Here is a 71,148-nt window from a genome sequence, read left to right as displayed (position 1 = left end):
TGGCGTCTGCCACGCAGGAGGGCCCCGGCTGGCCCACCAGGGACAGAGCAGACCAATGTGCCTCTGTGCGGGTCCCTCACACCCAGGCTGTGATAGCCTAACAGTAACAACTGTGTCACCTGGGTGAGTCTGCTTCAGCGAGTCAATCATGTTGAGGGCTTGCCGCCGCCGAGACAGCTGCTTCCCTGTCGGTGGATGGCAGGGGGCAGGGGGCGGGCACAGCCTGTGTCACTTCTCTCTGAGCACGTGCTCCGCGCTCCCGTGGTAACTGTGTCCCCTGAAAGGCTGTCTCCATAGACACTTACATTCCAGTAGTGAATATTTCAATAGGAACAGGAAGACAGTTAGGTTTGGGCTTACGGTAACGAAATGATTTTTCCTGCAGGAAAATTTCAGCAATACAATTGATACTGACGTCTATAGGCGTATTTAGACAAACGAAAGGTTAAAACTTCTTAATTCTTTTTCGCCTCGATGTGCAGAAGTCCCCCATTCTCCCCTCCTGCTCACAAGTTTGCTTGTAGCCGTTCCTTAGTGACGCTTCGAGGCACCCACTGTCCAGGAGTGACCGGGCGCCCTGCGCTGCCCGAAGGATTCTTGCTGTGTCCTGCTGCTCATTCCCTTTCAGGGAGGCTTTGTGATAAGTTATACCCCCTAATTAATAATGTTGTGTCCTCGCCTGACACAGGTGTGACGACCACGTGCGTTGTCTCAGTTTCCACCATAATTCTTCTCATTTGGGGGGTGAGGACGTTTGCTCAGAATGACCCTGAGGGCAGCGACACAGCCAAGACTTAAGCCCACAACCCTTTCCCCCACGGCCCCAGCTCCTAGGTCACGTGACTTCGCCAGCAGGCCCCTGGCCCCAGGGGTGGGGCACGTGAGTGTCTCTCCACCGTGACCAGGGTGGTGTGGGTCTCAGGTCTGAGAGAGGGTGCCTGGGTGGCTTGTGAACTGGGGTGACAATTTTTCAAATACTTTTCCATCTATCGCATTATCCTGAAAATGCGACCTGCTCATTTTTTTGGAAAGCAAAGTTTAGTTATTTTCAAATAGTCTTTTCTTTTTTCTTTGTTCCACATTTCAAACGCATACAAGCAAACAAAATGCTGCTCTAATGGCCCTCAGTGGGCCCCTGGGCCGTAAAGCCCTCTGCCTCCCGTTCTCACTGCGGCCGTTCCTCTGGCTGCCCCGACCTGGCGTCACTGTTCGTGTTGTGTTCAGTTTCTCTGCCAGCTTCGCTGACGGGGAATTGACAGGCAGCCTGGGTGGGCCGGAGCTGTGCAACGCGGCGTGATGGTGTGGTGCACCTGCCCATCGGATACAGGCGTCTACCGTGGACTGTTTGCCGCAATAAGGTTATGCGTCCTTCAGCTCCTGTAATTACCATCTTACTACGATCCGCTCTCAGGGCCACTTTCTAGCACATGCAACAGCGTTGTCACCCAGAGTCCCATGCTGTGCCCAGGAGCCCGGGGACGTCTTCGTTCGTCTCCTAACTGGGAGCTTGTCCCCCGTGACCCCCGCCACCCCTTCCCCACCCCGCTCCTGGTGACCTCCAGTCCCTGTGTCATTCTCTGACTTTGACATTCTTAGATCCCCTGTGGGAGGGCAGGCAGGGGCTCCTCACTGCCACCGTGGTGACTGCTGAGTCCCACACATCATACACACACTGAGGGACACACACCGTCACTGGACATCTGGACACAGGGACCCCCCCCATAGAAGTGACACCCCTGTCGCGGCAGAAACACCCCGCCGGGTCACTTCCTGCACCCCCTCCGCCCAGGACACGGTGCTTGGGGCTCCCGTCCCCATAGGTGGGTCTTGTCTCCTGTGAGACCAGAGTCAGTTACAGGAAGTTGCGGAGCGCTGCCCGTAAGGGGAAGAGCACCCCGTGGGTTCCTCCGTGTCGGCGCCGCGTCTGGGAGACCTGCCCACGTGGCAGGAAGTACTCGCCCTTTTTTCTCTCTCTGCGAAGTGTCCGTATCGTAAATTGTGCGCCCATCGCTCGATGTGGGGTGGACAGTTGGGTGTTATCGATTTCCATCACTGTGAATAAAGCTGCTATAAATATTCTTATACACATTCTGTTACAAAAAGGTTTAAAGATCTTTTATTACGCTATAAATATTAGAAGATAACGAACAGCATGTGTATAAAAATATAACTACATTGGATAGGAGCAGCACATGACTGAGGGAAAAAATCCGAGTTTAATAAAGAAGCAAAGTTCTTTACTTAAGACTTAAGTTTTCATTGTTTTCTCCCTTCAATACTATGTGCATATTTCCTGAAGTGCATGGCTGGTGTCCCCATGGTGGGTCTTTGACACCGCCCAGGGTACCGGCCCCTCAGCCACGGCTCCCCTTGCCGGAGCGGAAGGCCCTGGGAGGGACTGGTACAGGGAGGGGACCAAGCTGCACAGTCACCAAGGGCTTCAGGTCAAGAGGCCAACACAGAAGAGGGAGCGTGGCTCCGTGCCTGCCACCTCCGCTCCCAAGTTTGCGAATCAGCCCCGTCTCTCTGAGACACAGGAAAGGAACTAAGGGGCAGCAGGTGGGGTTGCGAGGGGCAGGGAGTGTGATGTTAATGGACACTCTTCACGTGAGCGAGCGTCAGGAGCAGGGAAGGAACAGCCCCTCCTCGGCAGACTAAAAACCGAACAGCGTTGTTGGGAGTTTTACTGCACCGACACTGAAAAAGGCATTAGGGTAATATTTAGTAACCCTTTCTCCCAGTCCGTAAATGGACGTTCGGTGCGTCGGCTGGAAAAAGCAAGGCGTTCTCAGCCGCTCTCTGGTGCGCCCGGCTTTATTTCCTCTCCGCCCTTCTCACTCACTGACAGCTTCGCCATAAAACGTTATTCAGCAAAGACCCGCACGCAGTATATTTTGGAGTATCTTGTTCACTTGAGAATGTCTATCTCTTGCCATCATGTGTGGTCATAAACAAAGAAGAGTGAAAATGGAAAAGATAAAGAGATTCGAGAACAACACAGGAAATTTCCCGAAGCAGCAGACGCAAATCCTCCGGTCCGTGGGGTGGGAGCCCCGCACCCAGGCACAGCCACGTGGTGCACAGAACGCATCCTCCGAAATACCCAAAGCAGGTGGCCTCCGAAGAACAGAACGTGACCAGTCACATTTCTCGGTGACAGCACCACATGCTGGAAAAGGGAGGGGCCGAGGCTCTTCCGTCGCGATGGGTGGCCCCTCGAGCCCAGACCTGGAACCCCAACACTGCCAACACCCGTGTTCAGGTCATGCTCACAGCCCGCCGGACCCTCCCCTTCCTGTAGCTTATTTGCTCCTGTGCGTTGGACACCATGGCAGTCCCGTCAGCCGGGAGAGCAACCAGGAGCACAGAGAGGATGAGTGGTTTTCCCACAGATGCGGGCGCAGGGGCTGCAGTCTGGGCACAAGGCCTCTGCCTGGACGTCCAGCCTCTCACGGCTCCTCCGTTCCCTGAAACCCCGGCTGCGTGCGTGGCCGGCGCCGTGCCAGCTTCACCGTGCAGAAACTCCGAGTGTGCCTTCCAGATGCTCTCTCTGGACAGAAACCGTGCACACGCACTTCAACTCCTCTTCAGGAGGCAGGGCCGGCCTCTGCTGGACGTGTTACCACACGGCCGAGGCGTGTTCCGAGGCGGTCGTTCTGTTTCACATGCCACCCAGGGCTGCGTGGAAGCCTGGGCCGCCCCGGTTCCCGGTCAGCGTCCGGGGCGCCCCACTGTGTCCAGGTCTGTGCTTCCCTGGTGACGAGGGGTGCTGAGTGTCCCTGTCACGGCCACGGTCATGGGCACCCTTCATCTGTGAAGTGTCTGCCCAGCTGTTTTGTCTGTATTTTATTTTACTTGGGCTGCTTTCTGTTACTGAGTTGTAGGAGCTGTTCTATATTTTGGACATAAATCTTTTGTCAGAAAAGTGTTTTGGACACATTTGTGTTGCTGAATCATTTTACCAGTGGCATGTGATGGGCATCGGCGTCTGACTCAGAGAAGTCTAGCTCGTCTTTCTTTTTTTTCTTCTGGCTTTTTGGGTTCTGTCTGATAAATCTTTGTCTGCCTCTAGGTTGTAACAATATTCTCTCTTTACTTCTAAAAGCTTTACAGATCTATAATTTATATAGACCTATCATCTGTAATCCATCTTGAATGATTTTTTTTTCGGTGTGGTGTGCAGTGGGGGTGAGGGGTCAAACTGATTTTTTCCAGGGTGGATGTCAGCTGCTACCATTTGCTGAATTTAATTTTCCTTCTGAAATTTTTGGACGCTTTGTGAAGAATCTATTGACCACGTAAGCATCGGTCTGTTTCTGTACTCGACCCCCCTAATCTCTTCCTCAGCTCTGCGCCAGCACCACGCTCTCTGGGCGCTGAAGCCTCTCGGTGGATCTGGAATTCAGACGGTGAAGTCCTCGGCTCGGTTTTGCTTTTGCAAGAAATTTTGGGCTTCCCCAGGCTGTTCACATTTCTGTATGAATTTCAGAACAATACAGCCAATTTCTATTAGAGAGACCGAGAGGACAGCGATAGGGCTGCATTGAATCGAGAAATGGATTTGCAGAGCACGCGTGTCCTAACAATATCGAGTCTGCGAATCCATAGCCATGGTACATTTTTCTAATTATTTGGGTCTTTAAAAAACCTCTGTCCCAAAACTTGATAGCATTAAGTAGAGCGGTTCCTCCTGGCTTCTGTTAAAGACTCAGTTATTTACCTTTTGTTGCCCCTAAATACTACGTAGGAGCTGAAGCCGTTGTAAATGAAATTGTATGTTTAGGTTCGAATTTGTCATGGCTGCAGGTGACACGTAGAAAGGAGAATTGACTGTCAAAGTACAGCTGTTACAAACATTGATTCAGCGATCTTTCCGGAAACCTACATGCTCACTTGTCTCGGGTCACTGCACGTGGGGTGGCGAGGTCATGGACCAGGTATTGCTCACCGCACGAAAGCGCAACACGCTGCTCCCCCCGGGGGCCCACCATGGAGCCTCCCCCTCTCCCGCCCCCAGCAGTGTGAGTCCTTCGCTCACTCCACAGTCTCGCCAGCACCGGAGGCCCTGCAGTCCCGCAGTCTCTCTAGGAGGTGTGTTGCGGCAGCGGCATTTTAATTTACATTTTTCTCACGCCAAGTGATGCTGAACATCTTCTAATGTATTTAGTTGTCCCTTCTGCATTTTATTCCGCATAATCCCTGTTGCTGGTTTTTTACTGCATTGTTTATTGTCTTCCAATGCAGTTTTGGGTCTTTTATTTTTTCTTGCCTTAAGTCCGTCATCAGATACGCGAGTGGAAGTGTTTTCTCCCGTGTGCGGGCGTGTCGGTGCCATCTCAGCGATGTTTCTCAGAGAACTCAGTTTTGTGTTAAATATCGGCGAAGTCTGAATTGCCACAGTCACTGTCCAGGGCCTTATAGGTAAATCTTGAACCCAAGGCCACAGACTTTTTCTTTTATGTTTCTTTTTTCTGGAGGTTTGATCATTTTAGATTTTATTTAGATCTGTGACCCGTTTGGAGTTCGTTTTTGGATGTAGTGAGAGACACAGATCGAAGTTTACGTTTGGCCCACGTTCCAGCCCCATTGTGTGAAAAGATGGCTGTTTCTCCAAGTTCCTTTGGCTGCATTTACACCCTTGCATTTCCACATGGATTTGGGAACTGGCTTGTCCATTTCGGCAGAAAAGCATTCTGGGGTTTCCTTGGAATCGGCAGTGAATTCTCCGTTTGGGGAGAACTGTGAACAATGCTGAGTTTTCTCGACTAGAAACATGGTATCTTTAGCTGCTTACTTAGGTTGACTGCCTTCCACAGCAATTAGCAGTTGTCATTGTCGATGTCTCGTGTGTCTTGTGCTCAAACTTTCCCTAGGTATTTCGTACGTGTTGGTGATAAATTATATTGTTTTATGCCTTTAATTTCTAGCGATTGATCACTAGTTTACTGATTTTTATGTATTGGTCTCGTATATTGAAATGTTACTAAACAAAATCACTTGTTCTAGTGCCTTTAAATCAGTGTTTATAGGTGGTACTCAAATAGTTGCTGCAAAATGTGCATGTTCTAAACTAAAGAAAATGAGTGGCATGCTTGGCTTTGTGGGAAGGTCAAGAAGAACTTGACCTTCAGTAGGTGAACAGCCTTGGTCTTCAGAGCTGGTGGCCTTGGAGTTGACAAGATCTGAATTCCTGCAGCTTGGTGGGGCCACGTTCGGGCGGAGACTCGGGGTGGGCTGGGGTCTGAGAGGGGGAGAGGACAGCCTCTCGGGGGGGGCTGGCCACACAGGTGGGGGGAGCGCCCAGAGTGTGCTGGGGTCCTCAGAGGCGAGGGGGCAGCAGCTTGGGGCAGGCGCTGCCGTGCCCTAGGAGTTGTAATTCAGGGTCAGTCTCACAGAATGAAGGGGAAGAGGAACGATTCACATGCTGTGCGGTGTGTTTCTCCCCAAACTGTTGGAACTTTCTTTGAGGAAAGCGAAACAGAACTGAAGAAACTGGGTGAAAAAGAATTGTCAGACCAACCCGCAGAAGGACCGTTGCCCAGTGTCCTCACCCTTGACATTGTTTCCATTTGCGGGAACCGCAGGCCATCAGACGGCTCCCGCGTCCCTTGAGGCCCCTGCCCAGGCACAGGGGGGCTCGTAGCTGAAGCCAGATGTTCTGCTAAAGACCTAAGTGGACAAGCACAGATGCCGTGCCTCACAGAAGCATGTACTGGGAACGCTTCTTGTCGCCCAGGGACAACATCAGGGACTCTCTGGGACATGGCGAATGCCTCCATTCCCCAGAAGGAAGCCCTGAAGGGAGACGGTTCAACGCCAGGGGCAGGCATGTTTGTGTGTTTCTGCCGACGGGTTCGCAGACGCGTGTGGAAAGTTAGAATAAGGAGATCATTTACTGGGCAAGTCTGCCGAGTGCCTTCCAGGTGCAGCCGTTGAATTCGGCACTCGCACTTGGCAGAGACTCACGTGGCAATGACGGCCTGCTCGGTGCAGGAAGGTGGGACCCCCATGGGAGGCGGCTGCTCAGGCCACGTGCTCTGGAACAGAGGGCGGGGTGACCTTGGGGCCTGAGGGGGAAGTGCACTTCCTAGGGGCCAAGGCGACGGGCGGACACTTGGGATTTCCGTGTCCTCCTTTTCCTTCCACAGTTGACCATTCTTTTTGCCGAGTGATTGTGTTTTTCTTCGCAACAGGAAAACTCGACTAATCGTGAAAGGCAAGCACACTGAAGGGAAGGCCTGCCCTGGGGGCCTTCAACGCCGGCCCACCGCTTCCCGCCGGTCAGTGGTACCTGTGACCTGCTCAACGATAACACGTGGCCAGGACTGCGCATCGTCTCTGGTTGTCACAGATTTTTGTTCCCAGATATTCGTGGGACCTGGGTGTGTGCAGCATCCCGTCCTGGGCGGTGCTCTCGGGCCTGGTCCTGGGGACTTGGGATGCGCGATGTGCGATCTGTCTCTTTGTCAAACAGGCTCCGCCGCAGCAGGGGTGTGTAGGAGAGCCTGCTCCGCTCGGCTCCCTCCGCTTGAGCTCAGACGCAGAGAAGCAGGACGTGTCTGGGAAACTCCGCCGACAAATTCTTGGGTTGGAAGCCCACAGTGCTGAATTTTTTAATACAAAAAAATCACACTCTAAATTGCACTTTGGACGTGATATCCACTTTTTTGGCTCAACAAACAAACCCGAAATTGTTTTTAGCTTTCTGCTCTGGCATTCACAAAGTTTTGCCTAAAACCCTTGGAGACTTGCTGAAAAAGATTTATTTATGTGCATTCTGAAGAGCATGCCAAGATCCCGCTGCTCCATGTTTTTCAGGATTCTTCTAAATTAAAAAGCGAGCGCGTGGGCGGGTGAAGCGCCGGCGGGTTATTGTGCACGGCGGGTGTTTGCTTGGGGGAGGCAGGCGGGGAGGACGGCGGACAAGGTGACCGCGCAGCCACGGGCGCCTGCCTTGCAGAGCTGAGGAGCTGCTGTTCCTCCCCACACAGACGGCCGCTGTCGTGCGGGAGAGGACGCGGACGGAAACTCCATCGGCCTGGGTGCCCTTCTCACCGGTTGTATGCCGCTCAGTCCTGTCAGCGGAAGAAAAACACCCAAACCACCCAACTCGCCTCCAGCGAAACATTGAGACCACGCACAGATTAAACTGTCTTACTCACTAAGGAGGTTCAGGGTTTTGCAGCTCAGTTCAACAGTCAGGGTTAAAAGATGGAATGTTTGCCCAGAAACAGTAAAAACAAATACATGAGAAAACACCCAGCCCTCACCGGTGTGGCTCAGTTGGTTTGGTGTCATCCTGCAAAGCAAACGGTCGCAGGTTCGATTCCTAGTCAGGGCACATGCCTCGTTTGCGGGTTTCGATTCCGGTCAGGGCACGTCCGAGAGGCAGCTGACCGATGCTTCTCTCTCACATCAGTGTCTCTCCCTCCCTTTCTCCCTCCATTCCCCTCTCTCTAAAAATTTAAAAAAACACCCAAATAATTAATTTTCCCCAGAAGAAGCTTGCTCATTAAATAAGTATTTTATGCAAACATAAATAACAGAGTATATGCATCTTTATGCATTGTTTACTGATTGTAATACTATTTATACTGTGATACAGATTAGCATGAACCACCCCAACTGCCTCTGGATCTAGAAAGATGTTGCAGAAATAGTTTTCTGCTATGGAGATAAAAAGAAAAATAATAACTTTTGTTGAGTTTGCCTGTAATGCCAGTGACAGACTCTTGGACGCCACATGAGCTTGCAGCAAAGTCCCCCCGGCTGTGCCCTCCCCAGAACCCTGCGCAGAGGGCCTGGCCACGGTGACTGACAGTCGCTTTGGTGACAGAATTTCCCGGTGTCCACCTGGTAGGAGCCCTCTCCTGACCGCTGCACTGCACTGGTTCACACACGTGAGCATGCAAATCACATCACGGTGGAGTGGAATGGGGGGAGAGAAACGTGTTCCAAAGCGTGGGGAAACCGGCGGCCTACTTCTGTTCTTCGTGGCGAGCAGTGCCAGACCTGTGGGCTCAGGGTCAGGGGCCAGGCTGGAGTGGGGGCAAGGGCCCTGGATGCCTCTCTGGAGGAGCTGTGGTGATTGAGATAACCAATGAAAGAATGTCATACAAGGCGTGATGCAGAAGCGATGTCGTAACCAGAGCAGCCTTGGTCAGTGGGAAAACCTCTCCAAATATTTACAGGGTGGCCAAAGAGCCAAGAACACATGAGCACTCCTCTCTGAAAAGCCTCTGCATCTCTGTGACACCCGCTGCCCCGTGATTGGAGGATGTCCGAGGCATTCTCAGTTGTCGGGGTTCTCTGTTTGTCTGTGAATGAACCTGACCGAGCCTCACTGGGAAGGGCATCTGTGGGCTGGCGGCTGTAGGTCCCCGGAACCGTAGGCTTCCCCCGAGAAGTGGGGCAGGGAGAGGGCACGTCCACCAGGAGCAAGTAAGTGAGTGAGTAAACCACTGGCTCTGTTTGTGATCCTGCTGGAATAACAGACACAGGACAGGCGTGCCCCCGGCTCCCCAGGACTGTCCCCAGCGCCAGGTGGGAGCCACCGCGGGAAGCTTCTGTCTGGGGTGGAACCACGAGGCTGAGTTTCACCCAGAGAGGAAGCAGGGTCAAGGCCATGAGGAGAAGGGGGTGCAGCCCCTGAGGGCGACCCCAGTGCTGACTTAACCAGTCAGTGCAAGGACACGGAGGGTCATTCCCAACGGACAGCGTTATATCTTTGGAGCCTGTTCTCCAAAAATAACAAACCCTGCTCTGTGAATGACACCCCCATCCCCCGGTTCTTCCTCCTTGACTTCCTCTTACAAATTTCCAAATCGCTTACAATAGTTTTCTAATAACTCGCCCTGGCCACCCCACCTAGGAGTGTAACTGATCCCACGCCCTGAACCCGCGCCCCTCCTGCCCCTGAGCAACATCCCTGCTTGCGGTCACTCAGCAAGGACGCAGCTGCCCCCCCCGAGCCACGCCCACCTCTTCCTCCCACAGTCTCTGTCGCCCACGCGGGAGGCCCTGCTCACGGCTGCGTCCCGTTAGCTTTCGTTTCATGAACGCCTCGTTTCCCTACTAGACTGTACATATTGTGGCAGTCGGTGTTATGCCTTAACTCTCTCACCAGGGCGCCTGGAGTAACTCGCAGAGGGCCTTCCACGACGTCTCCAGGGCCAGCCGCCCTGCGCGCCATGACCGGCGTGCCCCAGGAAGTCTTTTTTGGGAAGATTTTATTTATTTTTAGAGAGGAGAAGGGAGAGAGAAAGAGAGAGAAACATCAGTGTGTGGTTGCCTCTCACATGGTCCCCACTGGGGACCTGGCCCACAACCCAGGCATGTGCCCTGACTGGGAATCGAACTGGCGAGCCTTTGGTTTGCAGCCCATGCTTGGTGCACTGAGCCACGCCAGCCAGGGCCTGCACAGGAATTCTGAACACATGCAGCGCCCGGCTGCTCAGTCAGGGTCCTGCCCACTTTCCCCTTAGACTGTCAGATAAAACAGTGACAGCCGCCAACACGAGCAGAGCCGTCTGGTGGGAATCAACATGATACCTTTCTGGCGTGTGTCACATCAGGACATTTTCTGGGTGTGCTGCAGAATTTTAGTGATTAGTGTGCGTGTGCCCTGAGATAAAGAAGGTTGAAAGTTGCTGAGGTTGAAAGGTGCATAACACATCGTAGGTCACTGGCTCTTAAATGTCCGGGCAACATGATGATATTGAGAGATTTCTAGAACGTTCTGTGGAAAGTTCTGGAAAGCAGGTTTGTTTTACAGATCCTTCCATTTCCGTGCGTGTGCTCATTTACCATCAGGCACACAGACATTCCCCTCGTATTCCGGAAGGGGCGCGCCCCTTGAGTGAGACCCCAGGTGTGCAGGTGTTTACAAACAGATGAGGCGTTTCCATGAAGGGTAAGCTTTCCTCGCGTGAACTGATAACCTGGGGGAGGAGAATAAACAATGGCCTCCTGTCATCCCGAAAGCGAGAGCTCATTTCTGCTGGTTGGTGGGTGACGTGGAGAACACTGTGTCCTCTCTCTAAAAAGCCTTCTCCTCCCTCCTGGCAAAGACGAACCTTGCCCAAGCCCATGGCTCGTGGGAGGGGAGTGCATTTGTTCCCGTGGTCCCGTGGTCCTGTGGTGTGTCCACAGGTGGCCGGGATGCCTTTTCACTGCCGCTGGCAGCCCTCGCTGCATCGCTGTGTTGGGGTCCCCAGACACAGCGATGCAGCCAGAGGCAGGAGTGGCATCGGATGGGTGAGAAAAACTGCTGCGGACCACTCTGGGTCGCATCCCTTGCTGGGAAAGTCGGAGTTCGCTGTTTGCCCAAGACTCTGAGCCGATGAGCCTTCATCACCTTCCCGCTAATACACTCGAGGAGACAGGATCATTACCGAGCCCAAGGCGTGCGAATGTAAACATGGGAATAATTTACACTTTCAACTGGTGTTAAATAAAAGGTTTTAATCTAGACAGAGAGCCGACGATAAATATTCATTCCTCATTGCCGATGAGTAAACTTTATCTCTTTTTAAAAGCCTTTTCATTTGATTCTTTTCCCCTTGGAAGATAATGGCGAGGCTGACACGGGCGCGCTGGGGAATAAAATTTCCCTCCGGTCAACACAGCCAGGACGAGTCATTATGAAAATCGCGACCGCAACAATTGCCGACGTTGTGATGAGGAGCCACCGCGGGGTCTCCGTGTCCCCTTGCCCCAGGGATGTACCTTCCCGGGGTCATTTTCCTGGGGGAGGTGACAGGGAGGCAGAGGTAGAAATTTCTCTCCAGCGGACACTTTCTTGGCCGGCCATCAGCCCATAGAGGCTCCATTCACCCAGCTGGCCTGGCACGGGGGCATGGAGTGTGGCCCAAGGAACAGCACTGTGTGAGTGACACCCAGTCCCAGCCACGTCAGGGGACCTGTGGTCTCAGGTTGGTCTGGGTCCCTGACCACCCCCGTGCACACCCCTGAGCCGTCACACCCAGCTCCCCCTGGGCCATCCTTGCTCACCCTTCTGTAAGCACGGTAGACATGAGTGGTTCTCTTTTCTTCTTTAAATGGCTGTGGTGAGGTATGATTTGCACACCATGAAACTCACCATTTGAAGTGCTCCGTTCAGTGATTCTGGGCGTTTCTGGAGAGTACGCCGCCATCGCCATCTCTACCACCACCAAGCTCCAGAGCCTCCCTTCGGCTCCCGAAGAGCCCGGCGCCCGTCTTGGGCACCCTCCGTTCCGTGCGCCCACCAGGGTGGTGGTTCCCGCTCAGAGTGTGGTGGTCCGGGGTGAGGGGGTGGATCGGAGGCCTGAGGGGTGTCAGGGCTGATGTGAACCGTGGGCGCTCGTCCCATCTACACTTTTCCCCTTCGGGTTGCGGACACTCGCTGGCTCTCCGCCACGTGGCTGGCGAGGGAGAAGGAGGGTCTGGGACTCACGTTAGGGCGCCCGCGGCTCTGAGCTAGGGGGAGGCACAGGCTTCAACAGGGACATTTTGCGTTGTTTCCGGAGTCTGGACGCCCCGAAAGGCGACACTGACAGGTGGCCCCTTACCGACAACTGTTATTTTAGGTGTTGTCCACGCGGCTCTGTTCCCTGCGGTGGCTCCCCCCTCCCGCAGAGCTCGCGTGGGCCTGGGCCAAGGAGGGCCTTGCTGTCAGACCTCCCCGAAGCTGCAAGCCTTCTGCTAACCCGCTCCCACCCTCTGCACTCTCCTCTGGGGGCACTGCCGTTTCGTCGCTCCCCCCACTCCAGAGTCAGCCTTCCCTCTGCAGGAAGCTGCCTGTACGTGCAGGTGACAGGCCTGTGGGAAGGCCACCTCAGTGCACCCGAGTGTGCCCAGGGCGGGCGGGCGCTCGGTCCGGATACGAGGGGCGGCCCACGCGTCTTCTTCGGTTCTTTTCTACGTAAGCAGGTGGTGTCTGCTCAGAGGGCCCGGAGCGCGCTTTTATCACTTCATTCCTAGAATATTCATCGTCGGAGCCGCGCAGGGTGCCTTTTCCAAAGAATTTCTCTTTCTAATATGCCAACTTCTGTTCCCGTTCCTGCGCCATATTATAAACAGATAACGGTTTCTCAGAACATCTCCAAAGGGGCTGTTTACAAGGTCTTGCTCAAAGGGCAATGTGTTATGACAAAGAATTATGTCATTTTCAAAGATATTTCAGACCAGTGGATCAAATCTCTGCATATTTCTCCTGATTAAACCCCACTGATTAAATCAGCAGTGATTTATCTGAAGATTATGAGCATAAACCATAAAATGAAAAAGACTTTGATTTGAAAATTGGTCATTAAAATAATTTTCGTAAAATTACCCACTGACATATCATTTCAATAGATAAACATATTTGATCTTTATCTTTGTGCTAAAAAGCTATTTTATGTTTTATCTTATCTGGCCGATGCAATATGACTGTCAATCCCAAATAAATATATAAAAGTGAATAGTAATCTTACATATCAGCCATAATCAGCACAATTAGTGGAAAACCAGTTCTTATTCACAAAAGCAGCGTAGAGTATAAAGTATTCAGCAAAAATGTTAGGAAGAATAATATAGACCCAAAAGAAGAAAACCACAAAATTTCATTGAGAAAGACAAATGTAGGTCTGGACAAATAAAAGAGGTAAAGTATATTCTGGATGGAGAGACTTGATATGGAGGTTGTCATCTGTACTTTCTCAAGTAAATTATGGAATGTTTGAGCTGTTTCAGATCAGAGTCCTTTTTATCAACAATACAGGTGTTTCAGACTGTGGTGCTCAGGTCCTGGCCCCCGTGGACGTTGAATCGCGCCCAAGTGCCTCCCGAAACACAAATAAACAAATAGGGTCATAATGGTTATAAAACTACAGGCAGCAAAATCCAGACGACAGGAAGCTTCTGCTAACCTGAGAGAACGTGGACGGCCATGGCCGAGGCCCCCCAGCCCTGAGGGGTCCGCCCAGATGCGGAGTGGAAGGGGCCAAGGTGATGCTTCTGTGATCTGGGGAAACTGACACTGTCCCCCGGGACAAGTGTCCCGTGCTGCACGTACAGGTGTAGCCCCGATGGGCCATGCGGAGGGAGCCCGTCAGACTCACAGCTGATGTGGAGAGCAGCAGGGCTGGACAGGCGGGCGCTGGAACACAGAAGTGCAGGGACAGACAGCCCTGGGGGGGTCTCCCCAGCCTTTGGAGGAGAGCCCCCTGTGAGGGAGAATACAGGAACCAAGCTGAGTAGGGCAGGTGTGGGGGGGCAGGTCGGTGCAGGGAGGGTGAGGCTGGGCGGCAGGGAGGCTCGCCTGCTGACCAGCCCACGTGGAAATGACGCGAGAAGCACACGAGGAGGGAGAGGAAGAAGAGGAGGAAGAGCAGAAACCATGACCAGCGACCCCATAGAAATGAGTCAAAAGTGAGAGATCACCTGCAGCTGATAGACCAGGTCAAAGCCTTAGGCACATCCAGAGCCCAGAGAGCAACACTGGGATCTGCTGACGTGGGTGTGGGAAGAGGGCAGAGAAGGGATGGCAGTTACCAGTCGGTGTCTGTTTATAACTGAGGAACATTCTTTTTTATTATGATGTAACTTTATTTTTAATATATATTTTATTATTGTGCTATTTCAGTTGTCCCATTTCCCCCCTTTATTCCCCTTCACCCTATACACACCTTGTACTCCCATTCTCCCCACCCCTTAGTTCATGTCCAGGGGTCATACAAGTTCTTTGGCTTCTCCATTTCCCATACTATTTTTAACCTCCCTCTGTCTATTTTGTACCTACCATTTATACTTCTTATTCCCTATACCTTTTCCCCCATTCTCGACCCTTCCCTCCCCACTGAATAACCCTCCATGTGATCTCCATTTCTGTGATTGTGTTCCTGTTCTTGTTGTTTGCTTACTTTGTTTTTGTTTTTTTTTCTAGATTTGGTTGTTAATCATTGTGAGTTTGTTGTCATTTTACTATTTGTACTTTTTATCTTATTTTTCTTGGATAAGTCCCTTTAACATTTCTTGTAATAAAGGATTGGTGCTGATGAACTCCTTTAACTCAGCCTTATCTGGGAAACACTTTATCTGCCCTTCTAATTCTAAATGAACGCTTTGCTGGAGAGAGTAAATCTTGGGTGTAGGTCCTTGCCTTTCATGACTTCAAATACTTCTTTCCATTCCCTTCTTGCCTATAAGGTTTCTTTTGAGAAATCAGCTGATCGTCTTATGGGCATTCCTTTGTAGGTAGTTATCTCCTTTTCTCTTGCTGCTTTTAAGATTCTTTCCTTATCTTTAAGCTTGGCTAATATAATTATGATGTACTTTGGTTTGTGCTTCCTTGGGTCCAACTTCTTTGGGGCTCTCTGAGCTTCCTGGACTTCCTGGAAGTCTATTTCCTTTGCTGGAACGGGGAAGTTCTTCTTCATTGTTATTTCAAATAAGTTTTTGATTTCTTGCTCTTCCTCTTCTTCTTCCCCTATGATTCAGATGTTGGAGCATTTAAAGATGTCCTGGAGGTTTCTAAGCCTCTCCTCATTTTTTTGAATTCTTGTTTCTTCATTTTGGTCAAATGTTTCTTTCTTCCTTCGGGTCTACATTGTTGATTTGAGTCCTGGTTTCCTTCCCAGCACTGTTGGTTCCTTGTACCTTTTCCTTTATTTTACTTTGCATAGTCTTCACACTTTCCTCTATTTTGTGACCATACTCAATCATTTCTGTGAGCATTCTGATTGCCCGTGGTTTGAACTCTGCATCGGATAGTCTGGCTATCTCTTTGTCATTTTAGTTTTATTTTTTTCTGGAGCTTTGATCTGTTCTTTCATTTGGGCCATTTTTTTTTTGTCTTGTTACACCAGTTACCTAGTAAGGGGCGGGGCCTTAGGTGTTCACCGGGGTGGGGCAGCCCACATTGCTGCGTTGTGACGCTGTACATGGGGAGGGTCCGAGAGGGAACAGTGCTATTGACATGCTCGTGTCTCTCACTCCACTTTCAGTCACTTCCCCCACTTCCCACAGGCAAATTGGGCCCTTCTGGTGCTGATTCCCACTTGGGTGGGCTTGTGTACATTCTGGGACCCTGTGGGTCTCTCCAACAAACTCTCCTGTGAGGCTGGGAGTTTCTCCCACTGCTGCCTCAACCCCCACAGGTGTTTTCACTCAGAGGTTTGGGGCTTTATTGCCCTGTGCTGGGACCCTGGGTTGCGTGGTCTGTCTTGCTCCCCAGTTGTTCCTCTCAGTTTATCTGCACATGAATGTGGGACCACTCACTCTGCCAGCTGCAGTTTTGCTGCAAGTCCTCTCTGCCCATCTCTGCCCCTCCTACAGGTCTGGGTGAGTGTTTCTTCTCTAACTCCTTGGTTGTTGGACTTTCATACAATTTGATTTTCTGGCAGGTCTGGTGCTTTTTTGTTTTTAAATTTGGTGTTGTCCTTCTTTTGTTTGTGTGAGGAGGCACAGTGTGCCTACCTATGCCTCCATCTTGGCCAGAAGTAACTGAGGAACATTTTTAACCAGGGTTTGGAGAGAAATTGGCAACAAGGAAAATGATTAGATTTTCTTCCTTCTCCTATGGATGTTATACTATTTTTGATGCTTAAGAGATATTTTTTTAAAATATCTAAGATACATAGATATCTTAGGGCTCAATTATCTTGCAAAATCTGATGTTCAACTTTGTGACTGGTTAATGAAAGAGGCAACGAAGGCTATTATTCAAAGATAAGTTATAAGAGAAACATTGGAAGAAAAATATAAGCCTGCTTAAATACCAAAATTCTACTAAATAATGCCAGAAGAGCAAATTTAAAAAATCCCACAGTGGAGGACTTTTCATACACGTGTGCCTGTATTATAACATACACAACATACATGCGCCTACCTACACACATGTACACGTAAGTGTGTACAAAGATGAAACAGTCAGAAGGCATTGAATGCAACACATTATTGCACTGATCAATGTAGAGAGATGGGTTTGCCTCAATCATTGAAAGGAAAAGCTGCCTGGTGGGGCCACAAAGCAAAATGCCATTCCCAGCGGCGTCCAAGAGGTACGCCGTTCAGAGAGAGAAATCGAAGGCTGGTAGGATGCAGCAGCTGACAGGAAGAAACTGGGTGTTGCAATTCGACAACCGACAGGTGGGACTGGGGCCAATGAGCCCTAAGTGGAAGGGAGAAAAGGGATATTTGATAAAGGTGAAGGCCACGTGCACGGTGGGGGTATAAAATTACTATTATCTCTGAATTACACGGGCAGGGCGATCTGTGTGTAATGAGATGACAGGGGAGGAAGGAAGGAGCAAGACGGGAGCAGAGGGGAACAGGCCGGCACACGCAGCAGGGACTCGCCCGCTGCGTCCTGGACGGGCTTAGCACGGCTAACACTGGCCTGCCTGTCCACCGCGCGGAAGGCCCAGCAGCGGAATGGACGAGGTCGATTTGGCGGGTGTGTTTCAAATTCTCTTCCCCTGCTGTAGCCGAGGGCATGTCTTGTTTTCAAGCACACGTTCACAAAATGTGGCCATGTATAAGGCTGTAAAGCAAACCTCAGTAAATTCCAAAAAATATGAGTAATACAAACCACCCTCACTAGCGAAACGCAATAAAACTGGGAATTAATAAGAAAATAAAAAACAAAAAGGCCCTTCCACCTGGAAAAACAAAACCATCTATTAAACAACTCTCGGGTCAAAGGGGAAATAAACAAAGTACAGAATTTCTGAAACTGGGCTCAGAAAACAGTTTGTCAGAATCTATGAGATTCAGCTGAACCAAAGCTCCAAGGAAAAGGGCACCATTGTGCCTCTCGATCACCAAAAAATGGAAAGAAACAAATTATATGCACATAAATATGTAGAAGTTACATGTATGTTTGACATATACACATACACACATACATAAAAAGGCTAGAAAAGAACAAAAGAGACCAACAGCAATGAAGACAACTGGATGCTGTGCGGTGGACTCGGTGAGCACACATCTGCTGTCTGCCCTGGTGGGGCCAAGTTCAAGTTAGCACGGGCCGTCTGTGGGCATGGGCAAGTGGGTTGGGCTGGTGGTTTGGGGGACAAATGTTTGGTTATTTTTTATGTAGATACTGATGTATTTGGGTTTTCTACACTTGTGTAGTCCGAGGTGGAACATTCAGCATTTTGTGCCAAAGTGTCCATTTTCTCAGCATTTACAATGTGTGGGGCCAGCCAACCCACTGTGATCTCAGGAGCCAGCAGCGCCAGGGCATCGGTGGTTTTAGGGTTCTCAAGTTCTTTATCTCCTTTCTTTTCGCTGGACCAGACTTTGGAAGTCTTGGCTATTTTGCTATACTTTTTCTAAGAATTCTTATTTTCGTTCAAATCTCCTCTTTGTGTTCAGACTTATTCCACACTATCTTGTTTGCTGCTTAACTTCTCTTTCTTTTTGTGTTGGAAAACTGAAAATGAAGCCCCTGTAAATGGCCTTGCACTTGAATGAGCCTAGAGTCTCTAGCACCCAGACCTCCCTCCCTCCACAGGCGACTCTGTCCTCGACTTTTGTGACAATCACATCCTTGCTTCTGTCTGTGTCCCTAGACAAAAACTGAAATTTTCCCTTATTTTTGTACTTGAACTTTTGAATGGGAGACAAATGGAATATGTTCTTTCCCCTCCTCGCTGCTTGCACTCAGCAGTGCACCCGAACTCTGTCCCTGCTGGGGCATGTGGCTCCTCTTGTTTCACTTTGACACTGGGGGCCTTCTCCAGCAGACCCTGCAAGCCGTAGGTCTGCTCTGCAGTGGATGGATGTGCCGGCTCTCTCGGCTTTGGGCTGCCGGAAATAGTGCCCTGCACTCGGTCTTGTGCTGGTTCCTGATGCACAGTTGCCCTAGGGCCCAGTCTAGAAGTAGAATGGCGGATTGAGGGCCATTGTCTGTATTTTAAGTTACCAAATAATACCAAATTGGTTGCCCTTGTGCTGGAGTCTGGGTGGGTGGGTGGCGGCCCTGGAGTTCTGGCCTGCGCCCCTGCAGGGCCCCCACACTGTCGAACCCCTTAGTGCGTGGGGGTCTTGGCTTGCTTCTCTGAGCTCTGAGCTTAGGTTTGGGGTGGGATTTCCTTACCATATGGACCATGTTCCCGTAGGCACATTAAAACGGTCCATTCTTCTGCGCTGTTTTCGGTGGGAAGGCTGGTCTGCACAGCTCCGTATGTGACAATGGAAGTGAGAGATGCTGCTGGTTAACTGTTTCCTTGTTTGCATTTGACACTTTTTGAGTTATCTTCCTAACTTCTTGAATTAAATGCTTAGTTAATTTACTTTTAGTCTTTATTATTTTCTGAAAGCACATTGAAGCTCTAAATTTTTCTCTGAGGACTGCTCGGCCCATGCCCACGGGCTTTAGTGTGGGATATTCTCATTAGTAAGCATTTGCAATTTCCGCTTTATTTTCTCTTGACTTCATAAGTTATTTAGAGGCTCTGGTCCACGCTGTGGGCAGATTGACATTGTGGGACTATCCTTTGGTTATTAGTTTCCAGTTTTATTGCCTCAGATTCAGAGAAATGGTCTCTGGCTCCTACTTTGAATTTTCTTTATGCACTAACCCTTGGACAGGTTTTCAAAATGAATATTCCACGGATGTTTAAGAACACGCAGATTCTCCACTGGCCATGGGTAAAGTTCTCTTTGTACCTTTTTAATATGATATTTTAATCTAATGGGGAGCCATCCTTATTTATTTTTTATGTTGTCACTTTCAAAGAGGTACCTTCAAATCTCTATGTTAACAAGCTGGTTTCCTTGGTTTTTCCTGGTTTGGTTTTATGTATTTTTATATATCAGATATTCTGGTTTACGTATTTTGTTTTATAAATTTTGCTATTATGCCATTCAATGTGTGGGGGCTTATAAACTGAAAGGACTGTCCTTTTACGTAAAATGTAACTTCTTGTCTTAAATGTCCTTTTTGTCTTGATTTTTTTAGTCTAATATTAAGTTTCAGCTTCCCCAAATACAGGGTGGGGAAAAGTAGGTATACAGTTGTTAGTACATGAAACATGAAGTGTATTCTTGTATTATTATTTGTTAATGGTTATATTGTTTTCTACGTGAACAGCTGCTTTTGCCCCCCCCCCCCAATGACCAGGCTGCGTTTATCTTTATTTCTCCATCGCCTACTTTGATGACGTAATTTGGTGTTAGTTTATATCATTAGTTCCATTGTGCTTTTACCTTTCAGAAAGCATGCCAAGTATGTCTACATTAGAAAAATAATTTATTTTAGAAGTTGTATACTTTGGGTTATTTTTATCACTATTATTTCTCTTACTCATTATCATCTCTCTTAGCTACATTTTTTCCATTTGTCAATGTACATGTTCACATAACCTGGGAAGAGTTTGGGGCCGTTTTGGAGCCCGTGAGTGTCTGCCAATGTCCTGAGCGACTAAAACACTTCCAGGCTGGGTATGAAGTCCCAGGCACAAAGATGTTTCCCCTTGTCCTCAAAGCACCGCCCTGTCACCTCCCAGGGCCCACTGTGAAGGCCAGTGGCCCATGCCCCTCTGTCTTTTGTTTCTCGGAAGCAGCCGCCCTTTCTCCCCGACGCTTTCGGGATGAATCGAGAAAAGGGTCCTATTTCTTTCTTCTTCCCCAGAACCTGAGAAATCCCTTCACTACAACCGGACAAAGGAGAGGGACACCTGAGCCGCACCTGGAGTCAGGGGTACTGCTCCGCCCGCCAGTTTCTTCTCCTGCCCTTACCTCCCTTTCCCGGGAAACTCCACCAGCTGGGGACTGGGCTTCTGCGCCCAACCCTGTGGTCTTAAATGTTCTTTCCAAGGCCTCACCTCTGTCCCAGTAGATTGGGTTTTGGGAACTCTCTCAACCTTCCACCTGCCACCTAATCTGAAGTTCAGCAGTATTGATTTAATGTTTTCATTGACTTTTGCATCTTAAAACCATGGTCATTTTGTGTGACGTCATCTTCCTTCTATAAGCTGGGTGACAAGGGCGAGGGACAGCTGTGAACTGAGGGCCAGGGCCGTGGGAGGTTGGACGGCTGCGTGGCCCCCTCCGTGCTGGGTGTGGGCGTGTGGGCCTTTATGTTTAGAAGCGTTTGAGAGGGAAGAGTCTTTCTCAGTGTCCAAAGCGCAAAAAGAGACAATACAATAGATTTGTATCCTTCTTGTATAGTAATTTTTCATTTAGGCTTCAGATCAATGGACTAATTCTCTCAGAAAACCCAGACTGTTCTGTTTTGTTTTGTGAGCCAAACGAACATAAAATGTTGCCGTGACGATGATCTTATCAACCCTTGGCTTCAGGGCGAGTGACGGGACTTAAGTCTTCATCACAGCATGTCGGGGAGGCCGTGCTACCTCCGGATAACGATGTCAACATATTGAAAGTGTGTTCCGACCACTGCCTCCCTGTCTGGGCTGCTGGGGAGGACCCCAGGGCCCTCGCCCCCCCACGAGTCCGAGTGTCACGAGGGCGGGCCCCCGCCACGCTCTGAGGGCAGGTGTTGCTTTGCACTCCCCCAAACCAAAATTTGAAATGTTCTCCACTTTTCTCAGACTGTCTTTTTCTTACTGACTCATAAAACCCCTCTATATTAAGGCTATTCATCTTTGATTATCTTATTTGCAATCTTTTCTCAGATTTATTTGCCATTATTTAAAAATTCTTTGAAATCCTCACAGCAATCCATATTTTCTTTGTTCTTTTCTTCTCCATCATCTTGGCGTTTTCTCACTCATTCATTTAAAAAGACAAATGTGGCACCCCCCTCATGAATCTTACAGACTAAAATCCATACAATCTTATTTAAAATTTTTTCATATGCATTTTAAAATCTACTCAGGGGCTCTTTCTTTCCACCTGGAATTTATTTTGCAGTATCAGGTAGGGTGCGTAACTTAGGTCAGTATTTTTTAAGTACAGGGGAATTTCCCTGGCACTGTTTATTAAATGTTTATTTGCCCACACATCCTTTTCCCTTGGTTGGCAATTCTGGTTTTCAGTGGAAGGCCCTTGGTGATGTGAGACAGTGACGGGAAACTCTCCTGTCCCCCTCCAGCTCTTCTCTGTCATTTCTCTCTGACACGGACATCGGATCGGCTCTGTCGGAGCGGTGCCCACGCAGCGTGGGGTGAGGACTGTACACCCTTTTTAACAGGAACAGGGACAGTGTTCCTCTGTATAGCATCTACCCTTCCTCCCAATCACCGTGTTGTATTTTCATAAAATGTTTTAATGTCTCTGAGGAAATATGTGTGGTTTTTTCGTGGCAAAGTTTGTACAGTTTTTGTTGGAATCCCCCTTGTATTTTATATTCTTGTTCGCTACTATGAAAGTAATTTTCTTTCATTCTATTTTCCAATGACTTAGGTATTTTTTCTATATTTTACCTTTTTTTCAGGCTACTTAATACTTATTTGTAAGGTTTTTATATACATGGTATAGAACTTGCAAAGAATAATCTTGTCATTTACAATAGTTGGTGTTTTCATATTTTACATGTCACCGCTTTGGGGAAATCTATCAGAACAGTGTGAACCAGTCATAAGTGACAATGGACACCTTTGTCTTATTTCTAATTTTAACAGTGCACTCGGTGTGTTGGCTTGAATTTTATCATCTGAAGTGGTTATAATACCTACTTGGTTCGCAGAAAGAATGAAAGGACCGTAAAACACTTTATGAATATGAAGTAGCAATGTTACTGATTATAAAGACAGGCTCAAGTAGCATTCGTTCATTTCCCTGAAAACCATCCATTCCTCGTTTCCACAGATAAACTAAGTATCAGCACTGACGGCCGAGGTGAGGTTCTGCCGTTCTGCTACTGCGGCAGGCGGACGCCTGCTCAGGCCTGCGTGGGACCCCGCCGTGGCAGGTGGGAGGTGCCGGCTGAGCAGGGTGGACCTGCTCTCTCCCCCTGGTTCGTGCCAGGGGTCCTGCAGGGGCCATGGGGCTGTGGCTGACCGTCCTGTTCAACTTCATGCCCAGGTCAGAGGCTGCCCTGCCCCTCCACGCAGACCACCATGCTGGAGTTGGGGTGGGGGCAGCGCAGGCCCCTGGGCCCCCCGCACGCCGGACATCCCTCCGTTCCTGAGAGAGGGGACCGCCCCAGCATCGCCTGACCCTCTGCTGAGGTCAGGCCTCTGAACCGCTAGTGAGGTTGGCTTGCTCTTCTTAACGCAATTTTTCAGCAGCGCAACCTATTTGTTCGTGAGCAACTTAGACACCAGTCGATGTTCGCAAGGAAAAGGTTCCCCAGAGGAGTCTCTCTAGGGTGCCGGGTGCGTGACCGTGTCACGGTGAAATGGGGTGATGTTCACCGAGGGCTCGCGTGTTCCCTTCCCTGCCTCCTTGGAAGTCTCCTTTGACGACACTTCCCTCGGAGGTAAGCAGGCCGCTTCTCCGCTCCAGGATGAGGGCCAAAGTCCCCAGCTCCTCGGTGGGGCCGGTAAAGCCACAATAAAAAGAAACGAGGCATAATGTTCGTTATACTGCTGTGTGGGGACTCTGTTGGAGGCTCGGGCCCTAAATGGTTTTTAATCCCTGGATGCAGCAATTGGGATAATGTGAGCAAGGCAACTGGCCGTCTGTTATAAAATCATTGCAAATACGAGCAGAATAAAAAATGGCGAAAGGGGCCTCGTTACAGATTCTGTTTATTCCACAAGGGTTTGAAGAAAGCAAACAGGCGGTGATTGTGTTTGGGGCTTGTTCCTGAAAGATTGCCTTTTATGTAGGTAAGCCAAAAGGTTAAAGAAGGAAACACAATTTAAATACAGCCAGTTTTGGTAATTTTTCTGTTGTTTGACTTAACTGCTTCATAACCTAATAAAAAAAAAACTACCTGCAGAACCTCGCCAAGGACAAAGAATTCTTAAGATATAAAAGCCGTGAAATCTTGCTAAGGCTGGTCTGTAAAATATCATTTTGATTTTGGGCCCAGAGAAATGCCGTAGATCTCAAATGACAATAAATCTCAGAAAGTCTGATAGTGATCTCCGCCAGCCTGCGCCCGCAGCGGACGGCACCGCGCCGTCTCACGGCGGGATGATGAAGGAACTGGGGGGAAGGGGCGAGAGAGATTCCGGACTGCATTTTGGCACCTAGCAGAGCTCAGTGTTACCACAATTATTGGTTTTCTGAAATATGTCGCTATGCATTATTCTGATCAGATTACTTGCATTGCACAATTCTCTGGCGGATCGCGGGACAATAGCACAAAATAAATCTCTCTCTGAAATTTAATCTCCGTGCCTGTACGCGGCTAAGAAGAACATCTACAGCCCTCTGATAAGGAGCTGTATATCTTCCCTAACTGAAGAGGCGTTTGTTCTTTAATTATCCGTAATGAAAATGCACAGACGGGCAAATGAGCAGCCGGCCGAGGCGTGTGTTGGGAACACGGTGCTGAAACAAGCCCCACGTGATCAAACTCTAATTTCTTTTGTAAAAACGCCTCAGCAGATGGGGTTGGGTGGTTTACCCAAAGCATTGCCCTTTCACCTCCGAGAAGTTTCTAGTCCAGTGCCTCGGAAAGCTTCCTCCTCCCTGGGGTGGGGGGTGGGGGCCGAGTGCCCGGAGCCACCCCGTGGTTCTGCACCTTTGTGCCTTTGACGCTCCGCCCGGCCCCCCTCACTGAGGGGTGCACAGGTCTGTCTCTAGCTGTGGGCTTTCTCCCCAGGGTGGGGAGCTGGCCAAGCCGGAAAGCAGGAGCCTCGTGTGTCCTATGTGGGAAAGTGACCCCACCCCCGTCCCCTCTGCTGTGGGGCACGTGGACTTTGAGCCTGAGTGACAGCAGGGAGCAATCCGACACCCTGTATAAAGGGGGCCCAGGCAGAGCTGAGGGACTCTCAGAAGCAGGGCTTCCTAGGTGCCCTGTCCTCATGGAAGAAAAATGCCACGAGGACCCGCAGCCGCCATCAGGCCAGAGGCGAGCTCCAACAGTCCCCTGTTTACGAGGAAACAGCCCATCCTGAAGCCCCTGTTTCCTCTCTCCAGCCGCCCATTGTCAGAGGCTGCCAGCCCTCCGGGTCTGGGCGTGGGCCCTGGCACAGACTCATATCCTGGGGATGTGTCCAGGAAATGTTTATTCTTGATTTCAAAATTAGTGTTCTTAAAAAACATGATAACAGAAAGACATGCTCATTATTAAGGGAAGCAAAGAGTAGAAAATAACTTACATCGGCCCGCCCCTCCCCGCCCCCCACTCCCAGCCTGCATTCCACTGGTCGGGGCCCCTCTCCGTCGGGGTGGGGCCCTCCCGCCCCCGCCCCAGCTGTGCCTTCAGGCCCGCGCGGGGCCCGCACTCAGGATTGCATTTTGGACACCGTGGGTCTGGCCTTTCCTCCCCTAACATGTCCCCGGTGTTTTTCTGGGCAGTCTTCTCATTTTTATACACACGTTCAAGCTGATGAAAATTAATCCTGCTTAGTATTCCAAAACGCACGCCACTGGCCTCGTTCCCAGTTAATAGGTGTTGCGCTGGTTCCCAGTTCTACCACTAACCGACAGGGAGGCAAGAGCCTCCCTGATTCGGAGCACAGGCTCTGTAAGGAGGGACTCGGTTCAAATCCCAGCAGAGCCCCTCGGCTCCACTCCCCCCACCCCCCACTCCGAGCTGGTCTCCTGGTTTGTCAAACTGGAATTAAAGGAACCTAGACCACGTAGTTGTTGAGAGAATTAAAGTAAGGCACACAGAGGGTGAAGACCGGGGCTTTGCATACAGAAGCATTCTGTGTTTTATCTGGCATAAACATGTGTGTACGTGTGTGTGTGTGTGATAGAGAGACAGAGAGAGGGACAGAGACAGAGAGAGGGAGGGGACAGAGAGAATCTCAGCGTAGGGAGGGGCGTACACCACAAGGCAGAGCCCTCTGCGTGGACTGTGGCTGGGTGGGAGCTCCTGAGGACATCCATCTCGAAGGGCGCTGTGCACCCCGCTCCTGGAGCTGCGGGGTCCGCCGTGGCCAGGCAGGTATTTGGACCTCGGCAATGGACAGGACTTCTACTGTAGGCTGACAGTGGTGCCGGAAAGCGGCACAATAATTAACAAACGACAGCACAAGAACAGACTCTGTGCTTCTGTCCGTGCAGTGTAACCCCACAGCGCCTGCCCTGCGGTCATTAGGCCCAGTTTTAAAAATGCATCTGTCGTACCCGTCCCACACGGAGGCTAAGTGTTCAGTCCATAGGGAGTTTAGTCGGCGGGGCAGCCAAGGCGGTGCCTCACTCCTGTCTCGCCCCTTGGCCAGTGGGTTGCCCAACGCAATTTACGGAGCCACCTGCCTTCCCCACTGTTTGAACGGCATTGTGGGAAAATTTCTGTATGTATTTCATTCCTTTTTGGAGACTCCGTTCTGTTGCCTATATGTACTTAGCCATCCTTACTACTGTATCATATCGCCTTTAGAAAACTACTTGTTTAAATCACAAAGAGGGGGGCTGAATTCCAGTTTTCAGGGTGCCGCTCCCCGACTGCCAGCACCCGTGTCTGTGTCCGATGGCTTTAAATGGCGTTGCTCTATGGGGTCCTTGGCTCATGCGGACAGCTGCTCTTAGAGATGTTTTCTGGCCACCGTTCCATCTGAGTTGCTTAGAATAACGGTCCAACTCCAGAAATTAAAAAAAGAAAAGCTCCTGATGTTGTATTTTATCTAATAATTTTGGGCTGCTTGCGGTGTTTTGGCTTCAGGTCTGCGTTCTATTTCCTCACGTCTTCTCTTACGTCCCTTCATTGAGTTAAATGTTCTCCATGTGGTTCTGCGTCTTTCTCGGTTTGTGCCAAGGAACCGCACCTGGTTTCTGGCCATTGTGCAGGGGAAATCCCCCTCCAGCGCGCTTGTGACTTGTTTATTTACATAAAGAAAAGCTGCTGAGTTTCGAATGGCAATTTCACGGCTGACAACCTTACTAATGCTTATTATTTCTGGTGGGTTTTGATACCTCCCCTTTTTTCAGATATTTACTAATTTGTTATTTTTCCTCCTTCCTGTGTTTGGTGTATTCTGTTGTTCTCATCCAACTTTTGGAGTTGGATGTTTAGCTTATTCTTCTTCAAGTTTTTAGTATGCATTTAAGATTGTATAAAAAAAAAACTGCGCTGCAGTTTCCTGATGATTCGATGTGTTGTTTCTTATTGTACAAAATTTTATCTAACATTTAAAAATATCTTACAGTTTATAGTAGTCATATTAAATAGTAGTGAATAATTACAAATTTATAATTACAAGTCCCTTTGCCTTTTTCTGACTTCTTGTCATCTTTTTGATTTTTCAATTTTTCTCCTCTGCTCTGTTGGTGTATAAACATTCTATTCCCATTATTTTAGCAATTAGTTTAAAATGTAATGTACATGCCTCTATCCACCTCTGGAAATAGGCAAGGACTTCAGGAGACATTGGTTATCGCTTATGTCGAGTGAGGGTCCTCAGTGTCTGAACCGTCACCGTTCAGTGTGGTGTTGGCTTTTGGCCTGGTGCGTGTGCACACGTGTGGGCACTATTTTAGGAAGAATGTAGTGCATTTCTTAAGTTTTTTCCATCTGAAAAAAAACTTTGAATTTTACACCCTTTCTCCCTGACACCTGTTTGCCTCATCTTCTCTCTGATCTGTTGCTACGTGAATGGTGCTGATGGACTTCCTCGTGTCAAATCACCCACCACGTGGTGACCGGAGCGGCGTCTGTCCTCCTTCTTCCCTCCTGGCAGGTATTTCCCAAGCAGCCCCAAGGGCGGTCCTGGGCGAGGGGGGGCTGCACAGACACACCTGCCCCTGCGGTGCTTTCGTTGGCCCCTGTGAGGGACAGCGAGAGACCGCGGCGGTCCGGGGAGGTCAACAGCGTTTTGAAGGACACAAAGCGGGGAAGTGGCGGTGAACTCAAGAATCCCCGGGAGCCTGGCAGCGCCCGGGCTCTGGCCTTGAACTCTGCATTCCTTGTCGTCAGCGCGCTTTCTGTTGGCAGGCTTTGGTTTCCAGCCTCTCCAGGTAACTTTTGAAAGATGTTTTTAGAGTGTGTAATTGAATTCGAGTTTAATACAAAATACTTTCTAATTGGTGAATTTATTCCATTCATATCCATTATGACAGATGCATTTTTAGAAGTTGCTTTGTGTGATTTTATGTTATTGTTTTCATTTTTTATGCTTTCTCTGTTTTCTATTTTTTGCTCACACAACTTATGTGTGTCTGTGTATGAGAGAGTGAGAGAGAGAAAAAAAATGCGTCTAGTATTTGGGGCAATTAAATTTCATTTTAGTGCTTCTTGTTCACTCATATAATTCGTTAGTGTTCACTTGTAAAACTGAAAACATTGAATATATTTCCATTTTTATCTGATCAACTTTAAATAGTATTGATTTGCCCCAACTATGAAGGTGCTGGAATGTGTGGCCATAGAGCCTTTTTCTTTCCCTCCTCTCATTGAATTTTTGTTATTTGTCTTATAATATTAATATTGTTGGTTAAATAAAACCACATTTACTTTCGGCTTTATCGCCGTAATTCCTGCGGTAGCTTTACCTCGATTCCGAGTTGGACACATTCGGTGCTCCCGGCAGCCCCTTCGCCCTCAGTCCCGAGTTCCCTGCGTCTGGGCTGCGTCCGGCTTCCCTGTCTCTGTAAAGGGCTCCTGTGTGCTCCCTGAAGATAGGTGTCTCTGTCACTGTGGACGCAAACAGACTGGCTGTGTACATGATCCTAGCGTTGGGCTTCCTTTCCCCGATTTTGGGAATGAGAGTCTCTCCAGGGGGGTCATTTTGGAGCCCCCCGCCCCAGAATGAGCGGACGCTTGTCCCGCAGCATGTCTGCCCTGTGACCCGGGAGCTCTGAGCCTGGCCTGCGCGCTCCGCTGCGGTGCAGAGGCAGCCGGGCCACCTGTTCGCAGGGGACAAGAGTGTGGCGGTGACCAGAGGGAAGTGGGGCAGAGAGGAGAGAGGGTCACAGGGGGACAAGGTGCGACGGTGGGAGACTTGTCTCGGCTTGGTGAACACACGACACAACACACAGGTGACGTGCGCCTGAACCTAAATAATTTTATTAACCAATGTCACCCCAATAAACTCAATAAAAAAATAAGGGGCGGTGCCGCCTGGATCGTCCCGCGTGCCCCTGGCTCTGTACCGTGCGGCAGAATGTCGGGGTGCCAGAGTCGCCCTTTGTGGCTCCGCTTCCTTGTCTGGCTCGCTGTCCCTGAAAAATAAACCTCAAAGGATTTTAACATTTCTTGAGCTGCGGCCACTGCTGGGTCCGCTGCAGTGTTTATAGCCCTGTGTCATTTTCGTCCCTGGACTGGGGTGCCGGGTCCTCCTGTAGGTTAGGAGAGAGCGGGTGCCTTCCCTCAGAGCTTGGCGGGGCGTCACCTCTGCCCCTGTCCTTGCCGCCCTGTCCCCTCACCCGGCCGGTTTCCTTCCCCACCGCTGACAGGCCTTGTGCATGTTCCTGCTGCTGCTTTCCCCGTGTCCAAGGGCCCAGATCCGCGTCACATGTCGTCGGAGCTAGATTAGCCAGCGGACTTCAGAGCGAACGGAAGGAGGACTGAGCGGGCGCGTGAAGGAAGCGGCCACACCGGCGCTGAAACGAGCTGCGTTGAAAACGGAACCGGTGTCCTCCTTCCATAGCCAAGGCCTTCCTCCTCCATCCCCGCGTTTCCCGTCCTTTGGTGCCTGACTCGGCCTTTTCCGGTCCGGCTGCTTTCGAGTGAGGCTTTCCTGTCGGTGACAGTGGGCGACCTTAAACTCTCCCCTCTGTCCTTCATCTTACTCCCTACTTTGTAGCGACCCCCATTTTATCTCTAAGTGGTTTCTCCCATATTCTCTTTCCTCTTACATTTATCTTAGGATGTGAGACATCATTTCCCTGAAAGGTTTGTCCCAGTTTCGGGAGGAATTCTGTGGAAGCCGGTCCTTCCCAGGCCTGGTCCCTGCGTTTCATTTCCCGGCTGGACCTTCACTGAAGGGCCCTGCTCGTGCCACAGTGGGGACAGGCGACACCAGGGAAGTGAGCTGCTGAACCGCCCACATTTCCCATCCATCTCCTCCCCCAGGGGCGGGGCTTCCTCAGTGTCCCTGGTCCTCTCCATCAGCAGGACCTTGGAAGGCTCAGTCCGCTCACATGTACTTGGTGCTGGGGTTTTTGTTGCTCAATTCAGGTCGGCTCACCTCCGCTACGTAGCTGCAAAATGTGTCTGCCTTCCCTTCGGCCCCAGGCCATCTCAGTTTGGGGGTCCCTCTGCCAGGCAGCCCTCCCAGGCTGCCTGTGTGCTGCCCGGGCACCTGCCCTCAGCAGCGCCTTCTGTTCCTCCCCAAGGCCGTCTTGTTCACAGTCACGTCCGCCTGCTGCCCCACTCTGCAGAGAGATGCAGGGCCCCCGGAGTCTGTCACAGATGTGACTATGTGTCTCTGGTCCCCAGAACCTGTGATTTCGGGTTCCCAGCATCTCCACTTTTCCTGAAGCAGGGGTTTACTTGCCATCCTTCCCCCGGTGCGTTTCAGGAAGGAAAGCCTGGCCTCCCTTCTTTTTCCTGGAGCCACTGAAAGAGTGGAGCGAAGTCTGCGGGGTGCGGCCCGCTGGCGGAACTCTGCCCAGTCCAGGGCTCCGACTACTACATCCAGCTGCCCCTGAGTGGCTCTCACCCGATTGTGCTAGAATCACAAAGAAGTGACAGCCAGCGCGAGCATGGTCTTTCTCGTGATTTGTTTGGAGTGACTTGCTGGCATCATCGCGGGACCCAGCAGATGCTGGTATGCGGTGGTCACGGCTGGGGGCAGAGAAGACTGACGCCAAATGGGTCCCCGTGAGGTGCCTGTGGCTTTCCATCTGCTATCGCTCAGTTTAGTCGTCACACCAGCCCTGCAAGCCGGGCGTGTTAGCCCCACGCCTGCCCCGGGAAGCTGCCGGAGGGTGTGCGCTGACTGGGATCCGATTCTAGAAGTGTGTGTGGAGTGTGGAGTACGCGTGCGCCCACTGAACGCCAACACCCTGGGCACTGAGCGTCCATATCCATTCATTCAGCGGATCTGTCCACCCATCCATCCATCATCTATCCATCCACCACCCATCAGTCCTTTCGTCTGTCCATCTGTCTATCCCTCTACCCAACCATCCTCATTTTTCACTCAGAACGAGCAAGAGAATGCAGAGAGCAAATACTTAAAAAATAATGAGGAAATTAACATATTTATTGAATATTGGCTCAGCGAATTCTTTCTTGTAAGATCGTAATGACGAGGATGTGTTTTTTTCCCTGGGGCCATCTTTATTTTTAACTTGTCTGTGACCTTGGCCACTGCCGGGTACTTTTCTTGAACTCATTCAGGAAGCACATATATTTAAATGGGATACTATGAGGACTTCCTGCTAGCCAGTGACGGTGTGAAAATCAGTTTTAATATGTAAAGAATTTTAAAATTATTTTAATTGCCAGACATGTTTGATGAATTTAGGAAAACACCTGTAATGAGCTTTTCTGACCAACGATGTTTCGGAAGTTCCCTTGGGACGAGGCAGAAGTGGACGCCTGCTGGCCTCAGCTGCAGAAGGGACCCTCTGGACGCAACCCCTGCCCCTGCGGCATGAGCAGGGAAACCCCAGGAAGGGGCGGGGCTGGCAGTCACAGGACGATAAGGCCACTGGTGGGACAGGCACTCGGCATAGCCATCTCACTCCCGGTTCCTACGGATGCTCACAGGCCTCTGCTCAAATAGGTCCTCACTCTGTTTGGGTACCAAGAGCTTTCTGGAAGGAACACTGTGAAGCTGCACACACGATGCAGCCAGCTCGGCACATGAGCGGGTCCTGCAGACACATCAGCTCATTTGGACAAACTCTGTGCCTCCCGAGAAGGCGGCGGAAGCTGACGTCAGTATCCCGCACGCAGGACCGGAGGAGGCAGTGGCCGGAAAGGTGGGGGTGGAGGCCCAGCTGGACTCTTCTCCTTGTTCAGATTCAGATGAGCCAGCCGTGAATTCATGTGAAGAGCCCGCTGACGCTATTTTGAACATTATGGAGACACACTCAAGACGCTTGTTAACAGTGTATGTGAGAGTTTTCCCCACCCCGGTGGGAGCGTTGAGTGGACAAAGAACAAACTGACCCCCTCCTGGACTCGGTGAAACCCCTCCTTCGGAAGAGCAGTCTCTGGAGGTGGCAACGTCAGCCGAGCCCCTGACGGCACTTTGGTAAGAGCTCATTCTCGGGGTCCATGGTCCCCAGGGCCAGATGCTGAAATGTTTCTGGGAATGTGAAGATGTGACTTGGTGTGTTCTTGGTCCTCATGTTCAGACGGAAAGCAGGTGCCCAGAAGACAGAAGTACGCCCTGAAGCCGGGGCTCTCCAAGTGGGGTCCCCGGGCCCGCAACAGCCCCCAGGCCTGAGAATGTACTGGAAGTGCTGATTAGCAAACCTGGTCAAGGATCCGTTGGAAGCGCTGCTCCAACCTCTCTCCTTTCTTTTGATTAGTGTTTGCCCGTGTTACTGGTGGGGATTTAGTGTAGGAGATGCCGTGGGTGACTCTGTAGTGCGGTTGTCCTCCCGAACGTTGCCGGAAATGGGAATTCCGACAGCTGTGCTCATACGGAGGATTTTTTTGATCCTCACCCAAGGATATGTTTACTGATTTTAGAGAGAGAGGAAGGGACAGAGAGAGAGAGAGAGAGAAATGTCGATGTGAGAGACAAACATCCATTGGTTGCCTCTCACACACGCTCTGACCGGGAATCGAACCTGGGACCCTTTGGTGTATGAGACGATGCTCCAACCGGCTGAGCCACCTGGCCAGGGCGATGCAGAGAATTTGTAAAATGCCACTCAATTCCTTCCAGTGGTGTTCCATTCTGTGAGTTTCGACAAAAGCCCAGAGCCCTGTGCCCACCCCAGTTATGACACAGACCGGCTCCACCACCCCTGAGCCCCCACACCGAACCTTTGGGGTAAATGGCTTCCTCTCTCCCAGCCCCCCCTCCCCCACGGCTCTGCTCTCTGTCTGCATGTCATGTACACGGGACCCGCCATGCTGTGGCCTTGGGTCTGGTGCCTGTCACTGGCGCTCGATGCCTCGGTGGTGTTGGTCGGCTCAGCAGCCGGGGTCTCGTGACGCAGACGGGTCGGAACTCGTTTTCCGGGTGCGTTGTTTGCAGTTTGGGGTGATTACAAACAAAACCGCAATAAGCATTGGCACAGGCTTTTTCGTATGGACCTGCGCTTTCATTTTCCCCGGGTGGGACCTGGAGCCGCGGCTGCTGGGCCCTACGGGGCGCGTCCGCCTGACTATAACGATGAGTCTGCTGTCCGGGGACTGCGCTGTTTCGCGATCCCACCAGCAGAGGAGAGCCCCTGCCGGTCCTGGTTCTTGGCGGCCCTTGGCGTTCTCAGCGTGTTTTATCTGGGCCGTGTGAGTGGCCCTGTGCTGCTGACCGCCTTGCTGTGCATTTACCGCTGCCTGTGTGCGCCTGTTGGTGAGGTGCCTGTTCAAGTCCTGCCCCTTTCTGCTGAGCTTGTCCTGACTGTCCAGTCATGAGAGATGTTTGTACGATCTCGATGTCAGTCCTTCATGAGAGAGGCAGTTTGCAAATGTCTTCTCCGAGGCGGTGGCTTGTTCTCTTGTTCTCATAGGAAAGAGAAGATTTAGAGTAAATTCTCTGAGGTCCTTGCATGTGTCTTTGGAAATGAAGGGAGGGAGCCCAAGGCAGACCAGACAGAGCCAGTGTGTGCGGAGCTGCTCCGACAGGGGCCACCAGCCTCTCCCGAGTGGGGCGGAGACACGAAGGCAGGCGGGGAGGGGCCAGGTGTGCACCCAGGGGACCCGGGGCGGCTCCCGGGGGGACTGATTCCTCGGGAGCCTGTGTGGCCTTCTCGGTCAGCCTTGTGCTGGAAGTGGAGCCAGGGGAAGCTGGCTGTCCCGGCCCACATCCTGCCCATCCTGGTCAGTGTGGTGGGGGGCGTGGCTGGCCTTCCCGGGCTGGTGGTGGCAGAGGCGGTGGGCCGGAGTCCCACTGCCGCCTGTGGTCTGGTCATTGTCTGGTTGTACGTTCAGTCTCTCACTTACTAGGAGGCTGCCCCCCCCCCCACTCTCTCACTGGGCCTTGGGTAAGCGTGGTGCCCGGGCAGGAGGGAGCTGGGGGAGAGCTCTGAGAACCGTGGCCCGTTCAGAGTCGGTGCGTCGGGTTACGAGAGGAAGGGTGCGCCTGGCAGTATCCTTCCAACTTTTCTTGACGTTGGACATTTTTCAGAATAAAAAGTCAGGGGAAGGAGACGAGATGAAAACTTGACAACACACCCAAAGTGCAGAGCTACTCTGCCCCTGAAGGTCTTGGACAGTGGCTCATGTCACTGAACCAGCCCCTAACCCAGATGGCCTCCAGGGACCGAGACCAGGGCCTGCTGTGCTGCCACCCAGCTGAGGGCTGCGGGGACCCAGTAGCAGAGCAGGGTCTCAGCATGGAGGGAAGGACGTTCCTGTGTCACAGGTGTGAAGAGCTGGGGGCTCCTGCCCCTTTGTCACTGCTGCTTTCCCACACGGAGCAGGGCTTTGGGGGGTGTTTGCTGTGTTTGTTTCTTGGTAGTTTCCACACGTGCGGTGATTATCAGGGGTCCCCATCCCATGGCTAACTGAGGTGGCAGCCAGCAGGGAGGCTGCCTCTGGGGCGCTGTGTGTCTCAGAAGGCCACGGCCCTGCTGGCTGGAGGGGACTCGGGGACGGTGATGAGTCAGGGTGTAGAGCAGGGTTCTGCAGCACATCGAACAGGAGTCGAGACTCTGTTCTGCCTCCCTGTGCTTCCGGCCGCGCCCCCTTCCTCCCCCCGCACACCTCCGCTTGGCTGGACGGCTGCTTGGACTGCTGGACGGAGAAGCAGAAACCCTTCCGTTCACAAATGCACCGTCGAGTAGTTTGCTCAGCCGCATCTGCGGCTCAGCCTGCACGTGGGTCAGGGGCCGTCTTTGCCTTCTGATTGTTGGGGAATCTGCTCTTCCCGAATCACAACAGTCGGTGATGAGTGGCCAGGTGTGCAAGTTTCTCTACGTGGGTGTGACGTGGCCTCTTTTGGCTGGAGAGCTGAGACCCCGAGTGCTGCTTTGTCACTGTGAGTTCTCCTCCTCCGTGACAGCCACTGAGTGGGGTTGTCCGGGGCAGTGGGTGCTGCCGATGCGTGGGCTGGCGGGGCAGTGACACCCAGTGTTCCTACTCCGTAAACAGCTCCGGGCTGTTTTGGGTGCTGGACGGGAGTCCGTGCCGCGGGTTTAAGTTGCGCACTGCGCCTTTGTGTGGGAGTCTGCCCACGGAAGCCGGGGACTTGGAAGGAACAAGGAGGGAGCAGGGCGACAAGGGGGTCGGGGCAGACAGAGGCCGTGGGGCTCGGACTGAGCACAGGGCACAGCCGCGGTGCGTCCGCTCGGGGGGAGGGTCTCACCCATCACAGGGACAAGATGGCACTGTCTGCAGACGCCCGTCTACCGGACCCCGGCCATCCCCGGGGTCGCTCGAGAAAACTCTGCACAAGAACAGAATAAACCCTGCCCTGGCCGGTGCAGCCCCGCGGGTTGGGCGTGGTCCTGCAAAGCGAAAGGTCGTGGGTTTGATTCCCAGTCAGGGCACATGCCTGGGTTGCGGGTTTGGTCCCTCTCTTTCTCCCTCCCTTCCCCTCTCTCTTAAAAAAAAAAGTTCAATAAAAATGTTAAAAACATCACTGGATTAGAGTATTTAGGTTATTACTTTCTCACTGAAATTTTTAAACAACTCATTAATTATTCAGATGATTATTTGATTTTATAATAAAATATATTTATTTTATTTAAACGTTTATTAAATATTAAAGCGATTATTAATTATTGAGAGCCTTTACACATTTATCTTTTGGTGTCTCGATTCGTTGAGGAGACGACACAGCGTGATTGTAACAGCGAACCTCTCTGTGGGGAAAGGAAGGGGCGCAGGCCCTGAGGACAGACGCCCTGGGCCGAGCGGGGACGGTCCCCCTAACGCATGGACCACAGGGAGACGCCTGGGCCAGGGCCCTGGACGCAGCGTTCAGATCCGAGGCAGGTCGCAGTCCCTCCCCTGTCCTCGGAGCCAGGAAACCGTGAGCAGGTCACATCTGGCTGGGAAGCACCAGAGCGGATTTCCCACACGTTCGGTCACCTGACCTCTCACAGCAGCCCTCCAGAAAGGCCACGTGACCACCATCTATAGATAAGGACCCCCAGACCTGCAGTGACCGCAGGCCAAGGAAGGGTGAGCGCTGACCCCGCCGCACAGGACAAAGACGCCCAGAGTGGGGCTTGCCCTCGGGGGAGAAGTGGTGAGGTGTCCCTGGGCGCGTCCCTCTCCCCGTGGCCTGACGAGGGACAGGGAAGGTGGATGGGACCCATCCTGCTCAAATGCACCCATGACAAGGCCCCAGGTGGGGGTGGAGCCCTGGCTGCCCATCCAGCCGGAGAGCAAAAACCCTCTGAACATGTGCATTTCCTCCTAAAAGCTCATACAATTTGTTTTCCATTGCGCAATTAACCCTGTGGTTTCAGTATTAAGATATTTCCAATTACAATAGATTAAAATGAGAGCCTTTAGAAAACGCACTGTGCCCGCACCTAGGACCTGGCTGCTGCTCCCGGGACAAAGCCCCAGCCCTGCCAGCCCCGACTGCGGACCCTCTGCAGTTCCTTCCTGGGGAGGGTTCAGAAAGCGGGAGGAAACCCACTCCACCTTCTCTTTAACGTTGCGGGAGTTGGGCCTGCAGCCGACCGACTCGTCCTGCGTGGCCGTCCCCGAGTCAGCAGGGACATCCTGAGTCCTGGGCTCCCTCAGTCCCAGCAAACGGGGTGCAGGTCAGCCGCACGGAGGGTATGTGAGGTGTATCCAACCCCGCTCCCGAGCGCCACGGGGGCACGGAGAGGCCTTGTCTCCATTTCCCAGGCGCAAGGGCCGCAGGCTATCTCGAAAGGCGGGCCGGTGGAAACAGGCAGAGTCCCTCGCCCAGGACAACGGGCGGGCCACTTGGGTTGGGGTTGACTGGAGGCAGCTCACTCTGGGCAGAGCCGCTCCTGCCACGCTGCCGGGCTGTTCAAATCGGGATCGCCCCGGTCTAGGCAGCCTCCCCTCCTCCAGTCACCTTCTCTCTAATATTGCAACGGGGGCGGCATTCACGATGCCTGCTCGTGGTGGCTCCGCCTTTTCTGCAGCCCTGCCTGCCCTATTTAGATCAGCAACTGTCCACGCCCTGTCCTCTCTGGGTGCCCTTGCACGGAGGAAGGGAGACCTGGACGTCAGGAGTGACCTGGTGTCACTCCGTCAGCATGACCTCTTTCTTGGGCAGAGTGTGGGGCTTACGTTTCACCCGCAGCAGGTGCCCCCAGCCCTACTCCTGTCTCTGCTCCAATCTTATTTCCCCCCAGATTAAATCTGCTTTTTGTTAGTACACTTGTAATGGTTTAAAGTTTTTATTCCCCCCTCCTGTCAGCGTCTCCCCAGTTTCTTTATTCAGATACGGGCGCAAAGCCAAGCAGCGGGCTGAGCTACCCATTCTTCGCCTCGTCTCTAACTTCGGTGGCTCTCGAAGCTCTCCTCCGAGGTGGGAGACATCTGATGATCTTTTCAGTAAATGCAGCGAATGGAGGGGGAAGAACAGTGCCCAACGGGCCGACGCCTGAGCCCAAGCAGGCAGTTTAACCCACGGGTCATCGTGTTTGTATTTCACTTATTGGATTGTTAATAGATTTTCTTCATTTGTGCGAGACGTCGCAAATGATGTGCGGAGGCCGGCCGGTCCGTCCAGCGCCGGGCCCCGGGGCCCACCTGTGAGGACGCGGCGTGAAGAGCTGCCGGAGCGGCCGCCTCCTGACAGCATCCCAGCTGCGGACTAGCCACCGCAATCCTCGGGTGGCAGTTTTAATTATCGGCGCCGGCGATGCCGTGGTAAGTGTGTAATTATGTGTCAGCTTCCTGGCTGTTGGGTATGAGAAGTGGAGCCAGAGAGACGGTGGTGGAAGCGGCAGACTCATATTTAAACAATTCAAAATGTGTAACTGGCACTGTCATTACACAGAGAGAGTCTGACCCCAGCTGTCACTTACTCTTCCTTATGCAGATCTGCTCATGCTGTCTGTCAAAAGAACTCCGCGGGCCGCGGTGGGACAGAGAGGTGACATAATCCTCAGAGCAGAGCGGGCCACTCTCCCGACTCCGAGGAGGCGCGCTCACAGCCCAGACAAACCCGCCCGTGGGTGGAGGTGGCGCCTCGGCCACGGCCTCTGCAGGGGATGAGGCCACCTCTGCCGAGGGCTCACAAAAGCAGAACGTGACACAGACACGCTGGCCGTGGAAAAAATGCCACCGAACCTGCCCGATGACAAGGCCCTGAAAGAATACAAGCTGTGATAATTAGCAGGGTTTCTTTCTGAAGAAAATGAAACGATCCTTTTCATTTTAGACCAACATTTTGAGTCCACGATTAAAAAGAAGAAAGTGAAGCTCGTTCTGCCAAGTGCTCGGGGTCGACCCTGAGGGTGGAGGCTGGGTAATGTCATTCTGCAGATTTGGATGCCAGTCCGGCTTAGGCCGTATGATGGCCTCAGATGCTTTGAATTTAATTGAGAAAACCGAAACGCATGTCCAAATAAACGATGGTGGAACTAGACACAAGTGGCTCTCTAAGCAGGCGGGCTGAAGAAGTTAGGGACACTCAAGCTCCTGTAAACATGTCACCAACTCTGCTCGCTCCCGGGATATGGTGGGCGGGGGGTGCACGTTTGTGCCCAGAAGACCTTGGGCACCTGACATGGAGAAACAGCTCTGGGGGCCCAAGGGTCAAGTCCGCCGGGGGCGGAAACAGACCCACGGTGGGCGGAAACGAACTGTGGAGGTTGAGTATGGGGTTAAACCAACACGAGGAACTGTGAACACAAAGAAAGATGCTTCTTTAATTTTTAACATGTTTGTGATCACACACGCACAACATTATTCCATCCGCGGAAGACGCGGCATTTTAAAGGTCTGGGGACGCAAACCGGCTGGAGAAGCAGTGCGCTAAGGACAGCATCGCGCCACGCCGTGCCTCTGAAGGGCGTCCAATCGCGCCTCTCGCTGCACCTTCAAAAATTAACGCACGCTCACGCATGCGCACAGGTGGAGAGCATTTAACTGGGGGGTCGAGTCTGCGTGAATTTCTACTTCCAAAGGTAAAGCGACTGATTTTTCTCACCGGCTAACAAAAGCCCTATTAATTGCCGTGGTGCGTTCCGATTTGAAAGTAATAAACAGGCACATACTGAATCCTGTAGGATTAATTTGTATTTTATCAGCTGCGAAAAGGGTCATTTTTTTTTTAACATATCTAGAACGAAGAGGTAGCCTTATTAAGCCTTTGTGGGAAAACAAATGCTGCATCTATTTGGTAGCAAGGTTTTAAAAACACCACCTTCCCACCTGAAAAGGAGCATCATGCAACCAGGGAAGCAATTAAGCTTCAGGCCCTCGACAAACACCGTTTTGGAATTTTCCAGCTTATAAATATTTGTGTGCTGGCTGAGGGGAAGGGACGACAGGAAGTGGCATCCTGTTATATAGTTTATCATGTCGGACATACCGGGGACTTACGGGGTTTCACACTGCGGCGCGAGCCTGTTGTGTGAATTATCAAGCTGTGTCAACAATTCCTTTTTGTTTTCTGATGCAGAGCATCTTCGGGCCCCGGGGGCCGGCCTGTGGGGCTGGAGGGGGGCAGGGCGCAGGGGGCAGCATCGGGAGCCCTGTCCCTTGTCCCCCCCAACCCCCACCCGTGGCCAGTGGCCTTGGCATCGTGGGTCTCAGCCCCACCTTCCCCTGGTGAAGCGACAGCTTGCTGGTGCGCCTCAGCTCAGAGGAGGGGGGCCTCTGAGAAGAGCCCGTTTTTCTATGTGTCAGCCAGGCAAAAACAAAGAAAAAGTGTCTCCACGAGCCCCTGCTTATGACCAGGCTTCCCCTTGGAAAAGGGACTTGTTCCAAGGGTGCTTGTCCTGCTCCCGCTGAGCAACGTGAAGAGGCCCACTTAAATCAAGGAGCCCGGAGGAGCCACGAGCCATCCTTGGCGACGTGCTTCCTGGAGTGGGCTGTCCTGCTGTGTGTGCAGGGCCCCTGGGGAGGGGCCTCCCTCCACCCCCACGCGCAGCGGGAAGGCTGGTCTGCCACCTCGAAGGTCTCCTTGTCCGAGCTTCGCCGCATTTCCAGGGATGCGAGCATCACACTCAGCCCCAGTGGGCACTGAACTCCTGCTGGGGAGGCGCAAGCACACTGGTCTCCTGGGACTGGCTCTCTAGTGGGTGTGAAATGGGTTCTGCTCTGCTTCTGGCACATTCCAGGGAGGGGAGCAGGGGACGCCCTTCCCGCCCCATCCTGGGAAAAGCGGTCCCAGGGAGCTCAGCCGTAGGTTTGGTTTCAGTTTTCAATGCTCCTGCCCTGTGAATTTAAATTCCCTGGCACTGCGGGAAATCACCTGCATTCCTGGTCTTGCCCCTGAGGGATTCGGGGTGACCGAGCTCTTTTGACTGGTTCTCCAGCCTCTTTGTCCTGGAAAGTTTTCACCTGCGAACAAAGAGCCACTGCTCGGGGCCCGCCCAGGGAGCCCTGCTGCGTCCCCAGACTCCTGTCCTCCGGAAGCTCTGATGGCCTTCTGACGAGTGAGGTGACCTGAACAGGCGTCCTGGCCTGCACACAGGCGTGACGGGCCATGGTGGTGACAAGTGTGAATGGCACGCAGAGCCAACGGTCTCTGACAGTTGCTGCGATGTCACCGCTTTGCCAGGAAGCCTGTCCTGCTCAGGCCCAGGCCCCCAACAATTTATATTCTCGTGGATTAGCAGCGCAGACGCGAAGTGTTAACTGCGCATTTGCACTTGTCACCGCACAGCCAACGGTGACGAAATGTGGCTGAGTCGAGGCCTAGGTCCTTCACTGTCCTTTGCAAAGAGAGCACAGGCTGAGGGTTAATGAATGTAAATTCTGCGTCTTTGAGGGAAATCCCTACCCAGGTGCAGAAAAGGGGCGTATTTGCCCCATTGGGTCCCGAGACGGCTCTTTGTGCAATGAAAAATGTAAAGGAAAAAAACGACAAAAAAGAAAAGAAAAATAAACCAAAGCAAACAGTTCTCTGCAGGCACTTGAGTTTCTCAGCAGGTCCAGTGGCTTCTGGTTTCTTGTCCTTGAAGTCTGGCCAATGACCTCAGTGCCACGTCGGGGTCACTCTCTCATTCCCAGCCCTGCCTCCCTGGTTTTCTCCTGCTACCCCGGCCCCACCGGGGCTCACGCTCTCTCATCCCCGGGGACACGCTCAGCTAGAACATGGCACCCCAGGCTCACATGGAGCCAGAAGGTGTCCCGGAGCCGGGTGGCTCTGAGCCCAGGCCGTGCGGTGCTGGGGGTCTCACCAGGCTGTCTGTCCGGAGGCCGGTGTCCCAGCGCTGCTGTGGGAGAGCCTCGTTAGGGGCTGTCACCCCCTAACCATTGTCCTCATGTCCTGCCTGGTGTGGCTCAGTGAGTGGAGTGCAGGCTGGGAACCCAAGGGTCGCCGGTTTGATTTCCAGCCTAGGGCACGTGCCTGGGTTGTGGGCCAGGTCCCCAGTGGGGGTCACGTGAGAGGCAACCACACACTGATGTTCCTTCCCCTCTCTTTCTCCCTCCCTTCCCTTCTCTCTAAAAATAAATTTAAAACAAATAGCGTCCTCAAACTGGAGAAGGTGCATGGTTGTGACAAGTCTTGTTCATTCTGTTTTGCTTCCTGCGTTTGTGTTCTGTGGGACACTCACTGGCCCGTCAGAGCACGCCGGCCTGTCACCAGTCGGTCTCCAGGCCAGTGCCGCCTGGGCTCCGCTGGCTCGTTCTGTAAATGCCTCGGCCCGTGACAAATGTTATCAGTGATGTCACCAGAACGTCACCGGTGATCTGGAACGTCTCCCCAGTGTCAGCCCCTTAAAGCCCCCTGAGCCCCCGGCAGCCCCACTACGGACCCGGCGGTGGGCCTCCGGGGCTTCGGAGATCTACAGCTGTCCCCGTCGAGGCGCTCGGCCAACTTTCCCCCAAAGCTCGTCCTGGGACGCTCGTGCTTCGGATCACACGTGTTTGAGTTACACGTTCTTTTCCATTTCTGCCTCCAACACGCGACGTGCACTGGTGTATCTAACTGATGGCGTGAGGCTGGTTTGCTCGGTCATGACCCTGGTCGCCTTCCCGCTCTGCCCTCCCCATGCTCCCTGCGAGGACAGAGAGGCTCTGACGAGGACGGGGTGCGAGTGGGGTGCCCTCCTCAACACCGCACCCTATGGCTGCGGGCCACCTCCTCAGCTAGGAAGCAGGCACACGCCCGAATGGCCCCGCGACACGCCTCCTGTGCAGTGTTTAGGGAGAACGTTCTTTCCCGTGACTTCGCCGGTTTGTGAGCCCGTGAAGCACTTGCCCTCTGGACATCGCTTCCTGGCCGTGCGTCGGTCCCTGAGTGTTGCTGGGAGCTGGCGTCGGTCTTGGCTTCCACGTTGTTTATAATTTTGGCAGCTTAGCCATCGGTGTGAATACTCGCTTTCTGTGGGTAAAGCAGGGTCCCGCCTCTCGGAGGAAACCTTGGAGGTGCCCTCTGGGTGTGTGTTCCCGCTGCGCCTCCTTTGCCGCCCGCCTCCCTTGGCGCCCACCTCCGGGCCCAGCTGGGCGGCACTGAGGACGTGTGTCCGCACTCACGCCCGTTCCTCGGTGGGTCACGGCTTCACGTTTCTCCAAAGGAGGAATCGGTTCTATCAGGTGCGAAGGAGCCTCACGTTCACCTCCAAGTTTATCCTTTAGAGTCCCTTTGGGTTCAGGGCAGCGAGGTCCCGGTCCCCACCCTGCACCTCCATCTGTGAGGTGCTGGCCCTCCGCCCCCGCGGCCTGTGCGTCTCTGGGGTTGGGTCAGCAGTGGGATCGGGTGTTGGGTGGGCGGCCACTCGCTCTTCACGTCCACCTGGCGTGTGAGCCCAGCAGCTCAGGGGATCACCCTCCGATCAGGGGAAGGGTAGGGACAGGCCCGATGGAGCTCTCTTCCCCACCTTGACCCCACACTCTGAGGGACCCCGGGGTCTCTGGCCCTGCGCCTGTGTCTCCACAGTGTCCCCTTGTGATGGCCTGCTGGTTGCCGACCAAGGCACGGGGTCTTCTGTCTGCCGTGTGGGGCCCCGCCCCACGGAGTGCGGGGCTTTAGGGGACTGGGGTGGGCTCCGAGCCCTGGGTGGGCTCTACAGTCAGCGTCCCCCTCACTTCCCCAATTTGGACTCTGGTCCAATTTCATCCCTGCCGCCGAAGAGCCAAGGCTTTTTCCTTACAAACCTGTTTGAACTTCCCTTTTGTGCACATTCTCTGCTCAAATCAGCCTTGATTCATAGCTAGAGATCGTTCTGTTAAGATGTGATTTACTTTTGATTTCACTTTGTGTGAGCATAAATTTGAGAAACCGTCGAGAAAGCTAACACCTTTGTTATTTACAGTTCGGTTCCCTCCTATTCTGCTTAAGAAAGAAATACGTCTGTTTTTCTTGGTGGTTATTGTTGTAAATCGAGCTGGCAATTTTTAAACAGCAGGCGAGTTAACCATTGGGTCACTGAAGAGTTTGGGGTACTGTGAGAGACGTCAAAGTGACAGGAAAACGCTTAGAAAGGGTGGCACTGTGTCAGGGCCACGTCAGTGGCGAGGGACTGAGTCTCCGGTCACAGCTCCTCGTAGAGAAATGGGAACTAAGGGGACAGGGCAAGGCAGCGGCTGGATCAGAGACCAAAGCCAAGTCATCGGAAACCTATGCCACTGTCCTTTCCTTCTCTGGGTTGTGTTTTCTTCTGCATTGGCCTCATTTTCGGGCGGTTTCCCCCCATTTGACAGGACGCATAGCCGCACACACCACTGTCAGAGGTGGGTCATTGTAGGGAGGGGCGCTGATGTCCTGGGGGCCGATCAGACCGACCTGCCCAGGGGCCAGGGCTGCCACAGACCTGGGCCTTTGGTCACGGTCCTCCGTGTGCCTGGGGTGGACTGGGGGGAGGACAGCGATCCCACAGGAACAGAGGGTCCTGTTCTCGGAAGAAGGGCCGGTGCGCAAACTCACTGCCAATGAGACTCCAGGCTCCGTGGGCCCCGGAGACGAGCGGCCTTCACCGAGCCACAGGCAGGGAGGAGGTTTCGACTCCACTTGCTTCCCCCGGTCCCCACACCAGTTCCGTGACCCTTTGCTGGGGCAGCACCGGCCTCTCGGGACTTGGGTTGGAACCTTATCTACCTAAGTTCTGAGGACACTTGGCTTCAGCACGCACTTCACCTTGGCTAAGGCACCTCTTCATCAGCCCTCCTGGGAACTGGTCGGTGACACCAGCTCCTGAGAGCGTCACGTGTTCTCTCCTGGAACCGGGAAACACGAATTGTCCCGCCTGCCGTTAGAGACTGAACGTGTCTGACTGAACCACAGGGTGCGTCTCCGCCTCCTCAGGGTCGCCTGGCACCAACTCGAGGGGAGATCACGGGGTTCCTCAGCGATGGTCGTGAATCGTGTGGGTCCACCTGTCTTTCCAGAGCCCCCCGTGCCTGTGGACACACAAGTAAACACACACACACACCGGGCACATGCACTCTGCCACCTTCTAAACAGATGGGACAAAGCGTGACTTTCTAACATTTGTCCTTGTTGTTGTTTTCAGAATTCTGCCGTGCTGGGATTTTCTCTCCTTCCGTGCAGGAGAGCTGCCCTGCCCCTGTCCGTGAGCGGGATTAACGGTTAATGAAAGCTTGGGGGGGACTGGTTTGTGGGGTGTGGTCAGAGATTAGTCTTTTAAAACCCGGCTAAACAGTTTGTCCTGCTCTATCGGCTTGCTGGCCTCCTGTGGAGGCCACAGCGTGAGAGCGGGGACCACACTCCCCGCCTGGGCCGCGGGCCTGGCCCCTGGAGCCCAGGGTGGACTCGGACTGGGCCCGGGAGGGCCGCCTCCAGACCGGAGCCTTCCGCAGCCCCGCGCGCAGCCAGGGCTCTAGTCCTCGGGGCCGGGGCTTTCTTGCCCTTCCACGAGAGGGGGCCCTGGCCGGCCTCGGGAACAGATCAGAAAGGGAGCCAGGCAAAGTTCTTCCTGGGGGTAGCACCCCCAGGCCTGGGGCAGTGGTTGCCGGCAGTTAACTGGACCCCTTGGGGGGAGCGCAGACCTTCCAGGGAAGGGACCCCAATATCCTCCAAGCAAAGACACACTCTCAGAAGCAACGTGAAAGCGCTGTGAACCTGCAACCTAAGATGAACTGGGAGAGGATTCAGGGCACAGGTGGGGCTGGGGGATCCCAGGAGCTGACCTGGAGAGTGGTGGTGCTCCTCACCGGGGACACCGGGGACACGCCTGCCAAGGGCATGGTCGGTCTCCGGGCCACAGAGCCCAGGAGCGGCAGGTACTCTCCATTCCCTGCGTGACCCTCAGATGAAGCGAAAGCCCACCCCGTTCTGCCAGGAGGCAGTGGTGGGGGAGGGAAGGGACGCCGGGACGGCTCCACGGGGGGTGCCCCCAGTCTGGTGGGAAGCAAGAGAAGCCAGCTCCGGTCCCCGTAAACAAGCACAAAGGGAATTTTCAGGCCGGTCCCAGCAAAGGGGTGAATGTGTGTCCCCAGAAACAGGACGCCCAAGGCCGCTCTCCCAGCCGAGGCCTCCGTCACGGACGGGGGTGGAGGCCGCTGTTGAGGACACACCTCCCAGCTGCGGGACTCGGGCCCGGCGGGGCTGGGCCTCCATCCGGGGGAGGCTTCTGCAGGCTGGTGCTCCAGCAGCTGGGGGAAGCAGCACCAGCCTGCAGGGATGGGACGGGACTGAGAAAGGCCCCAGACGCCCACGGGATCCCCCGGGAAGGGATTTTCTTCGGGTCCCTGTGGAAGGATCGCTTTTCTCGGAATTCTTGGCTGTGGCTTCCTCTCGCACTTGGCTTCGGACTCAAGGTGGCGATGCTCTGAGATCCAGAGGCCTGATGTGTCTCCGTGTCAGGGACACGGCCGTCACGTAGCAGCCAGTCCGACCTTCCCTGGAGCTGGCGTAGGGACTCGGGCTGGCCCACCATCACAGAAGAACAAACTCTGGTGTCGTGCCGTGACCTGCCGAGGGGACACCCTCTGTTGGGGCTGTGCCGCCACCGGGCTGACTCCGGGGAAGGAAAGCGGCCACAGCCCCAGAGGCAGAGCAGGGCCGCGTGGGCTTCCGGGTGGGGGTGGGTCTCCAGGGCCTCTCCCGGGGCCTCACCCGCCGGGAGGGTGGACGTCTGCCTGCCAGTTTGCCCCCTGGTTCCACGGGGGCGGTGTGGCTGTCGGCGTGTTTTGGCGATCTCCATTTCCCACTCTGTTAACTGAGAGGCCTTCCGCGGGTGGGCAGGCGTGGCTTCCCTCTCGCTCCTCCATCTCCCCCCGCCCCTCCCATGGGCTCTCTGCTTCCACAGACGGACTGACGGACACAGACTCCCAAGGGACTATCAAGCCATCTGGTCCCAGGCAGAGGAGGAAACGAGAAACTTCGCTTTTGAGCAAGAACATGTCTCGTTTACCTGTGCCCACGGATGCCACCTAGGACAACTCAGGGACGTGTCTTCCTGGGAAAGGAAGCCAACAGCTGTCACACATCACACGCCAGCACTTCATCTCGACGCGCTTCAAGGGGCTCCGTGCGAGGCCGACAGGGGCACCCCCCGATCTTAAATCACTGGCCTCTATTTGAACTTCGAGTATTTTTAATTTTGAAAGTATTTAAACCAGCAGCGCTCATAAATGAAGTTATGACATTTTGACAGAACAGAGAAGTCGCCAAGCAGGACACATATTTCCATAATGGTTTTGCTTTTTTCATTCCGTTAAAGATCAAGTAATAATATTTTTAATGTTTTTGTAAACATGAGATGTTTTAATGCCTGAAAAATTGCATCTCATAAATAAGCTTTATTATCTGTCAAAAAGGATGAAAATATAACTTTACATTTCTGTTTTAAAGTAATTTTAGGGCCTATTAGCTATAAAGTAACAGTTATATATAATTTAGAGTGCGTAGTCTCTCGAAACAGCTTGACACTTTCACACAAACAGAGAACCGTAATAATAGTCTGGGGATTTCACTGGAAGTATGCACCGCCACAGGATATTAAAATAACTTACGGCGCACTGTAATTCTTGTTTTGTGTTTGTCCAAGTAGTTGGGAAGCAGGCTCTGAAGTGGTAAAATAAAAGCTGAAGCTGCGTTCTTAAAGTTGCAGTCCTCCTTTCAAATGAAGGGCGATTAACCTCGGTGACACGTCTCAGTGTCACCTCCGATGTTTTAATTTCTGGATACTCTTTTCAGGTCCCACGGCCAACTCTATTTATCTCCGCTTATTGTCTGAGACAGTGTAACCACCTCGGCGGGATAAAGAGGCCGAGGGCGTGGCGCACCCAACAAAGAGTCAATGACTTGTTGGTTTTAGGAGCGCGTGGGCACCAAAGACATTTTTGCTGGGCTAAAACAAACAAACAAAAGCACAGCTCTGGGGGTTGGTTTTGCCCATTGTTTTAATTTGAATATATCAGCAAGATTCATTAGATAGTTGAACAGTGTGAGCCTGCAGATGTTTAGCCGACCGAGCTGCGTATGTGGGGTGTGCGTACATTAAATCATATTCGGCCGGTTTGAAGGAGAGACCTGTGGGTGCCGTCTGATTTAAAGTGTAGCTGTGAGGACTCAGAGAAGAGTTTCTGTGACTGTCGTAAACCAGATGCAAGGACAGGACTGAAGCTACTTAGGAGAAAAAAACCCCATTCGCTGCGTCATTTACGGAGCTGACATATAATTATGCCGGCCACACTGCAGTATACCTACCGTTATCCTTGTTCTGGCAGGGCCGGTCCCTGTGCGCCCTTGAATGGGGTGGGAAGGCATTTCTTGAAAGTGCTCCTTAATTGTCCTTTTGCATTAATTTCGATGGGCCTTTTGCCCACTGGCGAGGTCTCAGTGTCATTTGGAACAGCAGCGCGAAAAGTGAGAATTCCTCCGCCATAACTAACCCCATGCTCCAGTGTTACTCCTGAGACGGAGGCCTGAGGAAGGCAGGCTTCTGTGCGCCTGGGGTGGGCGCCCTGTGTGTGGTCTACGCGTTGCAGTTGGAGCCGCTCAAGGCTGCGACGCCGGTCCCCCCGGACGGAAGTGGCATTCGGGCAGAGAGCAGGCGCAGATGGGCACGAAAAATTTATACGAACCTGGAGAAACGTCTTTTCTCCATAAAAGGGCTGACCAAATAAATGTTCACAGATGGACTTGGAGAGGACCCTCACTGAAGAACCGGGGGGCTCCCGTGGGCCATTCTGCAGCAATTCCGCCTGCTTTATGCTGGGGAAGAGCCGCCCCTGCCTTTTTCTGTGTCTGTCCTTCTCATGCCCGATTAGCTCCCGTCTTTAATTGGCATTAATGCACCTCGGTGAAAGGAGAAACAACTTGGTCCTGTGTGTGTGCTTTTCAGATGATGGTTTAAGGGCGGCAGCAACACTCAGGTAATGGGCACTAATTAGGAATATTAATGACAGAAGTCTCTGGTGTCCGCTGAGATGTCAGGGGTAAAAGTAAGACAGAAAGGGAAAAAAAGAAGAGGCCCCTTTGGAGTTGTTTATGACGTTGCAAATGTAAGAAGTTATAAAGAGTTTGAAACTGGAAGGCAAGAAAACTCTGGGAAAAAACGCACGCATTTCTCCCCAGTATTTCTGAAAACCAACGCCAGAGCCCGTGTCTGCACAGGTGTGCAATAAAACACTGGGATAAACAAAGAAAGATGAATTTATATATTACATTTTTAATTTCAGTATAGATTTTTCAATACCTCTAAATAAATTATGCGGCAGGGATACACAAGCTCAAAGCACACTGCTTTAAATTTCAATAATAATTTATAATTTCAGAGCACAATATCTCACCCTCTGCCGCGCTCCACACCCGGAAAAGAGGCAAAATCTGAAAATTACGACGAAATCCCGCCGCAGTGAGGCGAGACTCCTGGTGCGCGGAGCGGGCCCGATGGAACGTCCAGGAGAGTGGAGCACGGCCTCAGACAGAAGCTTAATAAAGGTTGTTATTAATAGCCTTCTCCAGGGAGACACACGTCTATACCTGCCCTCCCTTCCTTCCTGTGACTCATGTCTAGCCCAGGAGCAGCCACCACAGCGAGAGCCTTTTTTGGGGTGGGGGGGTCCTGGGCCCTGCACGGGGAAGCCGAGGCCCCCGGGGGGGCCCTTTCCTGCTGTCAGGGAGTCTCCTGCCTTCGTCACTTGGAGGGCCCCTCAGCTCAGAGCCACGTAGCCTTACCTTAACAGGGTGGAACAAGGTGGTCCATGTTGCACCTGTCCTTCCTCGAAAGCCGTTCCCTTGGAAGGCATTTGCTGGTCAGAGCCGCCATTGCGGCCCGAAGTGGGTGGGCCGTGTCAGTGACTTCAGGATTCGGAAGGGGACTGCAGCTAAACTTCCGGATGCCCGGGCCAGCACGTGGGCTAGTGGGCTAATGAACTTGTCTGTTGGAGATTACACTTCTTCCCCCCAAATTAGGCAGTTCTGATGGATCTGGATACGCTCAGTATAATTACGAAGAATTTTGAAATATCTCTTTTATGAATATCGCCCTTCTCCCAAACTCTCCAGTTGAAATATTATTAACTTAGGCGCAGGGGTCTGGTGAGTGGATTTGACATTGACAAAGATGATGAATTGAATTCCTAAGGGGTTTGCACAAGTCAGAAACATCCGAAAGTGGCTCATCATTTCTACCCATATATTTTACTAATTGGATGAATGTTTTAATTTGATTTTTTCCCCTGAAATTCTATCATGTTCCGAGTGATCGGGTGACGGCCCTCCTGACTTGCCTGCCGTCTGCAGGGGCCTCTGTGACCCCTCCCCCGACTGCAGGAAGCGCGCAGAGGCCGCCCGGCTGACAAGTGGGCTCCATTCCTGCACGGGACACGGGGAGATTCCCAGTGAACCCGGTCAGCCGTGCGCCCAGGGCGGTCACTTCCTCAGAGCTGGGGTCCTTGGCATGTTCTCCCGCAGGGTGTCAGCTGGCCCGTGATGTCGTGCTGTCTGTCTGTCTGTCTCTCTTGGGAAAACGTGTCGGATTTGGAGTCCAGGCGACGATGGCAGGAGCTTTGGTGTGCGCCTGGGTCTGAGGACGATCGTGGCATTTGTGGGCTCCGGTCACCGTGTTGGTGACACCGGACATGCAGGCGCTCTCCCCACCCCACAGGGGGCTCCAGTAGGTGCCAGACAGGCCATTGGGGCCAGGGAAGGCCACGCATGTGGCTGGAAACCTCACCCACCTCACCACTCGTCCTCAGCCCGGTCCTGCGAGGGAGGTGGTCTATCCACTTCTCCATGCGACTGCTGAAGAGCCCCCTTCCTGTGAATAGTTCATGCTCCTCGTTGCCGCCTGTTTATAAAACCTGGCCAAGCAGCTCTGAGAATGAGCCCCAAGGTGGACTGGCGTATTTTCTTTTCTCAGGGACGCAGAGAATCACACCGGTATGTCCTGTTGCCCTGGGGTGGCTGCTGCAGGCTCAGCCTTAAACGCTTTGCCCTGTGACAGGGTGACAGGCACGACAAGCCTGGGTGTGCTGGGGGACCACAGCCCCGGAGGTGTGTGTCCTGCTCGGGCTTTGCTCCCACCCGAGGTGGCCAGGGCCCAGGCTGAGCCTGCAGCTGCCCTGGGGACCAGTTCTCCTCCCCCCTGGGAGTGAGGACGGAGCGGGGGGAGGGTGCGCTTCCTCTCCGGCTGCTGTTGCCAGTGACACGTCACCTCTGCTGGTATTTCCTCACCAAGGCGAGTCACGTGGTCACATGTAACTTTAGGGGGGAAGACACGGCATCCTACTGTGTGCTGGAGGGGGAGGCTGCTAGAGTGCTTGTGAGCGCTGTGATGTCTGGGAGGGCAGAAGCTTCGCACCCACCTTCCCAGGGCAGCCATCCTTCCTCACCAAGCTTCTGAGAGCACGTTGATCCGTCATTTAAATCTCCTCTTCCTTAGTCTGTTTGATGTAATTGGCTGTTTTGAAGTTTCGAAACTTTGTGCTGTACTGACACTACTTTGTGATACTAATTAGTAACACTAATGGGAATGATGCACTAAACCGTTCGTTCCTCCGTTCTTCCTTCATTCCAGTCTCAGGCCAGGACACCCTTCATTCCTCCGAGTGACAGCCCCTTAACTATTGTGGCTTAGTCCTAATTTTGCCTCCCGGCTGTTTTGGTTTCACATGGGTTTTCCGGGTAGGATGGAGGTCTCCCGGTCACACAGCTGCTGACCCCAGGAATGGAGGAGGGAGCGTTCCCCGGGGCAGGGGGACCGAGCCTGCGCTGGGAGGTGAGAGGGGGAGCTGGAGGACAGGTCATGGGTTAGGACCGGGGTGGGGGGGCGTGGAGGGCCGGCCCTTGGCCATGATGGTGGATAGCGGCCGAGCGACGCCATCTCCCAGAGGTGCGGCCTCTGCCCATTCCTGCAAATCTCCACAGCATGTCACTGTTGAGGATGAGCCGGGGCAGCAGAAGGTGGTAGGAGCTGGTGGGCCAGCTGGGGGCTTCTTTTTCTCCTTGTAATATTCTCCCAGTAAGCGCCTCACACAACTTGGCAGTAATGCACTCGACACAAGAGAAACTGCATTTTCTCTCTCATTTCCTTCCCTGGCAGGTTAAGCCCCTTGGGGGTGGAGATGCCCTCCCACCGCTGTCTCACGCATGTGCAGCAGCTGCAGGGTCTTTACCGTGTGGCCAACCTGCAGGGGTGACCTTGAACACCTGTGAGGACCAATTGCAGCACCTGGGGGACCCCGGGCATTTTCTTTCTAGGAACTCGGGCCACACAAGAGTTTGTTCTAAGATTGTATTTATTTTCAGAGAGAGGGGAAGGGAGGGAGAAAGAGAGGGAGAGAAACATCCATCGGTTGCCTGTCATATGCGCCCTGACCAGGGACAGGACCCATGCCAGGCATGTGCCCTGACCAGGAATCGAACCGGCGACTTTTCACTTGGCGGGATAAGGCCCAACACACTGAGCCACACTGGTCAGGGCCAAAGTGTTATTCTTTGAAAAGCTTCCAACTTTATGTTTCCCAAGATTCTGTTTAGGCTAGGAGCCCTTGGAAACTTGAAAACAAAGAATTATCACAAAAACAAATTTTTTTTTTTCTGTATACCAGTAACCCATGTTCATTGTAAAACTTGTAAAAGGCGAAGAGCAGTGGTGACCCCGCCCTGGTTGGGTCACACCCTCCTTGCCTCCTTGCATCCGTGGGTGTGTTCATTACCAAATTAGAGTCATGTTTTTGTTCCCTTTTGTAACCTAGGATTTGCACTTGACAATGGATTGTGACCATTTTCCCACGTGAAGAAATATTCTTGACTCTGAAGACAGAAGAGCCGCCAGTCTGGCAGAGACAGAGGACGAATTTCCCTCACCAGCCCCGGCGGGACGTCCAGGCGGTTTCAAGTTCTCTGCCGTTAAACATATTGTCCTAACGAAAGGCGAGGCATGCAGGTATTCACGGTTGCCTCCGAGTCTCCCCTCGGGAAGAATCGAGGAAGTGGGATTCCCTGGTCACACTTGGGCCCAGCTGCAAACTTTCTGTAAAACTGCATTTCAGGAAGGTCGCATGTAGAATAGTAACCCTGCCTTCGGTAGTTCACGGAAGTAGCCGTGTCCCCTCACTATTCGCCTACCCGGGAATTTTGTGTTCTTTGGCTTTTGGAGACTTGATGTCAAAGAAACAATGCTTTGTTGTTATTGTAATTCCCATTTCTTTCACTGCAGAGGCAGAGTTCTTTATTACAACACATCACTGGCCCCTTGGGGTTCTTTTGTGAACGGTGTGATTGCGGCCTCGGACTATTTATTAATTGTAAGAGTCCTTTATAGATGAAGCGTGTCCTCTTGTCAGAGCTGCGAGTGCTCTTCCTGTTGTTTATCAGTCATTTCATCTCCTGCATCGGAAACGTGTCTCCGAAAGTGGCACCGATTTCACGTGTCCTTTGCTGACCTGGTCGTAAACTCTGGGTCCCTCCCCCACATTCAGGTATTACCTGTGTTTTCTCTTGTGGTTTAATTTTCATATTTTGCTTTCAAATCGATCACAGATTCATCGAATGTTTTCTGATAAAGAGGCCTTGGTTGGATGTTTCTGGTCATTTGAGCAGAGATCGTGTATTGAATTAGACGTCATCCTCTGCTCTGAGACACGCCCTCCATCACCCGCCCGCGGTTCCCATTCGGTTCATCGGCTGCGCCGTTGGCTCGCCTGCGCCTCACTGTTTTGGTTACTGTAACTTTGTGAGTTAACAAGCCTCTTGTTTGCTCACAGGCGGTTTGTGACTCTTCTTATTGATCTGCAAGACTAATTTTAGGGTCATTTTATGAGGGGCAGTTAAATGTTCTATTTGGAGTGCAAACAGAATTCAACTGGTTTGCATTTATGACTTAGTCTGGTAAAATTATACATATTCGCCTGTTTGTTATGAATTTTTCTATTAACAGATATGATGAGACTCCTGATTTAAGTCTTCTTGTTTGACCCTTCACAGAGTTTACAGTTGACCTTAAAAATTTTTGTGAAAGTCTTTCTATAGGTATTCTATATTTTTTTGTTTCTATTAGGAATAAACTTTTAAAAAATCATATTGCTGTCTTTTTACTGCTCCTATGTAGAAAAGTATGTATTGATTTTTATACTCACTCCTATCTTGTCTTCCCTGACTCATGCAGGTGGTTGTAACAGTTCCCACTGCTCATCACTGTGTCTCCTGGCACAGATTTACCCATGAATTATAACACGTTTTCAACATTTCTCCCTATTTTTTCTTGGACCCATTGAATTGGCTAGGAAGATATCAATGTTGCCTATCTTTGAAAAATTTATATGATTTTATTATGAAGTATGATAATGTGTATTTTTCTTATACAAAGGAAATGTGTATTTTTCTGTTTATTTCTGCAATTTTAAAGCCATTTATTAATTATACTTCCTTTGATTTCTGGGATTAAACCGTCCTTGCCTTCCTGGAACAATTACTATTCAATCATTTCTAAAACGTGTTTATTTTTTACTCCATTTACACTTTCAAAGCTGTCACTGTGGGTGTCTACCCAGGAGAGGCTCTTGCCGTTCCCGCACAGTTCTGATGGCTGTTGCCCTCTCTCTCTTTCCAAAAGTGAAGCACTCGTGTCTCCGCTATTGCGTCGGTGCTCTGCGTGTTCACTGTTGTCACCAGAACAAGTGAGGGGATCCAACGTCATCAGAGGGAAGAGTTAATAGTTGTCCCCTTCCTTCTCCAGTGCCCCGCCCCTCCCCCCAGCTAATCAGACCACCTGTGTCATTTCAGGGTGGCACAGTCTGTGTCCCCGCCCACTCCCACCCATATCTCGCCCCGTACCCCTCGTGCCCGTGTGTTTACATCTTGATTTTAATGACATTTTGTCTCATAAAAGTGGGACCCTGCTGTGCCTTGTAGTTTGCAAGCTGAGGGCGCAGCACGGACACCCCCGGGCTCATCACTAATGGAGGACACATTCCTTAGAGCCGTCGCTGCTTCTCCGCACGCTGGTTATGGAGCGTGTGTCGAAGCCTCTCCGGACGGCTGCGGGTCGCTTCCTGTTTTTCCTTTGTTCGGGCAATGCTGCAAGTTCCACGGACACGCGTGAGCGCCGGGCTGTTGGCTGGTGGGTAAGTTTCCAGGAGCACAGATGTCTGCTGACAAGAAAGTGTGAGTTAGTGCATTGCAGGCCACGCGCGCTGCCGTTCTGCAAGTGTGCGATGACCACTCCCTCAGAGCATCGTGGGAGGCGCCCCTGCCCCAGGTCTGTGCCGGCTCTGGATGTCACCACAATCCCCAGTTTGTCCAGTACGGGCCGGGGGGGGCGGCAGGACGGGATCACACGTTGCTCCCAACCCCAGCCCCCACCGCGTGTCTCCTGGCGTGTGAGCCTCCTTCTCCGTTCACCATTCACCGGAGCCTCTGTCCTCTCGTCTGCCAGTTCTTCTCTCTCCCACTTACACATTCACGGGCAGTTTCAGCATCTCAGGGGCATCGCTATTTGTCTATCACATGGGTGACCAGAGACGTTAATCGTCCATAGTGTTTTTATTTTGTTTATTGTACTCATACGTTGTGCCGTTTTTAAAAAGTATTACAAGATAAAATCTGCCTCCTCTTTCCCGTACTGCTTTTGGATTTGTGGCCTTACTTGAGAACACTTTTTCAGCCTTACTGTCATTCAGATACTATCTTAAAATTTAGTGTAATATTTAACACGTGGATTCATTCGTTCATTCATTTATTCATTATCAAATGAAACTGGCTAATTTGACCCACACACCTCATATGTTAAATTAAATCTCAGATTACAATGAAAAGAAATTTAATAGAGCTCTTAACAAAGGTCTAGATTTGGGATTCATCACGTCAATTTTTTGTGTGTTTTGATTCATTGATACCTGATCTACTTATGACAATAGGTATCTCCTCCTATTTCTTCCGGATTCTAAGCTAAAACCTGAATTCACCAGGTTTTATAGGCTTTTGTTTAATAATTGAATCAGTCTGCTGCAACTAGCCCTTGGAACTGTTTCACAAATGAAGGGCGCCCTGGGTGACTGACGTTCTGAGGTCAGACGCGCTTCGCGAGCTGACATTTCGAGGTGCCGCCCCCGCACTGGTGTGCTCTGTGGTGGGGGGCGGGTCAGAGGCCGCCCTTTCATTCCTCTCTCAAGCAGATGAACTTGGGGTACTGTGCGGACGGCTGGGTGCACTTGCTGCATCTTCCTGGCAGCGTTTCATCACCCGGGAGAGAACATCTAGAAACGCGCCTTTCCTCTGTGGTTTTCCCACGAAAAGCCGTGGACTTTCTCAATCAGCAAGGCCAGGTGTGTGCGTTGTCACATTGTTTCACTTCCAGAGAGTAACCTAGTTGCTCACTGCTTCTGCTCTCGGAGGGACGGGACGAGAGGCCTCATCTAGATTGCCATTTCAGTGCGCCGTTAAATCACCTTGCAAGTGGCTCACAAACGGGAATCATTTATTGAATGACAGTTTTCTGAGGACTCATACTTTTTTTCAAGACAGGGTTTACTATGTTCGGACCACACCATGGTTTCCACCTTGGTGCCGTTTAAGTCATAAGAATATGATGGTCGTGCATGTCAAACACCTAGAACATTATTCGGCCTCCATAGTAGGTGGGAAATACTCTTTTCTCCCCCCCTTCCCCCCCACTCCCTCTGGGCGAGGTGAGGAAGGCAGGCTGGCTTCTTTGTGGAGCTCATCACTCGGGAGCCAGAGGGCGTGCCGCGCCGGGGGTCACCCTCACGTTCCAGCACCTGGCGATTCCACCAGACCCTTCGTGCGGCCCCACTGAGTGGACCAGTCCATCTGAAAGCCTCGTGAAAAATGACAGGGGTCTCATAACATTCTCAGGTAAGAGGGAGAGAAGGAAGCGAACCTTCCAGGTTTTCCCATCAGGAAGTTTCCCGACAGCGATTCTCAGGGTTCATTTCCTGTGAATAACGGATGAGCCCAGGGTGTGAGTCAGGACAGAGCAGGGAGCGGGCGGGTTGTCAGTGCCGAGCCGATAAGGGAACCTGTGTGTTTAAAGATACGGCGTTGTCGTGCTCACGGGCACCAGCCAGATAAAGAAAGAGGCGGAAGCAAGACCGGTTCCCTTCGGGATTTCCCGGTGACAATGTAACGGATGACTCCAGATGACAGGGGAGGAGGGGGATGGAAAGAAATCACATTAACAAACTGTTGTTGATGCTTATAATAAGATTTAAGCAACCAAATAACCGAACCTGAAAGACCAACATATTTTTCAAGATGATTTAGAAGGGTGCTAACGGGAGGATGTCAGCACTGCGGTCGCGTCTGCACGCGTTGCCGGAGTGGGCTCCACATCAGACGCGCCGGGTCATCGCGTGTCGTGACGGGGGCGCTTCAGTCCGCGGCCAAATTAGACTAAGCTCTTTGCGGGGCATCATTGTTTTATAATGGATTTCCGCCACATCCCCATTACCGGTTCGGTTTAGATTGGCAAATGTTTCATAAGGGCCATTCGCAGCTTAAAAAAAAAATCCAGTGTACTTGAAAGGAACTATATTTAGAGAGCTCAAAATTGTCTGTTGACTAGGTGTGTTTGTCACATCCAATAACGCATATGACAAAGAATATTTAGAAAGCTTAAGGTATTGTAATCCCAGATATTGAGATTCAGAGACAGGAATATTGAGTCCCACTTTCTGGCCGTTACATTTTAGTTCAAGTGGCTACAGACTCGCACGGCAGCCGGAGAGACAGGAAAGGTGCACGTCCCTGGCGCTCCGTGCAGACGTCGGCGCTGGCTGGGAAAACTTCTTCTTAAATGGGGGCTGTTGTCTTGCTTTTGCATTAATCTGTGTTGTCACCAGCCTTGACGTGACAGAAATTGTGAATGTGTAATACATTCTGCGCTTCATTAGACCATTTTAATTTGTGAAATTAAATCTGTCTTAAATTCAATCTCGTAACCGCGGAGTCGTTGGAAATCAATCCTTTACTGCAGGTGCTCTCGTCCCCGGCACCGGTGACACTTGAAAGCGTAGTTCTTTGTGGGGCCGTGTCCCGTGCTTTGTGGGGTGGTGATCAGTGTCCCCAGCCCCACGCCACGCCAGGAGCACCCTCATTTCACTGCCCCCGCCCAAGTGTAACACCACAGATATCACCAGATGTGGCCAAATGTCCCCAGCAGGACAAAATCGCCTGGTTGAGCACCCCCGGTGCTGACCTGCGGGGGCATCAGCTGGGCTCTCCGCCCCCAGGGAATGAGCCCAGTCCCCCCCCCCCCACCCGTGCTGCTCCCTGAGGAGCCGTTGGCAGGGCCTGGGGCCTCTGGGTCTGCCTGTGGGGAACCTCGTGGAGGCTCCTGGCCCTCCTGACTGTCGACGGACCCTGCCAATCTCCCCCAGTCTGTGATGACTTTTTGTAGCTTTTACTTGATATAATTTCCAAATTATAGAGGATTTGCAAAAATAGTACAATGGCCAAGTCCCCTATACCATTCACCCAGAGTTACTGGTTGCTAATGTTTTTGCCCACTTAAATGTGTGTGTGTGTCTCTCCTCCTCTGTATGTATACACACATACACACACATACGCACACATACACACACGTGGACCTGTGTATGAACACGCACATCATTATTTCTTCGAAGTGAATTGAGAGTAATTAGCAACAGCATGCTCTCCTCACTCCTAAATGTTTAAGGCACATCCCCTGGGGAGCTGTAACATCGATTCACACTCATTTTCAAACCCCATCCGTTGCCTGGCGCTGTCTTTGGGGCCCTGTCCTTTCTGAGCAGTGGATCCAGTACCTTGACTTTAGTCTGGCGGATTCCTTAGACTTGCTTTGACTTGTTGACCTTGACATTTCTGAAGAGTGGAGGCCAGCCGTGTTAGCTAATGTCTCCCACAGGGGGCTCGCCTGGTTTTTTTTTTTGAGACTCACCTCCAGAGTTTGCAGGAACATGGCAGAAATTGCCTCTCCTTGGTCCATCCTGCCAGGAGAGGAGGAGGTCACTTTGTGTCAATGTGGGTGGCCTCCTCGCTGGCTTCACTGGAGCGGTGCCTGCCAGAGCGCTCTGCTGTGAATGCACGGTCTCTCTGTTGGTGATAGACAACCTGGGAGCAGATGCTTCGTGACGATGGCACTGTGATGTGCCTCATCCAAACTTCATCCGTGAGTTTTGCATTCACTGCAGAGTCAATGCCTCGGCCAGCAGTATGGAGGCTATAAACAGACTTCCGACCCCACTCAGCACGCCGGTCCTGGGCATTCAGCCGTGAGGATGAGCTGGCCTCTCCCTCCAGGTGTGTCTTCATTCATTCACATTAGCACCGACTTCCAGGTGTTCATTTTAAGCAATGGGTTTAATTTGGTCCTATCACTACTTACTCGATGGCTCAAAATGTCCCGGATTTGGCCAGTGGGAGCCCATCCGAGCCACCTCTGGGTTGGACAGACACATCCCCCTCAATTTCTAAATGCTTTCGGGGTTCACGGCACAAACTTTGCTCTAAGCGAATGTCTCCTTGCTCCAGCCCTGGAATGAGCCATGTCTCCAAAGGACCTTGGTCACTTAGTGGGGAGGGCATTTTAAACCCCGCACCCCCGGCTCTCAAACCCCATCCTGGGGATGACCCCAGTGTTGTTCTCAGAGAGAAAGAAGATACAGGGTGCCAGGAACGAGGAGGGGGAGTGTTGGGGAAGCTGGTCCTCTCTGTAACCGGGTTCGTGCCTAGGGGATGTATTTGCCATCAGGGCTTTGTGGGCAAGCGCACACAGTCCGGAGACGTCCTTGAGTCCTGTTTCTCCGGAGAGTCGGCTTGGTCATAACTTGACCTGGGAGTTTTAACTCTGTGGTGCTTGGGAAGACCCCACCCTGGACCCGCCTTCCGTGCTGCTGGGGGGAGGAGCGCAGCAGGGGCGGCGGGAATGACCAAGTGCGAGGGCGACTCGAGCCTCAGCTGCCAGGTGCCAGCACCTCAGACTTGGCTGAGTGACTGGCTCCTTGGCGGGTGGGTCAGCACTGGGAGGGGAGAGGGCCGCCTAGAGCACATGCCTCAGTAATTGCGTTACGATGGCGTGAGGTATGGCAAGGTTTCCCGTGAACTCTTGGCTCCAGGACACAGGCCAGGGACTCTGGGAGTGGCTGGCACAAGAGAGGAAGAAGGACAGTCATCTGAAGAGTCGGCGCCGCAGTGAAGCCAGCGAGGGTGCGCTCGGCCCCGCACACGGACTCCGGGTGGCAGGGTCTCCCCGGGCAAACCGTGGGCGGGTTCCAGGAGGCGCTTCTCCTTTTGTCTGCTCTTGGGCGCAATGGCTCAGGAAGCTGGCAAACAGTCTGGTTTTGTTCTGAGCGTGTTGGCCAGGAGCCCGGGCCTGCCTTTCTTCCTGAACGATTTGAGGTCCATCAGCCAGTTCATCGAGACAGTTTATCAAGCCAGCACCGCAGTAAAAAATGTGAAGTGTTCAGAGCTGGCTTCTGAACTGATCATTTGAACTATTACAGATGGCTGAGCTGGGAGGTAGGTGCCACAGGGGACACCCCTCGTCACCCCACCTTCCTACTTGTTTCAAACCACACACGAGCCGGTCCTTCTAACCGGCAGCCTTGGATTTCCTAATAAAGAGTTTAATTCGCTGGGACTAGTGACCGAGAAACTTTTGTCTCCGCTGGAGGACTTTTCCCGATGACATCCCTGCATCAGTGTGCACAGGCGAGCCCTCCTGGGTGCCCCGGAGGAGGGCCCTGCTCTGGGGTGTCAGCCCTTCCCACGGGCCCCCGCTCTGCCCCGGAGGGCAGCGGCGACCTCTGGCTGAGCGCCAACGACAAGTCCAGCACGGCTGGTCTTTTTAGACCCAAATGAACTTCTCCTCTCACTTGAACATGTGACACAGACCTTGAGAAATTGCTTGGATAACAGCAAATGTGCCTCATGACCATGATCAATTTAATAATGGACCTAAGATAGCCTAATATTTCAGGTGTTGATTCCCTGATGAAAACCCAGTATGGGGCCCATCCCGTGGAGAAGATGGAGGACCTGGTGTGGGTCCGTGACAGCAAGCTCCGGTGACATCGCAGGTGGCCCGACACCCCGTGGTCTTGCCCGTGAGCCAGGTGTGCTCTTGTCGGCCTCACGTATATTTTGGGAAAGAGGGGAACAGTTCTGATGACCCTGAACATGAGGAACAGCCAGTAAGTTGGTCAACTCTCAGAGAAACATCAGCTTCATTGTTAATTTATTCACTTACTTAAAATAGAAAAAAAATGTACATCCCACAGTGATGGCCCTGGGATTTAAAAAAAAAAAAAAAAGGCCGCAAACAGCAATATTCGGGGACCCGAAGGGTGTGCTGTTGACACGCACTCGGCGATCACGTGAGTGTCCTCGGCGGCTCCGAGTTGATGTTAACTCTTTAGCGAAGTTACAACCGGCTCCAGCTGAATTAACGAGTCTTCTCGATGATCAATGCAGCCATGTCTCCAAAGAGACAAAATGCCAGCGAAATAATTGCCTAATGGCACTTTATGTCAATTATTTCATTTGTATTTAATTAAAAGCAGTCAAAACAGTTGGCTGAGGTGTAAAAATTCCCTCAGCTCTATAATTTTTAAATTGCCTTAAGAGTTTTTGTTGCCGGGTATATAGTTGGCCTTTTGAAGTCATCTGGAATCCATTTCACAACCCGACTCTTGCCAATAATGTTTCTGTTGCTGTTTCTTTGGGGAGACGACGTCACAGATGAGTCGGTCTAATTCATTAACAGGGTGGTATGATCAGGGTTGGAGTCAAGCGCAGCCAGTGGTCACAGCTGGGCCCTGGGCAGCCAGCAGGGTGGCGGCCGGCGCTGGGGCCGGGTTAGCGTGTTGGCACGTCCGAGAAGATGCTAACCAGGGCAGATGAGGCCAGTGGGCAGTAGGGGAGGACGAGACGCGTTGTGTGTGCCACCACAGAGGACGGGCCAGGAGCTGGGTGCGCCGGCCACCGGAATCCTTTTCAGCACTGTGGGAGATGAACGCTTTTTTCCGCTTATTAAAACTGATCCGTGATTGAAGCACCAAAGACTTCAGGTCGTCCCTGGGGGCTTTGTCTCCTCTCTTCCTGTGTCCTTCTTCTAGACGAGGGACGGTTTCAGGCCAGTGGTGCCATCAGGGGCTGAACACCGACACATTTCTTTCTGAGGTCTGTCTGGGGTACTTGGTCAATCACCCCAACAGCTTCCTGTCCCCCGTGATGATGGAGGGACCCAAGAGGCTTGACTCCTGTTGGTCCTTCGCGACCCACTGATAGATGGGGCAGGAGTGAGAAGGACACATTGTGTTTTCAGCACCGCTGCTCCAGAGGGGACAAATGTCACTGATGTGCAGCCTCTGTGGACCAGAACTAGGCACCACGTTGTTCCAACTGCACGGGAAGCTCAGTCGTAGAGGAACGCGCGGGTAGTGGTGCTCCTCAGTGACCACCTGCCACAGCGAAGTGACCACGGTCGGCAGGTGGTGTCCCCAGCTTGACAGGATGAAGCCCGGCCATCTGTGGGTGTGAGGCCCTCCCTGCCTTCGGGTCTTTTAAAAATGTCTTTCAGCGTCGTTTTGTAGACTTCATCGTGTGCGTCTTGTGTTTCCTTCTTTAAACTGGTCTCTACGCATGTTCTTCTTTTGGATGCTGTTGTAATTAGAAAGATTCACTGAACTTCACTCCCAGGTCATTCAACGATAGGACATAGAAATACCATCGATTTTTTTTTTACACTGATCTTGTGTCCTGAACCTTAAGCCTTTTGCAGGACCGGTTCACTTTCTGAGTTGATGGGGGAAGCTAACATGTGTCATGTTGTCCTAGAAAACTGTCCCTGTGTGGCCTAGTCACCACTTGGTCCCTGCAGCAGAGCCGGTGAGGAGCCACTGTCACGGGGACACCCACTGTCACGGGGACACCTATTAAATGGACATTGGAAGGTAAAGCCCAAAGCAGGGGGAGGGCCAGGCGCACAGAGTGACTTGTCCTCAGGGTAAGAGTTGTAAACCGGGTCATGACGACTCGTGTGCAAGGGGCTGGGTGACTAGTCCCGTCTGTCCAGTCCTGTGAGTCTCATGGCCGTTGGCCCAGTAAAAGTGCCCACAGAGGGGGAGGAAGTGACGTCTCCTGTTGTGCCCGGAGCCTGCACCATCGCCTCTGCTTCTCGGGTGCTGGGGCCAGTTGCTCTGTCTCTTTACCTCCCCTGGAGTTCTCTCTGCGGAAGCAGTTGTTGAACGTGTTAACGATGGCGGGCAGCGGACGGGGCTCTGCAGGGCCGGCTCGCGCACTCAGCGTCGCCCCCAACATCCGTTACCTCAAACCCACATTTCCCATGTGGGCCCCTCGCCCAGGCCCCGCTCCTCACTGCAGAAACCTGCTCCCCCGGACGGAGGGAAACAGGACAAGGTATGGCTCGGCTGGGCGCGCACACGGCCCGGAGTGTCGCTTGGGGCGGTGACTCCTCGAGGCCGTGCAGACGGTGTCGCTCCGCAGGCCGCCTCTGGGTCAGCCTTTCCCACCCCCTGCTGCCACTCGAGATTCATCCGTGTCCTGCGAGGGGCCTCAGTCCGCGCGTTGCGTTCCGGCACAGCATTCTGCGTGTGACCACGTATCCGTCTCTGCCCTTTCCCTGGCCAGGGGTGTCAGGTCATTTCTTGGAGCTGTGCCACTGGGAACGGACCTCCCAGGTGTAAGAGGAGTAAGCTCTGTTCTTTTTCTAGTGTGTTCAGCTGGAGAAGTTTAATTTCAATTTCCCCCCCAATGTCCTGACCTTCCCAGTGTTTGACCACCCATTTCCAGGACCCTGCTGGAGGACCAGTGGCCGTGGCTGGGCGGTGCTGGGCTGCCCATCACTGCTGTGCCCATCCCGGCCCTGGCCAGGTGACCACACCATCTTCCACTTCTCTGCTCACCAGTCTCTTAGCAGCCGAGTGTCAGTCTGTGCCTCCCGATTCTCAACGCAGCCACTTCAAACCATCCTAATCTTTGCAAGCCATTTGTAACGGATTTCTAGGACACCCTCACTCCACAGCCTTCTGAATTTCCTGCTTAGGATGCAGTGGCGAAAGTCATTAAACATTAGCAGTAATAGTATTTGCACTGTAATAAAGTGTTAATTACTTTCACATGTTAATAGAGTGGGGGGAGGGAGTTTTTGCTATTGTTACTGTGTCTAAAATAATTTCCATGTGATAATTTTCCAGGATATCAAAAACGGAATAATTATGCACTAATTAGGAGAGTAGGCCTGCTCTAGGAGTTAAGACTGCATTAATTTTAATGTTTCTACAGCCCTGTAATTGGGGAAAGGGCCATGACTTGGGGGCCCGCACCGCGCCTCCTTCAGGAGCCCCGCCTCCGCAGCCCGCCCCCTCTCCGCGGCAACCCAAGGTCAGCCCAAGTTTGCAGAGTCCCTCTGCTCTTCATACGGAATGTGCTGCCGGTGAGGCACGCATCGATCACTCTGACAAGCATTTAACTCTCCAAGAGCACACGCTCCCACTTCTTAAATTATTAATTGCATTAAATATATTTTCATATTGTGGATGGCTGGCTACAAACTGTTCCCCAATGGGGAGGGGCTGTCCCCCACAGTGGGGACCACTCACCTTGTGCTACTGTGGAAGACTCAGGGGTAGGTGGGTTACGCCCCTGGAGAGGCGCGCCTGTCAGTCCGGGTTGGTCAGGGAACTGACCCTGGTGCCCGGGCGGGGAGGGGCACACCTTTCATTGCCCCTGGTGCTGGCGATTTTTGGTCTTGTCCGTTTTCTCCTCCTTGGCTGCCCTGCCACCTGGAGGTCCGTCCTCAGGTGAGGGAGGGCGTGTCTTTCCGTGGATTCTCCATGGGGACCTTCACTCCAGTTGCGTGAGAAGCAGCTTGTGCCTCTCTGACCTTGGGTCTAGAGGGTGGCCAAGAGCAGGGGCGTCCCAAAGGGGACCCCACTGGAGAATAAGGCAGGATTCGGGGAGTCGCCCTGACCCTTCGGGAGCCCTCTGGGTGTCCTCCTGCCGTCGCTTGTCTCCTGAGAGGCTCTGCACCGCTCACCAGCTGTGCCCACGCCGGGCGCCATTTCTGAGGACTCTCAGGGCGTGGTCATCTGAGCATCTTGCTCTGGAGCGTTTGAAAATGCATGTCTGAGTGTGAAGGGAAACCTTTCTTCTAAAATTTGCATCTTGGGTTTAGATTAGGGCGAGAATAGAAAGCTGGGTTAAGCAGATAACTGTGCCAAGTGGGCTGGATTGGAAGGCTTTCTGCCCGTCGATGGGTGATGGTGAATGCGAATGCGCACTGAGCATCTGGTTCGTGGTGGCCTTGCCAGCCCCTGCAGCGGTGTCCCCCGGTGACTGTCACTGGTGCTTGTTGCCTGGCGTGCTCATTCCGGTGCTTCTAATCCACCTTCTCAATAATAAGTTCTTGGAAGGCGGATCAGGAGACACGAACCACTATTGTCTTCCTTCCAGCGTCTGGCTCCGCGCCCGGTGAGGAGTGTATCATCGGCAGCTGGTGGTTAGGTCGACACGTGAGTAATGCAGCAATGGAAAGGTGGGCGAGGATGCTGAGCTTCCTCTCAGGAGGAGGAGGGCCGGTGCCTGCCTTTTACTCTGCTTCACAGGGAAGCCCACTCAGAGCCCCGGGCTTTGTGTTGGTTTCAGAGTCGGTGGGAGGATAATTCAGAGAATGTGGCAGAGGCAGGGCGCAGTGTGGGGGCTGTGGTCCGGTCTCTGAATGGACAGCTGACCTGGAGGATCTGCTGTGGTGTGAAGCCCTGGAGAAAGAGTAGGAGAGGGACAGAGGTGTGACCATGTGACATATGTCCTGAAGAACAAATGGTGCTGATGAGCAGGGTGCTGCACCCCGTCCGGCTGGCCTGCCCCCATGGCCAGTGAAGTGCAGATGCGGGTCTGAGATGCGGGGACGCGGGACTGCATCAGCAAAGCCCTTGGTTTTGACGCCGTCCCGTCTGACCCTTGGCAGCCCAGTTTTATGTCTGTCTGTGTTAGTAACAGTGAGCACCCCAACCTGCCCCCTTGCTGGGGGCCTGGAGCGCTGGCCCAGTGACAATGGTTTGTCCCCAGGTGCCTTCCCCTCCCCAGTGGACTGTCCTGCTTACCCTGTGGTCCAGGCACGTGTACCATCACTGTCCCTTTGGCCCCACAAGGGCCTGGTTGGCATGACGCAGCAGTGACCAGGCAGCCGTCTGCGGGCCCCACCTGTGACTGCCTCTCTCGTGGTGTGCCCACCTCCAGAATCGCACGTTCCCCTTCCTCTGCTTCTAAAACAGAATCCGCTGGACTGGCTCAAAAGTCTGTATGTTTTTTTCTGTAAAATAAAGGACACATTTTTTATTTTCGCCGATGACTTCGTCGACTTGGGTCTTTCGAGTGTGTCGGGTCTCTCCACGTGGGAGAACATCCACTGTTCTCAGTTAACGCCTCGACTGGGTCGTTGTCAACTTCAACCGCCCGACTGGGGAGCACCGTCCAGCAAGGACTCTCCATCACGAAACGTCCCAAACCACTTCTGACACGTTCGGTGAGTCACAGCACCTCCTCCACACGCCACACAAATCTTTTTTAAATTTCAGTTGTGTTTTTGCCTTTCTTGAAATAATAAGGCACAATGTGCCGAAAATATTGCATATTTTCTATTTCAATATTAAAAAAGCTGCACGAAAATTTATCAATTTTGATGTTTTTTTAAATGCACGCTGATATGACAGCCCTCACGATACAATGAAACAAAATAGTTTTGAATGAAGTTAAACGCAACCCAGTGCTACTAGAGCCGTCTTACAGAAAAAAACCAGAGGAACTTGTTGGCCGGCCCAACAGTTCAAGACCGAGGTTTCCACGGTGCTCTGGGTTACAAGGTGGCGCCTTCCCCAGCAGCAGGGAGGCAGAATCCCAGTGAGGGGCAGGGGGTGTGTGCGGGGGCTCCGAGGGGCGTCCGGAAGGAGTGCCGCACAGGAGGGCCTGTTGGGCGCACCTGGGGTCCTCTGTGCGCTGCCGCATGCTGCTGTGGGGCACCTTTGTGTCACTTACCTGTGGCCTGATTCTTCAGCACAGAAAGTCAGCGCTCCTGCCAGGACGGATGACCGGGATTCGGACAGTGGTGGCGGGCAGAGGGTGGGGGCCTGGTGGGGACCATGGAACAGCTGAGGAGAGGACAGCAACCGAGACAGGGAGCAGGCAGGTCCCCAGGTCTTCCTCAGAGCAGGGCCGGTGTTCACCAGGAGGCCTGCGTGCCCACCAGTTGATACGTAATGTTCTTCTGGAAGCTCACGGGGTAGTGTGGTTCCCAAGAAAATTCAAAGAGGAAGCAAGTGGAGCCCGGCTGGCCTCTGAGTGGGAGGGCTGACCTTGAGCTTGGCAGAACCAAGAGGGCCTGGGCCACCCGGGGCCAGCCAGGGCATACTTGCTGTTGGCACAAGAGGGCGTGACAGCCACAGGGGACTCCCCTGTCCTGCTCATACTCCAGCTTGGCCCCTGGCTTCTGCGTTTTGTCTGCAGGTCACCAGCGCTGAGCAGGTGGTGGGACCGATCTCAGCCAGGGGTGGGGTGAGGCGCTGTCTCTGGGATCTGAGAGGCTCAGCATAAGTGTCTGAGCGCAGCATGTCCGGAACTCTCAGGTGGTCTTTGGTAAGTGTCCTTTGCTGCCTGTCATGCCAGTGAGGACAGAAAGGTCAATGTCAATGCCGAGAGGTCCCAGGAAATGTTCACAGAGTGCCTCTGAGTGCAAGGCTCTGGGTCGAGTGCTGGCAAGACCCATGATGTCCCCAGCTCCCAGGTGGGGATGGGGACAACTTCCTACACAGACAGGGACACATGCTCACTGGGGCACGGCCATGGTGTCACCAGGATACTATGGGTCCATTCATTCTGCCTGGCGAGAGAGAGATAAAGGGACTCCCAGGAGGCACAGTGGCAGCAGACTGGGGACTCCAGTGTTGGTAGCATGGCGGGCTTTGCTTTGAGGGGTCAGGGAGCGGCCACCGCTCCGCCGCAGACCTTGTGGTTGTGACCATCAGGTGCCCATGTCTCCATCCTTTACATGAGACAGATGCACCAGACCGTGTCTCCGGAGCAACAGAAGCAACGAAGCTCAGTTCTGGGTGTAGCTCTCCACGTGTCTTCTTAGAGCCACCATTCCCTGCCTCCCTGGCTTCCGAAAGCCCTCAAATAAAAGCGTATTTGTCGAGCGCTGGCCCCCACGTCTGCCTTGACTGCCTCCTCACTCAAAAACAGGTGGGACCGGGGGCCTGCAAAAAACGGGCTGCGCCTTCCTTGGAGAAAGCGCTGGCCTGTTGGGGATTCCGCGGGGGGCTGCAGGCCCCATCTCGGGGCCCAGAAATGGTCAGTGACTTTGATTCATGGCGCAAACCGGCCACCGTGGCTGACGGCCAGTCAGGATCCTCAGATGGCCGCCAACGTGAAGACACCAGCAGGCCCCGCGACCGAAGGCGTCTTGGCCAGGTGCCTGCCCCGGCTGGTGAGCCCCGGCCAGGAGCGCCCGAGGCCCCACTGGCAGGGAGCGGGAGCCTTTTTAAGAAAAGGCAAGCTGCCAACTGCAGTGAAATATGCAATTGTCCATCTGTTGCTCAAATTAAACACTTCTTCCCGTCCATTGCCAAAGATTTCCCTAACTACTGTCCAGTGGTCTAGCTTCCCTTTTTGAGGGGGAGGGGATTAAACAGGTTATCATTGTTCTGAGGGGGCCCTGGGGTTTGGGGACAAGGACTGTGCCTGATGCGGAGCAGAAAGCGGTAGGGGTTCTCCGTGAACGCCCAGGAAAATGCCTCCCCCTTAATAACAGTGTGAGAACCCTGCAAATCACCGTTTCCCGTCAAAAAGCAACCTGAGTCCCGAGAGGCCGTTTTCTTCCTTTATTCCAGAAAGTTCCTGTTGTTTCCATAGACTTTGGGAGGGGCTGGGGCTGGGGTTTGCCCGTCATGACTCACTTCTTTAGAAAGAATATATATTACTTTTATATATGAGTTTTCTGTTTGCCACACCCACATCAAGATCGACACATCATATTGTTAAATTGAATTTTGCATTTTGTCTTATTCCTACCCCCTCCCATTGCTTACAGCACATCTCACCCTTTGAGTCTGTTATTTTTGTTCTTCTGCACGGGCAGGTGTCTGTGAGCCCCGAGTAATCTGGAGCGTGGCAGGAGGCAGTGAGGTATGTCAAGCAGGGGGTCACATCTCTGGGTGTTGGTGACAGAAAGACATGGCTGGTTGGAGCAGGGGCAGGAGAGTGAGCTTCACAGAGCCGTGCTCAGGCCTGGTGACATGAGGGACTCTGTGGGTGGGACGGTGTCACGGTGACTGCGGGGAGGGTTTCCAAGGAGAGCCTCCAGGTCTGCAGAGGTGTGCCCCGAGGCTGAGCGCTAGGAGTGAGCTCTGAGTCAGGGACAAGGAAGGGCAGACAGATGGCCAGGACAGCGAGGAGTCTGGAGACACTGACCCAGGAGTCACAGCCAAGTAAGGACCGGCACCCATGCATCTCACCACTCTCCCCTTTGTGCCCCAGAGTCGTAACCCACGCTGGTCATCCTCTTTGTTCGTGGCTTTCTGTTTGCTTCCTTTTCGTTGAGGAAAAGTACACGAGTCTAAATCTCTTCCCTTCTCAACTTCTCTCTCACTGGGCTACTCTCCTTTGGGGAAAAATATTCCCATTCTCTTCTTCACAACTTGGCTTTTTGGAAATGTGTATATGTTTTTGCTGTCTCTACATCTGTACTTCACTTTTCAGTCCCAAACCCCCGTAATGATTGACTTTAATCTACAGTGTCTAAGCCAAAATCGCCAATCTAAGGGCCACCCTAGAGGCAGCTTTCCTGGCCACTGTCAAGAATTTAACATGTTTTAACAGTTACTTGATTTTTTTCAAAATTAAACGGCTGTAATATTCTTCAACATAAAAGTAATACATGCTTCTTTTAAAAAATGAACACTTTGACAAAATAAAAAAATAGCAATCATTATCTTTTTATTTCTTTCTTTCAGAAATTTTTTGCACGTGATCATATAAAAGTTATATGTCGACACACACTATATATGTATAAATATAATGTATGCACATATACACATACATATATGAACACGTTTATGTTCTGCTTTGTATATATGGTGTATACATTTCATTTCATATAGAGAGATATTGAGGAATAGTATGGATACATCTTATGTTTTGTAAGTCGCATTTGCCATTCGTTAGTCTCAACTACAAACCAGGAAGTGTTGGCATGCTCTCTTTTCTCCAGGGAAGTTTGTGTAGAATTGACATTATTTCTTTCCAAAATGCTTGGAAGAACTGAACCGTGAAGCTGTCCAGGTCCTGACTAAGGTGTGGGAATATTTTTAATGCGAATGCAGAATTCAGTTGCAGTGGCTGATATAGGGCTATTCCAATTTTCTATTTCTTCTTGTGTCAGTTTGGGAGGTTGTATTTTGAAACAGATTTTTTTTTTGTAAGCTGCATTTCTAATTCTCTTCATCACTCTTCAGTCTGCCTTGTGAATTTTGCTTCATTTACTGACCCTAAATATTGGTGATTTCTCAAAACCTTTCTTGGACCTCTTTTCCTATCTGGCTCCACGTGACCCCCAAGCGATCGACTGCAGCCCCACAGACCTGCTGTCCGTGAACTTCCGTGTCTCTGTGGAACTTTTATTATTTCAACAAATACATCGTTGCTCACTTATTCTGTACTGTGGGCTTTTTTCATCGATTAACACATACCCCAGTGTGTTTTTAGAGCCATGTTATAGCCAGGAGTCTCTATTTCACAGATTAGAAATATAAAACCAATAATTGGTATTTAACCAAAGTCCTCAACCAGGAAGCAGTAGACTTAAAAACAGATTGCCAGCTAGTTTTGCTTTCTCTTAGAATTGTTTTCCCTGTCAGCGACCCTGGTTAGAAGTCTCAGTACTTAAGTTGATGAATTAAAACAGTAGTGAAGCCCAGGCCAGCCCCGTGAATTTCCTCCTGCTTGGTTGCCTGCTGGTCATGGAGTCCCATCGGGACAGGGATCCCGGTGGCTGTTGGATGAGTGTCTGTCCCTGTGACAGGCATTTATACCTCCTTCTGCACGTCATCCCTGCCAGGGCTTGCTGCCACTGAAGAGTAGATATTTTCGTCCCCGATCCAACCACGTGGAGACGGAGGCTGTTAGAGGTTAGGGGAGGGACCCAAGGCTGCCCAGTCTGGCAGGGACCCCACCAGAGGTCACCCCTTGGTCGGCTTTGCCCCAGAGCTGTGCGCTTTACCCTGGTGACACCCCCATTCAGCGACTCACTGCTGAGGGCAGAGTCTCGTCCGTCCTCCCCACAGAGGTGGCCGCCACCCACCCTGCACCTCCCAGGCAAGGTGCTTTGGGGATGCCACTGCGGGTCTGGTCCCAATGACACTGGAGCCAGGAGGTCTGGCTGGTGGTTCTGACGGTCTTGTCCCTGGGGCTCAGGACATTGGCGCTGATTCTGCTGCCCCTCCGGCTGGGCTGGCGCAGGTCTGTCTGTCAGTGATGAGGTGTGACGGTTCCCACTCTGAGGTTTACCTAGGTAAAGGATGTTCCTCTTCGGTGG

The sequence above is a fragment of the Artibeus jamaicensis genome, unplaced genomic scaffold (genome assembly GCF_021234435.1).
Source record: "Artibeus jamaicensis isolate MK-2021 breed Jamaican fruit bat unplaced genomic scaffold, CSHL_Jam_final contig_490, whole genome shotgun sequence".
NCBI classification, from domain to species: domain Eukaryota; kingdom Metazoa; phylum Chordata; class Mammalia; order Chiroptera; family Phyllostomidae; genus Artibeus; species Artibeus jamaicensis.
This window is presented reverse-complemented; position numbering follows the sequence as displayed.